This window comes from Osmerus eperlanus, chromosome 24 (assembly GCF_963692335.1).
Source record: "Osmerus eperlanus chromosome 24, fOsmEpe2.1, whole genome shotgun sequence".
NCBI lineage: Eukaryota > Metazoa > Chordata > Actinopteri > Osmeriformes > Osmeridae > Osmerus > Osmerus eperlanus.
Genome location: NC_085041.1, coordinates 5,195,437 through 5,254,941, shown reverse-complemented (window position 1 = coordinate 5,254,941; position 59,505 = coordinate 5,195,437). Strand labels below are relative to the sequence as shown.

At 49.0% G+C, this 59,505-nt stretch overlaps 2 protein-coding genes across 3 annotated transcripts in view; both read right to left on the bottom strand.

Moving 5' to 3' along the window:
- Positions 1 to 629: 629 nt before the first annotated feature.
- oca2 (oculocutaneous albinism II) lies at positions 630 to 53,382 on the bottom strand. Of its 2 annotated transcripts, none has more exons than XM_062450963.1 (24): positions 53,114 to 53,382; positions 49,773 to 50,032; positions 47,336 to 47,431; positions 46,590 to 46,775; positions 46,213 to 46,270; positions 45,917 to 45,989; positions 45,173 to 45,330; positions 44,153 to 44,235; positions 43,658 to 43,811; positions 40,185 to 40,256; positions 39,681 to 39,746; positions 38,128 to 38,184; positions 36,708 to 36,832; positions 35,717 to 35,855; positions 31,111 to 31,243; positions 28,511 to 28,658; positions 26,854 to 26,911; positions 26,522 to 26,630; positions 20,799 to 20,926; positions 19,979 to 20,038; positions 18,910 to 19,014; positions 17,620 to 17,713; positions 14,516 to 14,609; positions 630 to 1,771 (listed from the first exon to the last, which is right to left on the bottom strand). In XM_062450963.1, exons 2-24 carry the CDS (start codon positions 50,003 to 50,005, stop codon positions 1,684 to 1,686), a joined length of 2,517 nt encoding a protein of 838 aa, XP_062306947.1. In that variant the 5' UTR covers positions 50,006 to 50,032; positions 53,114 to 53,382; the 3' UTR covers positions 630 to 1,683. The 2 variants fall into 2 exon arrangements, with proteins under 2 accessions (XP_062306947.1, XP_062306948.1); XM_062450964.1 differs by lacking the exon at positions 53,114 to 53,382 and adding an exon at positions 51,145 to 51,228.
- Positions 53,383 to 57,485: 4,103 nt separating this feature from the next.
- The window catches only part of herc2 (HECT and RLD domain containing E3 ubiquitin protein ligase 2), a 43,083-nt gene continuing 41,063 nt past the window's right edge, over positions 57,486 to 59,505 (bottom strand). Inside the window, exons 86-89 of the mRNA XM_062450120.1 lie at positions 59,305 to 59,495; positions 59,075 to 59,180; positions 58,734 to 58,946; positions 57,486 to 58,475 (exon numbers count right to left, since the gene is read on the bottom strand). Coding sequence (XP_062306104.1) covers positions 58,203 to 58,475; positions 58,734 to 58,946; positions 59,075 to 59,180; positions 59,305 to 59,495 — 783 coding nt within the window. The 3' untranslated portion in view covers positions 57,486 to 58,202. The remainder of the gene's footprint in view (positions 58,476 to 58,733; positions 58,947 to 59,074; positions 59,181 to 59,304; positions 59,496 to 59,505) is intronic.

Below are 59,505 nucleotides of genomic sequence, written 5' to 3'. Positions count from 1 at the left end.
AAGCGATGACTAGGCAAAGTTTAGTTCCTGTTGGATATGCTGAGCCCCTGCAGGGTACCGCGGGCACCGGAGAGGAACAGAACTATCCAGAACCCAGACCCTCTCCTCCACTCAGCGCTCCAGAAACCAGCCCTCTCGGGCCTGGATAAAGATCTGTCTTCCTACAGTACACCCATCGAAACCTCTACCAGTACCGCTCCCTGAGGACTTAATGAGTGATCACGTAACAGAATCCAAACACTTGCGGCACAGCGTCTAATTGATCACAAAGCAATCCTTTGCGACTTCGATTGGAACACACAAATCTTTTCTAGCAATCAATTAGACCCATTTGCCCCCCCTCGGTTGTATTGTTTGCAAAGTAGGGTTGGGTAGATATTGTGAAATGGGTTGCTGTTGCCGTATCAAATACTGGTCCCAATCTCGTCAGTTTGTGTACACAGACAGAAGTCAACAGTAATGCTGCTTTTGTCCTGTTTTGATAGAGAAGATGGTGGTTTGATAGATTGCTCTGTAGAACTATCATAAAAGCTAACGACACAACATAGTGAAGTAAGCCTGACCTGAAAATGAATCACCAGACCAAAGAACTAGATCAAATCAGAAAACTAACATCCAACAGTGTGATGAAGTCTTTATTGTTTCGTGTTGATCATCGCTGTTACATAGCTATCACTGTGGACACAGAGGCAGCTTTCTTTGTGAACTGAAACCAAGTTATTTATAAAATGAGAAGGCAACATTAGATTATAGTGTTATACTACGCTATGGTCACTTACTATACTTACGGAGTCTGTGCAATGTACTGTAGGTCATTCAAGGTACAGACACCATCTTATTATGTTGTTAAACAGTTAGCAGGCTACATAATGAGACTAAGGACGTTAAATCATTTAACTTAAATATGTTTAGATAAGATAATATACAGTACATATCATTTTAAAAAATTTGTTCATATAGATTTCTATTCACATCAATCAGAGTTTAATATTTTCTCATTTGATTGACAGCTAATTGGGGTAACTGGCAAACAATAAATACTTATTAGGCTCCACATGCTGTAGTAAAATCCCTTTTGTTAGATATCAGGGCATCTGCATGTCATAATTCACTCAGTAATGAAGCTTTTATTATATGCAGATGGTATTCTAATGGCAGACTAATCATGTTCTTCAGTGTTAAAAACACAAGTTCGATGGTTGTTGTGAACAGTTTTGAAGTTATGATTATTTAGATGTGATGAATTATGTAAACAGACTTTAGGAATCTCCAAAATAATAATCACCCCCCCCAGTTCTCTCTGCGGTCAGTCATAACAGGATGTAGTTTGTCATAACAGGAAGTGGTCAGTCATAACAGAAAGTCAGTTTTAACCGGCAGTTTTCAGTCTTGGAAGCAGGAACAGGAAGTAGCACCAGTGGAGAGTTCTGTTGACGGACGTCAGGCTCCTGGAGTAGATGGTGAAGGGGATGGTTCCTCCACTTTGGAGAGTTTGACCTCCCGCTGGGATGCAGCAGCAGACCTGTGACCTCCACTCAGGATTACGGCCACTTCCCACAGGAGCAGCAACTGCAAATCACTTCATCACTCAACTGAAACACAGTCCCTCACACACACGCACACACACAGGAGTTGGCCTAGCACCCAAACATAGTCTTTTTGGTTTTGGCCTGCAGGTGTGATTTAGAGGTTCCAGCCCAGTCCAATGTGTGTGGCCAGCAGGTAGCACATCCCTATGGTGCAGGTCATGAGCATCATGGGAAATCCTAGCCTGGAAACAGAAACACAAAAGCATAACACTGTCAGAACAGACTGAGAGAAAGAGAGAGAGAGAAGAAATATAGAATGGGAGAGAGCAGACGAGAGGAGAGCAGAAGAGAGAAAGCTTTAAGACTACCCCGTAGCATGCTGCCTTCTATATAAAGTCTCTCCGTTTCCATGTCATCAAAGGACCACTATCAGAAAATTGGCCATTAGGTGTAGTCAGATGACTTGTACTGCACTGTGGAGGTGCAGATAGGGCTCTACCAATTGGTGTGAATAGCTCCCTTTGGTGTAAATGGGTCAGTTGGTGTATATGAGCTGGGCAGGGGGTAATCTTTGTCCACTGGTCTCACTCCAGTCATTGTGTCTGACAACCCCATCTACTCTGCCGGCTAACACAGGCACCATTACCTGGGATTTTACACATTTTCATGTACCAATGATGCTCAAGACCTGTGTACTTGTAGTGGTACAGGCATGGCACACGGATTGTAGTAAAAAAAAAAAAAAATGATGTTCCTTTTCATTTCCTGTCTCATTTTCTTCTGGAGATTGAAATTTAGTTTGATAGTTTGGTGTAGATGTAGTATATATAGACGTATTTATTTCTGCAACACGGTTAAATATTGAACAGAAATGTACAGCTTACCGTCTATTAGGGGTGGGAATATTTTGGTACCTCAAGATTCGATTCTTGGGGTTTCAATTTCAAGATTCAATATATGCTTACATAATTTTTTTTTTTTTTAATATGTGAATCAATGTGAATCGCTAGAAGACTGAATCGCGATTCATATATGAATAGATTTTTTTCCCCCACCCCTAATTTCTATATTCTCTTTTTTTATTTTTTTATTAACAGGACATTAAAAATACACTTCTCTCTGTGGAATTACCCTAAAAAAACAACAAGACTAAATCAATAACAATAATTTGTCCTAAAAACTCAACATAGAAAAAAAGAACATGAATTGAAGACACACTGCGCAAGTGTCTTAGCCCCAGGCTACCCTGAATGCCGCTGGCCAGGCCATTCAAACAGTATTAAAGCAGGAAGCAGACTTCCTGTTTCCTGTGTCTAAGCAGCTTTCCTCGTGAGCGTGGCCCATGGGATGTCCTTTATCTGTTTGCTTGTACAACACCCATCTGGAAAACTGGCATTACCAGTCTAATTACAGCTGTGGAGCATGCTAATGCTAATCCCTGCCCCAGCATGCATCAGCCGTGTCCTGACCCCACCTCCTACAGCTGACAGGATATCCAACGTTGTGTCGCATTGCGTCCTAGCAACAAACCCTACCTGACAAAAAAAATGACTTTTGTTTAAACCAAACTGTGGAGTTGTACCTGTTTGGTACATTTTGGTCTGGTTAAGTTCTTTACCTCAGAGAGCTTGGACAAAACTCAAGCAGGAGTACAAAAAAAACCCCACACTGCACATTTATTTTGTTGAAGCAATTACACATGAAGAGATTCTCCAGTAGGTCAAGTCTCTGACTACCTCTAATTACATTTAATGAGTCACTCTTAGCCGGCTGCCTATTAGAAAGCGTCTATGAATCAACGGGCTCCCATGACTAGCTGCCATCGCTTCCTCTCTCAGACGACTTTGGGTCACATGTCTGTCTGGTCTCAGCTGCACAGGAGATGAGAACTCATTACTCCCTCCTCTCCTCTCTCTCTCCTCTCACTCTCCTCTCCTCCCTCTCTACTCTCCTCCCTCCACTCCTCTCCTTCTCACTTCTCCCTCTCCATGTTCACAGCCCTTACCTTACCTCCCCTCCTTGTCTTCATGGTCCCATCCCTCCATTCTCCCTTCCCTCTATCCTCTACACATCCCCCTGAGGTGAGGGCACACATTTGATTTATACCCAGGAAAGTGGATCTGTGTCAGCCAGTGTTTGATGATGGTGGACTAATAATATGGCCCAGTCTGCCTGGTGAACAGCAGTGTTGGATAAAGCTGTGGGTCTACACAGAGAGCGAGCGAGCATGTGTAAACCTGTTAAAGCCTGCCGGCCTGGCCTGAGCACACTGGGTGGACAGATAGCCTGGTCATCTGACTGCAGCGTGGCCCAGGGGAAGATTAGCAGGCTTACCCACACCGGCTGCCGTTAGCAGACGGAGGTAACGGAGGCCAAAATAACCCGCCCGCGTGTTCAAACAACAGACCTGTCACTCACGGCAACACAGGCCCCCTCACGCCACGGGAAAGGGTGGGGGTCAACGAGGTTGAGAGGGTCGCATGATCGACAGCCGATTCAGAAGAAGCGCATGCTAGCTCCGAGAGCCGCGAAAACAGAACTTGTGTAGCGGGACAGAGGCACACAAGCAGCCATTCAGTCACGCACGTATTCGCTAGGATTTTCTTCTCCTTCCCACGGCTCGCAAATACCAACCCCCAATCTCCCTGCACCCTCCCTAATAACCGCCCCCCCCCCCCCCCAAAAAAAAAAGAAAAGAAATGGGGCTGTGCTGATACTCTTTCCTGCCCGGCAAGACTAACAGCACAGTGACAGTTCATTTTCAGCGAGGGGCACAGTTTGGCGTGTCAAGCAGGAATCACTGTCATCCTCCCGAGAGTGTCGTTCTCGGCACCAACCGGTTACCCGCGACCGGGAATAGGAGAGTGGGCACGCCGCTTGGCGGGGCTGGCAGGACAGGAGCGCCGATAATTCAATCCAGGCCATTTGAATCAATCTGCTGTCATGGTGCTGCTGGCAGACCTGGGACAGCAGGTGTCCTCGAAGCAGCTGTTGCTCTCCAAAGCCTTAGTTCTCTCTGTGGGAGCGCAGCAGCTGACCACAGCTGAATATTAAATTGGACGTATGACTTTGTACTCTGGATCGAAGGTGGGGAAGGGTGAGGCGGATATCTTTCGCTAAGGTGAAATGTTGGGAGAATGAAAACCGCCAACACCTCAGAGGTGTGCAAATACATCCGTGAATCCCCTCCAAAACATACAAATAATGACCTGCCCCAGATACATAATCAAAACAGGGGTTGGAGATGGCTGTGGTATGCAGTATGAAGTCCGGGTCTCGGCCCTGGATGGTGTGAAACCGTCTGGCATGGAGAAAAGGCCAGCTCAAATCCTGTCAGTGTCGACCGAGATGAAATTAGACTAATTCCACGACACCGCAGGCCAAATGTTATTCTCCAGGATGAAAACCGAGTTATTAATGATCGAGTGGGGGAGATCAGCTGATCAGTCAGATCAGCATCTTGTTGCTGTCATATGCTTTTGAGGGGCCATGTCTAAACCTCCAGATGGTTGGTGATTTGGACCCCAACCAGGACCTGCATGGACACATGGCGCCTGGGAGGGCCAGCACTTTCTTGGCAATTTCTCTCTGAGAGAGAGAGGGCAACTCTCAGAGCCAGAGAAACTAGAGGGGGACGGAGGGAGAAGGACGGGGGGGGGGGGGGGGAGAGAGAGAGAACTCCCGCTAATGAAGCATGATAAATACATACTGTCTGGAGTCGTTTAAAGAGGAAAACCCACAACTAAATCCAAAGTCCGAGGCAAGCATCCTGGTTCCAGTAATAGATTTGAGAGACACGGTGTCAAATGTTTCTTTGTCTTACAGTAGGTGGGTTTCCTTGCCAATCCTTCTGTCAACCACCTTAACAACTTCCTTAAAACGCCCACGCCACTGTGCAACGCTTTCGAACGCAGCTCAATCTCCCCGTTAGTTTTTATGTTACATTTAGTGTCGCAGTTCCAACCTTTTTTATGCTCTCCTTCCTTTCTCCATCCATCCCTCCCCTCTCTCTCTCCTCCCTCCCTCTCCTCCCTCCCCTCTCACTCTGTTACATAAGGCTGTCTGGAAGAGAACTCTTTTAAAGGCCCATTTAGAGATGACCTTTTCAGAAAGCCTTGTTTATGGCCTCTTCTGAGAAAGGTATACAGAAAGTTAGGAAGTCTGTGATTGTGAGTGCGCATGTGTGGGTGTTTGTGGGGGGGGGCTGTGTGTATCCATACTAGTTATCACGTGTGTCCCATTCATTCCCTCTATTTGATTTGCATTCAGAAAAGGTCACAGCCACTAATTCTAGAAGAGTAGCAGAGGTAATGGACAATGATTCAGATATAACCTGTATGACACTTCAATAATAATACAGCGAGGCATTCTGAGTGCTTCACTGACTCCAATCTTAAAGGTCAAAATGATTACCATTCACCAGTCACACAACAAAGATAAAATTGTACAGTACATCATTTGAGACAGTAACAGGCGATGGCTTAACTGTCTTCCTGCACTAAGATGTGACGGGTGACTGTCTCCGTGGCGATAAGAGCCTGTCGGCTCTTCATCGCCTCCTCATCTACCACCACGCCTCCTGTCTCTGCCCCAGACACAGTGCTGCGCCTCCTTCACTTCCTGCTCTACCACTCCTCCTGTCTCTGCCCCAGACACAGTGCTGCGCCTCCTTCACTTCCTGCTCTACCACTCCTCCTGTCTCTGCCCCAGACACAGTGCTGCGCCTCCTTCACTTCCTGCTCTACCACTCCTCCTGTCTCTGCCCCAGACACAGTGCTGCGCCTCCTTCACTTCCTGCTCTACCACGCCTCCTGTCTCTGCCCCAGACACAGTGCTGCGCCTCCTTCACTTCCTGCTCTACCACTCCTCTCTTCCTCCTCGATCACTCCTTCTCCTTCCTCCGACTCCTTCTCCTCCATGTGTTCTCCTCGACCCCCTCACTGAGTCATCACTCCTCCTCCCTCTCCCTCCCTCCCTCCTCCCTCCCTCTCCCTCCCTCCTCCCTCCCTCACCCCTCCTCCCTCCCTCACCCCTCCTCCCTCTCTCACCCCTCCCTCCTCCCCCCTCCCTCACCCCCCTCTGGCTGGAGTCCGTCCCAGGTTATTTGTGGCTTCCAGTCTCCCTGTTGATTTGTGTGAGGAGGCAAGAGGAACAAATTGATTTGGTGCAGAGGAGAGAAGATGGTTGTCGAGTACTTCAGCAGACTCAATGAAAGGATACCCCCCCCCCTCTCCCTTCACTGCAACACTCAGCAACTCTTACTTTTATCTTCAGGGGGAGAGAGAAAGGTGTGTATGATGGCAAAGCTGAAGTGGATTGTTATTTTCGAACCAGTCTTTGTTTTGAGGCACTTGAGGTAGTGATGGAGAAGCACTCTTTGTAACGAGAAGGCCCGGGGGGCGACTTGTCCCTCTCTCCAAGACACCACAGAGGAACGCGCACGCTACCCAGAATGCATTTGGGCGTCTCGTCCTGCCTATGTCTGGGAAGCTGTAGTAGACCGCCTGACCTGCCCCCTCCCACCCCCCCCCCCCCCCCCACCCACACCCCATGCATGCATCCTGCAGCCTGGGAAGTTCACACACACCCTGCTCTCCGCAGAGCCGCTGTACCTCAGATGGGTCCTGGTAAGATCAGACCATGTGAACCTTGTGCCAAGGTGACCCAAATGTGACCCCCCCCCCCCCCCTGTTAATAACTGTGTGATGGATGAGGTGATTCCAGCCAGCATGCACACAGTGAGACTAAACAAATAGTGAAACTGGGTCACTCCCATTCACTTTGATAGTCTCTCGACCACTGCAGGAGCGTGCTCTGTTGATGAGCAGACATTACTGCCAAACGATGAGTCATTTAGGCCCGCGGGCCTTTGACCCTCATCCTGACAGGAAGTGACCCGCCTATCACACTCCTGGATATTAGGGCTTGACCTAACAACCTCGTCGAGGTATTTATGAGACTGATTCACAAATCCGAAATCACTGCCAAAATCCTACTACTTACAGACTATGACCAATTGTGGTGCCTAATCGTGCAAAGGCCCTAATTGTGTTCCCCAACACTGTGTCCAGTGTATTACTGTGCATTCTCTACTGAGCGGTGCAGAACATCTGTGTTTGTGAACGCCTCACGCGAACCTGCCGGAGGGTTCCTCTAAGCTCTTATCATGCAGCTCCAGGCAGGGTTCAACCTCTACACAGGTGGTGTTTTTCTGCTGAGCCATGCAGTCCTACCCAGAATGCACAGCGTGAGGGCTAACAATGACAGAGGACGCGGGGGGGGGGGGGGGGGGCAAGGTTCACCTTGGGTAAACACCCCTCCTGCCCTCCACTCCTCTCCTCATCTTTTTGTTCGTGCTGTGATCCCAAGCTTAGATCCAATTACTATTCTCTTTAGGGGTTCTTTTGTCGGACTCTGGTTGTCTGCCTGCGGGCGACCCCCCCGAGAGAGCGGTGGCGCTACCGGTCGTCATACCTGGCCAGCCCCTACAATGGGACCTGACGACCAGCGAGAAAAACACTGTTGCTCTGTGAAATGCGGTTGCTGAGAGATGACAAATGAATGTGGGGGGGGGGGGGGGGGGGAGAGAAATGACTAAAGACACCACGGAACGTCGTGTAGTCAGGGCGGTTCCTGCAAACCGGCGAAAGAGCAGGGAGGCTGGCGTTTAGTCCTGCAGCGGCCCTCGGCAGCGCTGTTGTTGGAGATTACTGTTTGGGGCCCTGGGTTTGATTTCCTGCCAAAAACGGAGATAGGGCACCTTCAATCTCCCGAGCCTAGCGCCATTGTCCCGGCCCAGGCCTCCACTGGAGACGCACAGGGCTGGAACTAGAAACGCAAATATTAATCTGGACAGATGGAGGAAGAGGGAGTCACGAGGGGTTGGGAAGTGCGGGGGGAGAAGTCTGGCACATGGGCTTCTCTGTTCCAAATCAGTTGACACTGTTTTAACTCGTAATGGCATTTTGTCTGCGGACTGTTTGTTTACGCCGTAAACAATGCTGTGTAAATGGCAGGCCCCGGGAGTCCGGCCTAAGCGAAAGCAGACTCCTCCCAGGCCTTAACGCTTTGTGTGCCACAGAGACGATAACGAGGAGGTTCCCTCGGCGCTCGGTTCCGTTGGCGCAAGCACAGCTTGATATATTTTTTTATGCAGTTTTTGTGGGTGTTTTATGAAGCCGTAATCTATGTAAAACCCTTCGTACATTTTGTAAAAAATATAATAAAAGACTCCTAGAAGTAGTTCAGTACAGGTCTTTACGGAGCAGAGAGTTCCTGACCAATAGACTTTAAAGAAGTGATATTGATCATAATAAGTCTTTTTTATGAAAAAAATACTTCTTTTAGCAGACACTTTTACAAAAAAAATGTACGGGGGAGGGGGGATGGTTGAAAAATCTCTGATCTGCAGTAAAATGCTCTAACCACTGAACTATACCCATCTCTTATCCATCCAATGATCTGATGACTGCACTGTGCTGAGGAGGGTGATCTGACAGGATGGTCATGTGACAGGAGGGTCATGTGACAGGAAGGTCATGTCCACTGTCCTCCACACACGCCCATCTCTTCAGGTTTAACGACATTGGCAACACATCATAAAACCGGTTTGTCACCGACAGGGAAGACATCAAGGACACGTTTACGATTCGGGCTTCCAACATCATTACTTTTGTGTCCTCAAATGTTCCTTCCGATCCTCAGATGGAGGTTCCTGTGGCCCGGCGCGCTCCAGAGAGTCAGACACAGGATTTATAGTGAGGAGATGATGGTGCGAAAGACTGTTAAAACATTACAGCCAAGCTGCACTCATTTTGAGTTATGGCCACAAGGTACAGTGTGTCTGTCTCAATAGAACTTCATCAACAATTGCACTCAGAGCCAGGTCATTTAGGTGACATCCTTCTCTTCTAGGGTTCTCTGTGTGTGTGTGTGTACGTGTACATATGCAAATGTCTGTGTGTGTGTATCCATGTTACTGTATGTGTGACTGACCCAGTGTCTCCCCAGCACCTCTGTGCAGGCCCACATCTGAGAGCTGGGCGAGGAGACAGAGATGTATGAGCATGTCCTCTGGGTGTGCTGGGTCCGCTCCCAGAATCCCCTGCTGCGCGCTCGCCCGGGAGGGCTGAGACGCCGCCGCCGCGACAGCCGGCGACCATCAGAGACTCTCTGCCCAGCGAACGCAGAGCTATTCGGGGGGGGGGACGACAACGACGACTCGTTACCCAGAGTGACGCCTCACCGTGCTGGGGGGAAGCTGGCATCCCAACAGACTCATCAGACTGAGGTATGGAAAGAGCCGCAGTCTTTCACCCCTCCTCTGGAGGACTGCAAACAGCCCTGTCTCTCTCCCTGACCGGTCCCCCCCAGTAGCTATGCAGCTGAGATCCTCACTCCCACCTCCCTCCCCACCCCACCACGGCGAGCCAATTACCGCCTCCGCCACCAGCCAGCCAGGCTATCTATCAAGCAGCTCTCACAGCTAGCTGCACAGAGGAGAAGGGAGGGGGGGTACACAAAGGAACACACGGGCGGGGATGTGCGAACAGGCAGGTGCTGCTGGACAGCCCTGGGTCCTGGTCCAGGCCCCCTGTCAGTCTGGCTGCCAGTGACCAGTGGGTCGGCCGGCTCCACGGGCCGTAATTGGGAGGACGAGGCAGGGAGGCGGGAGGACAGAGAGAGAGAGAGAGAGAGAGAGAGAGGAGGTCAGTGATAAATGAGCAATTACCCAAACATCTGCTGTCTCCCTGTTTGTTTCCCTGGCTCTGCCAACCCTCTTTTAAGGCAATCACCCCCCCCCCTCCTGTCCGCAGCCACCCAACAGCATCCTTCCCCCTCTGCTCATCCACCTGTTCCACGTGCTCCAGACCCTTACCTGCAGCTCAGGGCAGGCAGGGAGAGGCTAGGGGAGGCAGGGAGAGGCTAGGGGAGGCAGGGAGAGGCTAGGGGAGGCAGGGAGAGGCTAGGGGAGGCAGGGAGAGGCTAGGGGAGGCAGGGAGAGGCTAGGGGAGGCAGGGGGAGGCAGGGAGAGGCTAGGGGAGGCAGGGAGAGGCTAGGGGAGGCAGGGAGAGGCTAGGGGAGGCAGGGAGAGGCTAGGGGAGGCAGGGAGAGGCTAGGGGAGGCAGGGGGAGGCAGGGAGAAGATGTGTGCAGAATCTGTAACTCAATGTTGAATTGAGCGGAACACGTGGCGCTGGACCTGAAGTTCCCAGGGTGAACAACAGCTGCAGGGGCTTCCCATAAAGTCAGCCGGCAGTACTGCACAACCGCACTGCCCGCCAAAACAATGAGGGGCCTTTACGAAACACAGAGAGACAGGATCTCAACTGGTTACACTGGAAAGGAGAGATGGAAAGCGACTCTCTGGAAAGACTTTCCCAGAATGGATCCCATCTTATCTGCCTGTCTGATGGGAGATAAACGGAGTGTCTGGCTGGCCTGGTCTCGGACTGTAGAACCCCCCTGGTTCTCATTTAGCTTCATTGATCCCAGCAGCATCTAGCCCCTCACAGACGTGCAGTGTCTGTCCTCCTGGCAAAGCTAGCTGTGGTGTACACATGGTGCATACGGCATGAAGGTCTGCTTTACTCTGAAGGCAGCACATAGGGCATGCTAGCATGACTGGCTTTCCCCCCTGTTTCCTCCAAACCCCAGAATGCTCATGGAGGACCATGTGGCCTCCCACAGCGAGCGTGTACAGGGGCTAATCAAACCCACATTCAAGCTCCTCTCCTGCTTCGTTGACCATTTAGGTCTCGTTGAAGGAATCAGAAGGGATCTAGTCAGAAGGTTCCCTGAATGAAAGCCGGTTGCCATGGAGCAGGTGGCAGCTTGAGGCGAGAACGAGGACCGGGGCGGATGACGAGCGACACTTCGCCACCAACCTGCTTGAAAAGAAAATCAGAGGACATTTGAACCATTCATGTAAGCTTTTCAACGTACCAAAGGGCTCTCAAACCCCACTTCCTTGAGTGTGTCACTTGAAACCAATTCAATCAGTCATGCGTCACATGGCATACTGTTTATGGAGTCTTTTTTAGAACCCAAGGTGTGAAATTGATTTCTGCGTCGCGTTCACGTGTTGGCACAACAAAAACACACAATGCCTCAGAGAAGGGCTCCGGTTTAAATTGAGGTGAGCCTTTTATTACACTTTTGATGGACATCTATGTACAGCACTGCACTGAACCAAGGCTCTCCCCCCTCCAGATACCGGGTCACTTCCTGTCAACCAGAAACTGCTTCTCCAGAGACAGGGTCATTTCCTGTCTACCATTCTGCAGCAAGGCACATTTAATTGACAAAAGGTGCATCGCACACATCCAAGTCTGGGAGAAGAGAGACGGACACACAACTTCATCAGAACCACCTGCTTCTGCTACTGGAAACGGTTAACACAACATGGAGATGAAGACTCTGGGGCAATTCAGGTGTTCAGGCAAGAAGAAGAAGTTCTGCTACTGGAAACGGTTAACACAACATGGAGATGAAGACTCTGGGGCAATTCAGGTGTTCAGGCAAGAAGAAGAAGTTCACATGCACAAACATACACATAATGGCCGGGTTTCCCAGATTCGTTAAGAAGCTCTTAACGCTAAGAGCTTCTTAGGAGCGTTCTAGAGCGTTCTTAGAACGCTCTTAACCCTTGTGTTATCTTCGGGTCATTCTGACCCATCAGTCATTGTGACCCACCGTCGTATTGCGACAACTTTACCGCCTACAAAAACAAAGTGAAGCATTTTCTTTTAACCGTTGGGCTGTCTCAGACCCCCCACATTGCAAAGGTTAAAAGAGAATTATTGGGTGTGCTCAAGCCTTCGGCGAGAGCACAACCTTTGTTCTCTCACATATATATTTATTTTTTATTTTATTTATTATTGTTTATTTTCGCCCCCCTAAGGATCAGTCAATATTTGGACTAAATACACAACGGCGGTGTCAAAAGGTTCGTCTTGGTAGCGATTGCGTTGGTTGTATTTTTATTTACGTTCCGTTGCATGGTTTAAGTAGAAATTGCGTTTTTGTGGTGAAAAGTGAAGCTAACGGTGGCTAATTTGCTAGCCACAGTCACTGACGTTACTAACGTCACTACGTCACTAACTTCACGAAAACACACGTGACTACCTGTAGCAGAACATTCGTTTCACGTCTGTTAACATGGGGGATAGCTAGGCTAACTATAGCTTTACTGCAAGGCAGCTGCAGGAACGCCACAAGCAAAGAGGCCAGGGTGATAACTATTTACTCATTTTACTTTGTGATGTGAAACACAATTATGAAATGTAATGTACAATATTAGCTGATATTATTAAGGAAGGGGACCACATCTACTTTTGGAAACGGTAGTCTACTATTTCACTGAAGCATTAGCATCATGACATTAGCCTCTGTTGCCCGGGCAACACATACTACAGTGGTCTATGATGCATCTGTTTTCAATCTTTAAAATAAACATTCCTCACAAATACATTTTCGTTGTAGGATTTATTATGACATTACATTACAAGTAAACGATTTGTGGGTGAAATTATCATTACCTGTGGTTTCAAACCAGTGTAGCTCACTGCAACGCTGTAGCCTACGCGAGACACTACAAAAACATCTACACAACATGTTCGGCACTCCCCTTACTTAAATCAAAAGTCTAACTACTAACCTGAACTTCATTGCCACAGCCTAAACTTTGTCAATCTGTTCATGAAAATAATTAATTTCAGCCTAAACCGTACAACGGAACGTTAAATCCAATTCAACCAACACAATCGCTACCAAGACAAACACAGCAGTAGTCTAGTACTGTACTGTAGTAGTAGAATTTACCGGGGCAGCTTCTCCACACAGGGCTATATCGCATTTTGCGTTGTTACTGACAATGATCGCTACCAGTGAGCTTTTTATGAATGAGCGATTTTCCACTAAATAAATGTCAAGCTTATTTACGTTTTTGGGGGCATATTTTCAGTTAGCAGATGGTACTGTTTGAATCGCGATTCCATCTTCTACTGCCGGTAACGTCGTAGAATAATCTTCAAAGGGGGTTCTTTATTAATGAATGAATGCAATATGAGTAGGCTAAATGCCTGAAAATATCACGAGAAGGGAAAACTTAAAAGGACATTTAAGTCATAGAGATTAGGTCCATTTTTACACCGGTCTGCCAAATTTATTCGTTTTGATTCAGCTATGAGGCTACCTCTTGCAGGGGAAATGAGAAGACATCATATTTAATTCTACACTTCACTCGTATTTTCAGTTGTAAATGAGCAGCACAAAAAAAATGCTTTTAAATCTATATAATGTTTATAAATAATAAGTATGCATTTTAATATAAAATATACAGATATATCAGTTGTAAAAATGTCATTCAAAAACGGACCCCTGTGCAACCGACGCAAGCAAGCACACCCTACAATTTCCCCAGAAATTGTACACTCTAGTTTTTATTTGTTTTTGGATTGGGTAAAATTGGGTAAACACAACAATGGTTCGTTATGAACCTTTGGGTCATGTGACCCGAAGGCAGCACAAGGGTTAAGAAGCTCTTAGCGTTAAGAGCTTCTTAACGAATCTGGGAAACCCGGCCATTATCATCACCACTCACACATCACCATCGCACACACACACAAACCCACCACCATCACCACAGACACACACCCACCCACACACACACACACCGAGCTGTAGCAAATTGCCACCAGCTGAGCCCTTGGAGGTGAAGTGTATTGACCTAGCGACAGGGAGCAGATAAGTATCCAGGTGTCAGTCTCTGCTACCGAGATCTCTGACAGTGCCCGTGATAATAACGTGTGCTTTCAGCAGGCGCTTGGATCCAGAGTGGAGGAAGTCAAACCTGCGACCTCTTGACCTGCAGTCCAAACCACTGACATATCCCCCTATCCCCCTATTCCCCATTTGGAAGATGTTTTTTTGTCCTCCATCTCTCTCCCCGTCTCTCTCCCTCTGTAGTAAAGCGTGTCGACCTACCTGAAGAACTCCATGAAGGAGAAGCCGTATCCGTGCTGCTCGGCGATCCCCGCGCACACCACGTTGGCCGAGGCACCAATCAGAGTCCCGTTTCCTTTAGGAGCAGAAGAGACTTTGTTAGAGACAACCTCTGAGGGCGGCAAACAGTTCTCATTCTCTGAACACCCTCCCAGTAATGGCTGTCCTTTTTATTCCAGCAAACGTCAAAATAAAACACGCCTGACCCAGGACCAGCGAGGGGCGTCTCCGCGCAGCCCGCTCGGTTCTGACCCTTCCGGAATCAAACAAAAGCTCTAGAACAATTAAGTCACATCTCGAGAGATCTCCATCCGAACCAATAAGTGAAAAGCGGTTCCACCAAACCCCTTTGAGACACCCGGCCGTGCTGATTGCAATCTGACATCTTTGTGAGAGAGCAATCACTCATCTCCGTGAAATACGTTCCGTGACCTTCGTTTGGTTCGCTCTCCGAGGTCAAAACCAAACGGATGACGAGTCGTGACGAGGCCCCTCGCATGGGGCGGCGCCCCCGGGCCTCCACAGAGAGGGCTTTGAATGAGCCCTGATGAAAGGGCCCCGGGGTTCACATCATTAAAGGCTTGGCTTGTCCCTCCCCTTCGAGGACGCATAGACACCTGCCTCGGTCTGGCAGCCCTGCTGTTCGCCACAGAACCACAGCCGAGGCAGAACCAGGGACTGGAGAGGAGAGGAGAGGAGAGGTGAGGAGGAAAAGAAGAAAGGAGGTGGCGAAGGGAGGAGCAAAGAAGGAGATGAAGAGGAGAGGCTAGGAGGGGAAATGAGAGGAGAGGAGGAGGAGAAGGGGTGGATACAAGTAGGCCTGTCGCGATAGTCAATATATTGACTTATCGCACGATATATAGAAATGAACGCAATCATTGTTGGTGCCGCGATATTGCAACTGATCATTTTTATAATAAAAAATAATGATTATATACCTTTTTACATAAAAACGAATGTCACCAACATTTTAGTCGATCCCGCTGCCTCTGTCATCTTGTCTGCTTTCTGTGTCGAAATCGTAGGCGGGACTAGCGTCTCCACACACACACACACAGAGCGGGCACCGACAGGTGAAGAGAAGGCGTGAACCCACTGTGTTATAAAGTGTTCTGTTTCGTGACATCTACAGCTAGTTAGGAAAAACAAGTAAAAATGGACTTCAAAGCCGCAATTGGGTTTCAAAGCCGCATCTTCAGCTCCGGTGTGGGAACATTTTGTCTTTAAGCCGAACGAGATGAGAGTCAATTAACGTGAACGAGCCAGTATGTCGACTTTGTTTAAAAACTGGAAACGAAAAGAGGTAACTAACCTAACATCGCACCTAAAACATAACTATCCCACCCAGTTGTTCAACCTGTGACAACAACTGCAGCTAGAGCTGGAAAGGGGTCTTCCAGACAGTTATCTGTTACAGAGTGCAAATATAAAACGTGACAGTATGAAATGGCGCACACTCACAGATAGCATAACTCACTATATAGCCAAAGAGATGAAAAACCAGCATTTACAAATATGCTGCAAACTTTTGACAAACTATGGCTGACAACTCTCACGCATTTCAACCATTTCACACGCTCTCACGCCACACCTGGTATATCTCATGTTGAAGCGACATAGACTCGCAAACAGGCGTGAAAACTCGCCTTGGGGGGGGGTCATTATGTAATCAGTGGCGTAAAAGGGTCTGAAAATTACAATAATATCGTTTATCGCAATTAATTTTGGTGCAATATATCGCACAACAAAAAGTAGTTATCGTGACAGCCCTAGATACAAGTAAAAGGAATACTGAAAAACAAACCTAGCATATAGTCATCAAGGTGCAGGGATGCCAAGTCCCCCATGGGTACCCCACGAGACAGTACCTCAGGTAATTCAGTCCTACCCCCGCCCCCCCCCACCCTCACTGCAGCCCCCGACGCTGCCAACCTCTTCAGCTCGCTTCTGTGATAATTACACATCTACTTCAGCTGGCCCAGCTTTCCTCTCCTGGCTTCTCCCATACTGTCAAGGTTGTGTGTGTGTGTTTGTGTGTGTGCGCGTCATCTCCTGCTGTCGTCGTCGCCCCCCCCCCCCCCCCCCCCCCGGCTGCTCTCATCTGTCATGGTGTCACAGAGACCGTCACTGAGTCTGTCGCAGCCTCATATCACAGATCGATAAGGCCTGTCACACCACGGCTGATTAGAGCTCTTTCTGGAGGGGGGGTGAGTGTGGATGAGGGTCTGAGCTTGGGGGGCTGGGGGGTGAGTGTGGATGAGGGTCTGAGCTTGGGGGGCTGGGGGGTGAGTGTGGATGAGGGTCTGAGCTTGGGGGGCTGGGGGGTGAGTGTGGATGAGGGTCTGAGCTTGGGGGGCTGGGGGGTGAGTGTGGATGAGGGTCTGAGCTTGGGGGCTGGGGGGTGAGTGTGGATGAGGGTCTGAGCTTGGGGGCTGGGGGGTGAGTGTGGATGAGGGTCTGAGCTTGGGGGGCTGGGGGGTGAGTGTGGATGAGGGTCTGAGCTTGGGGGGCTGGGGGGTGAGTGTGGATGAGGGTCTGAGCTTGGGGGGCTGGGGGGTGAGTGTGGATGAGGGTCTGAGCTTGGGGGGCTGGGGGGTGAGTGTGGATGAGGGTCTGAGCTTGGGGGGCTGGGGGGTGAGTGTGGATGAGGGTCTGAGCTTGGGGGGCTGGGGGGTGAGTGTGGATGAGGGTCTGAGCTTGGGGGTCTGGGGGGTGAGTGTGGATGAGGGTCTGAGCTTGGGGGGCTGGGGGGTGAGTGTGGATGAGACAGGGCTCTGGGCTGGGGAACCTGCTGCCTTCCATAGGGGCCGGCCCCAGGCCCTGTGGGATGCTGCTCATGGTTCTGGCAGGGGTCTCTTATCCTTCACACAAACAGATGACATTCCCCAAAGACTGCTGACACCTGAGCCTCCACTGATGCTGGATGGCATTTATCAATCTGAGTAAAAGTGCTTTGGCCCCGAAACCCAACAAAGCACAGATCCCCTTCCCATCACCCCCCCTCCCTACCACACACACACACACACACATTTTCTCTGTCTATCCCTCTCTCCTTCCCTTCCTGTTCCTCCTTCTCCTTTACTCACCTCCTAGGCAGGCTCCCATGGCCAGGGAGAAGATCAGGGGCTTCAAAGGCAGGTTGACGTCTGCGTCCTGGCTCAGGTTGATGAGGACAGGGATCTGAGAGGGGGGGCAGAGAGAGAGACAGAGAAAGACAACGATTCAGGACGAGAGCAGCTGAGGTTGTGGAGATGTTGTGGAGATGTGAACGAAAAACGTTGTGTGGCCACGTCTCTGTCAGAACGGGATCGCAAGACTTGTGCTGGACTTTGAACGTCGTCTCTCAAGTTAGTTCGCCTACAAACGCAACACCAATTAGCCAGGCGCATTCTCCTGGTGACTCCAGGAGGGGGTGTTGCTCAGCGTCAAGGTCACTCCCCCTAGAGCATGTTGTTCTATTGAGAGAGAAAGTGAAAGGGAGAGCGAGAGTGGAACGGAGAGCGGGTCTGTCCCTTTCAAGGCCTCTTAGGATCCTATTGAAGGTGAGTTAACAGCTTTTCACAGTTAATGGATTCTCTAGGTCAAAAGGGGACCGTGTGGAGCGACGTCCTGTGACAGGCCTGTTTTAGAGGATGCTGCTGAGGGCTTCTGGAACCAAAGCCGTGCATGCGCACGACAGAAAAGGACTCCGTCCCAGAATCCAATTAGGAGCTTAGCAGTATCATGTCGTTTAGCAGTAGGTCGTTTAGCAATAGGTCATTCAGCAGTAGGTCATTTAGCAGTAGGTCATTTAGCAATATGGCGCTAAGCATTAGGCCTATATCGTTTAGCAGGATGTCGTTTCGCAATTGGACGTGTAGCTGTCGTTCACCTAGCTTGCGAGTAGGACGCTGAGCGCTTCAGAGATCTGCCAGATGGGCCGAGTTGAAACACATTACACAGCACAGTAGCCATCCCATTTACTGTTCCATTCTGTCGGCTGAACAGCAGTCGTTGAACCCGACGCATTAAAAACACACTCCTGTGTATCAACGGCAATGCTCCTCTAGTGGGCTGACACCAACCGCAGCCCCTGCCTAAACAGCAGGAGTGGGCCACACAAAATACATAGACGAACTACAAACAAAAATAAATTAACTTTTAATTAGGCAACAACACTCTGTGTGGCAGGCAGCCTCATTATCAAGGCTAAACATTCCTCAAACAGGAAGTAGTCGAACAAGGGAGCTGACACGGGCTTCTAATCGCTGTCGAAGACCGGTTGACCATGTTGATGCTAATGACTGAGTGTGTGCAAGCGCGCGTGACTGTCCCGCGTGCGTACGGGTGTTTGTGAGCGTGTGTGTGTGTGTGTGTGTGTGTGCACAGCCTCCTACCATGGTGGCGGTGAAGGGGATGTTGTCGATGAGAGACGAGGCCAGAGCGGACACCCACATGACCAGGATGATGGCGATGGCCAGGCGCTGGTCCTCGGGAACCGCCTGACGGAGGAGATAACAGGAGGCACACGTCAGGGGGCCGCGCTCCACACACACCCACCCACCCACTGTATGCACATGCGCACACTCAGGCATGCAGACACACATATGCACAGGCACACACACTTAACAGCTTTAAATAAAATGGCTCCAGTTTAAGTTGAGGCCTTGGCGCGGCGCCCCCCCCCCCCAGTTCAGACAGGGGGATATGGAGATTAGGGAGAGGAGGAAGGAGAGATTGAGAGGAGGGGTGAAGACTGAGAGGACGCGAGACAGGGCCGCAGGTGGCGTCTCGCCGCCGTGGCGAGCGTAACCAATCCCGTGCAGGGACCAGCCGGAGCATGACGGCGCTCCACTCTGACACACCCGAGACAGCGGCAGGTCTGGACCTGCCGCTGTCTGGGACATCACAGGGGAGATAAAGGTGGCTGGCTTCTCCCTCCCTCTCTCTCTCCCTCTGTCCCTCCCTCCCTCTCCCCCTCCCCCTCTCTCTCCCTCTTTATCTGCGCTTCACTCTCCATCCCCTCTACCCCCGTCCCTGCTTCCTGTTCTCCCTCCCCTTCTCTCATCCCCTCCTCCTCCTCTCCTCGTTCCTACAGCCCAGTGCGTGGGGAGGCATCAGAAGAGCACACGCCCTGTCATGTGGAGTTACAGGTCTGCTGTCTAAACTGGAGCTGACGTGTCCATCACAGGCTAATTCTGCTCTGAGAGGTGCCTCGGTGGAGACATTACACACGCAGGCTGGAATATGGTGTCGACACCCCAGTATGGGGGGCTCACTCACTAGGGGGGGTGAGTGAGCCCCCCATTATTTGCATGCAATTATTGAATTGCAGGAGAAGGCTATGCATATAACTATGGGGCCAATGAACATGGGAGTGCCACATCACATCACCTGCGTGCCACTAGCGCTCATGTCAGCGCGGTGACGACCGTCGGCTTGGATACGAGCGGGTAAACAACTCACTTTTATCAGAAGGGCCGTCTGTTCCCCGATGTAGTCGATCAGCTGCAGCTGAGCCAGAGCCTGCAGAAGAAGAGAGCACACATTTCTCATTAAAAGGAGATATTAGCGATGACAGAGTTGAGTGCAACTCTACGACTAAGACAGGGAATCCCAGACAGGTGTGTGCCGACACTGAGTGAAACCTGCAGTACAATAGAATACAGACTGTCGACTTCCTGAAACGGAGCTGGTTTAGGACTAGGATTAGGGAGGTTCAGATGGGCTGCGAGGACACTCAAGAGGAGCACCAGCACCTGTGCTTGTTGCAAATGGCAAATAAACGGTCTCCGTCTGGGGCCCTGAGTGACAGGGCTGTTGTGCGACCACCGGACAGGAGTGTTTACTGTGAGATAGCCGCCTCACTTAACTAAAGATTAGCATGGCTGGGGACGCTAACGGCTAACAGAGCACGACAATTCTGCTGACTCCTTCCCATTCACCCACTCTTCCTTGGGACTGGTGGATGAGAAGCAATAATGAATTCACAAATGCACAGTGTGGCTAACCGCCCTCTCCCGATTCCATCACAGTGTGTGTGAGAGCTGTCAGAACGGGTGAAAGAAATGTGCCTTACTTTGTGTCTCTCTTGTCCCTCCCAGCAGCACGGCTCGAGGGGGAGAATGGTTTGTGTCACAGCGTGAGCCGGGATGAGATTTAGAGACGGGCACAGTCCTGCTTGTGTCGTCGCACAGTGCGTTTCTGTTTGGCTTGGAGCCCTGTGAGTGTGGGAGTGTTTGTGTGTGTGTGTTTGTGTCTACTTGTGTTTGAGTGTGTGAAATACCTCCATGAGCACGAACAAAGCAGCGAAGAACAGCAGCGTGGCCCACTCCACTCTGTGCAGGATGATCTCAAAGTCCTGGATGTCTGCCAGCACCAGCAGCCACAGGGCCCCCAGGATAGCGATCCACCCTGGGACACAGAGACAGAGACACTCCCCTCAGACACTGGAAGAATGAACAAACGAACATCTGTCTGTCTGGGTGGCTGTCTGGGTGGCTGTCTGACAGTCGGTCTTGCATAACTGTCTGTCTGTTCACATGTCTGCCCGCACTGTAAATAGACTTGAAAGTGATGCAATGAGTTAGAACACAATTAAATTAATAACACATGACGGGAATATTAGACTGCTTCTGGTGAAATAAAAACATGCTGACTAATCCAGCAGAACAGGGCACAGATCCATCTGCTGTGAGTTTACTTTTCGGCTGAAATCACAAGCTGCTGGTTCTGTGAGTTGTTCTTCAGACTATGATGTAGCGATCCTAATCAGTGTTCTTTCAGGTTTACTGTTCTGTGAGGTGTAGTGAACATAACATACCCTGCCTGTTGACTTCTCCTCCAACCTTAATCTAGCACATCATATTCTAATAACTGGAGACTAACAGAAGGGCAGTTAGAGGGAAAACTGTTTATTTAGCTTACATACAGTGGCTTCAGAAAGCATTCGCACCCCTTCACTTATAGCACATTTTATGGGGTCATAGATTTATTTTTTTATTTATCAAATTGCCCATTAATCTACACCCACTTACGCATAATCACAAAAGGAAAAACATGTTGTTTTCATAAACTGACTTTAATCTGTCCCCAAGGAGCCATTGCCCAATACAAATGTCAAGCCAGATGTCCCTATGCATCTTAACACCACATATATACACGCCATAAACGTCAGGCCATGGCAACCGGGCCTCGTTGATGTGATAAGGAGAAAAGTAGGGTCGAGAGCGGAACACTGCAGCGATCCTGCAAAAGCATCGAGAACCTAACCTTGTTACCGCTCCCGGTTACATTATGATTCACTGTTAACTACATTATCATCGTGCTCAGGAGGCTGCTCCTCATTGGGCAGATATTGGGAGGTGGAGAACTCAAATAAAACAAATTGGTTTACTTAAGTCGACGGTGTGTGTGTTTTATAAGGAGTGTGTGTCATGGCGTGGATTTCATTTACACCCAACCGTGCGCTCTGACTCTTCTTTCCCCCCCCGTTATCAGATGGAGTCAAGTGGGCCTTCTAAGAGACTGATGTATTATGTATCTGGGCAGGCTTAGTGGGTTTAATCAAACACTCATCATCAAAGCATAGCCGTTTTTGGCACATACTCCACACTCAGGGTCATGTTGGCTCTGGCTTGCGTTTACCTGGTGTTGTGTGCGCACACACTCCGAGAGGAGAGAGGGAGAGAGAGAAAAGGAGAGCACACCCACTTGGATCCGCAATTTGATTAAACAGGTGAAAGTTAGTAATTGCCTTGGGGAAATCATTTTAGCACTGATGAAAACTGGCAAAGAGATAGGGGAGGGGGAGGGGGGGAGACACTTAGTGGTAGATGGGGAGAGATAAAGAGATGTTTGCATGTGTCTGGAAGAAAGAGAGGAGAGAAAGATGAAGGAAAACATGGAAAAAAGAGAAGAGGCAAAGAAAAAAGAAAGAGGGGGGAGAAAAAGAAAGGAAGGGAAATGGAGAGATAGAAGGGAAAGAAGAGGATTGAAGAGTGGACCACAAAACCTTGCTCTGTCTGCGGTGTGCGTGGTGCTGGGTAGGGGGTGTTTGTTTTACCTTATGGGGCGCTCCCGTAGAGATGCTAATTGCAAATCAGGGACAGGGACAGGTGGCCCGGGGCTACATCTGCAGCTGGCACAAAGGCCTGCTGACTCAAAGCCCAGACAAACACACACACAGAAGACAGGAAAACAACACATTCTTTGGTAGAATGGTTTTCAGTAGATAGGACACATACATAAGTGTTACAGGTTTTCTTTTTAACCTTTTCATGTTCCTGTTAAATTTGCCTGAAAACGCCTAAACAGCATACCCAAAGTAAATTGGAAGCTGTTCTTGAACCATTTGGAGTACATGCATGTAAATGATCTCTTTTGAAAGCTGACACTCTGAAGTTATGTCCCCTGTTGTCAGGACCCCTGTCAGTCCTTCTAGTGTTGAGTAATAGAAGCTTGAACACAAGGAAAGTGAAAATTTCTATTTCCGCCTAGATTTTGTTTTGAAAACAGAGGCCTGAATAGGCCTAGAGGTGGTAGGTATTATCTGGAAGACTAAATTGGACCACAGGTTGAAGCCTTACCCAATTCAAATCAAAAGTCAAACATAATACCACAATATATTCATATTTGACACATGTTTTTATAAGAGTACATCCAGGAATTTTCTAAAAGGGTCTTTTGGAGACTCCAAAATGACCCTTTGTAACCAAGGTCAAGGTCAAATAAAAAGGTATTTTTTTCATAATTGTTATCTCTGGCCCATCTCTGGTACTTAGAAATATCATATATAATAGCTAAATCCCTAATTAGTAATACTGAAACACAAAAACTGAAGCATGAACACATTGGAGTGCTTTATCTGATTCCAAGGATTGGCGCACAAAGAACACTGATTCTGTCAACCATATTGCGCAATCGACTGTTATTTTGAAGGCTCCACAGACGCATACAAATGAGGTATTGGCATTTTCAGCTAGCTGTCAGCTACAAGGCTAACGAGCTAATTTCAGAGCCAGTCGAAGCCAGTTCGAGAAATTTGTTTAGAACGAGTGTGGGGGGGGGGGGCGGGGGGGGGCAGGACGCACAGACCTAGTTGGCTTTAGAGGGCTGTCAACGGGGCATGGAAGCTCCTATTGGGTCGAACAAGGTGTCAATCAAAAGGGGAGGGTTCAACGGACATTTTGAGACCTTCATTTTGTAAATACTCCGTTGATAAATCGGAGAAAATAACACTTTTATGTGAACAAGTTGTTTCTTCCGTCGGCTAACTTGCATAATGAAACAAAGGATAATGGCTATTCATGAACGTAAAACATTGTATTTGGACGAATTACTTTACATGGTTAGATACTTTGAACCCTTGGGACTTACGCAGATCAAGTTTTGATGGCATGATTTGCACACCTGGACCTATTTGAACAACTTAGGGTGAGTACAACTTTTTTCTTTGGCATTGTTGAAGGAATGTTCACCGGAAAAAGACGTTGACTTTGCTTGCTATTGCGACTTGATCTTGAATTGGTTTATTTCAATGGAAGCACAAGAATCGTAGCTTTCCAACGATGTATAACATGTGTAGCGTCTAAAAAATATATTTTTTAGAATTTAGTGCGTCGTAACTGAGGAAGGGGGAGGCAGCATTTTTGTCTCGCGGGCGAAACAGGAGCGTAAACAGGTTAACTGGGGGCGGCACGCGAAACTTTCTAAAAAACACTGCCTCACCATCCATGATAAGATCAGACGAACATACAAAATGAGCGGGACGCAACATTTTTATTCTTATTTCCTTCCAGCATTGATATTCTCCAAGGCAGCCTCCTGTAGTGTCGGGAAGCAAATAGCCGACAGCGAACCAAGAGATCTCTCCAATTAAAAACCGCTTTGAAAAGACTCTGAGCAGCCAGTGATAGGCTCATTCATCACGCGCAGGACAGCAGTGTTCCGACTCAGGCGGGTGCGTCGTGAACATTGTCTCATCGCACTTGTTTATCTGAGGCCCGATTGTTTGTTTATATGGTGCTACATACACAGAACCGGAGAGAGTCTGAGCGCGGCATGACCAAGGCCGCTAGATGAGCCAATGCGGCGTTTACAAGTGCGATTCGCCGTCTTGAGATTGCGCCGGGAAGGCGAGGCAGGGAGACAGCTTCTCAGGCAGATAGGACGAGGACAACAGGAAGGGAGGTATGGCGCCAGAATGCTTAAAGATCATTCGTGTTGATGGCCGAGCTCGAGCGGTGAGCACGCCCGGACGCTATCTCAAGCTAAATCACGCGCTGGCGTGTCATCGGTCTTCTCAGGACCTGGCTTTAAAACCACCCTTTTCGTGTAAAAACAAAACAAAAAAGAAGATAGTTTAAGTAAAAGTTTTTATGTGAACTCCCACTAACACAGGTACAACAACCAAAGACTACTGCTACTACCAGATGCAAGCCTATGATCTATCCACTTCCTGTTTCACGCAGGAAGTAAGTGTGTACTGCAGGACACATCTACAGCCACATCGCAGTGAGTAAATGACCAGGCAATATTCAAATGCAAATTACATTTTGCCATGTCAACCTAATGAAATTTTAATGATGCTCAATTTCCCAAACATCTTCTGTGCCTAAATAGATTGAAACCCCACGGTGTGACCTACGTGCATTAATGAGGGCTAAGTGTGTGTGTGCGTTTGTGTGAGGAGCTTGCATATGGTAGGTGTGTATGCATGTGTAAGTGTGCGTATGGTTGTGTGCGTGTTTGGTTTGTATGTCTGTGCTAACCCCCAGCTTTGCTAAGGGAGGGGGGGTTGGGGGGGGGTGACGTTGTGGGTCATGCGCATTTAATCAACATCAGCCAGAGGTAAACCAAGAGAGCCCTGCAATTAACTCTACATGTTTGGTTACTACGCCGTGACTGGGGTTAGGAGAGGAAGGGAGGGGAGAGGAGAGATGAGGGGAGAGGAGAGGACCTGCATGAAGACATCTTCCTTTGTGCGTGGGCTCGGTGCTAATGGAGGTAGTGTTTAGGGTCAGCGGCCATTGAAACGCACATCTCCCAGCTCCCATTCAGAAACGTCAGATAGAGAAACAGGATGCAGCCCTCAGGTCGAAACACACACACACACACACACACACACACACACATGTTCTCACACATACACACACACACACTCCCTGACAGACTGGATAAACCCAATGTTAGTAGATACGGAGGACCCCCTCAGGGAGATGTGGTCTGTAATCATCTGGCACATGCTTTAATTGGAATTCAAGGAGGTACCATCCGAAGAGAGACAGGATCTAATTCAGTGGTATTTAACTGTGATTTCCCAGGGAGAGGTTGACATCTTGCCAGATGTTCTACCGCGATAGCTGAAGGAATCCATCCATCTTTGCCTTTATGAGGACTGTTGACATGTCCGGGGGTCATGTTTTCCAGCTAGACTAAGAGCAGCTTCTCCGTGTCGCTAATTAAAACAACTACAATTCCCATGTCTCCAAGCAATGGTAATTTGGTAGCTAAATAGGCCTTTGTATGATAAAAGGCTTTCCTATTGTGTGGGGGGTGTCCACCCACATATAACTGATGGGGACATCAGTTTATCACAATCTCTCACAATCTAAATAAAATCCAATTAACATCTATAAGCATACATGCCCTTACGCTATCTGCAACTGTTTTCTTTTTTTTGTAATTAATGCACATGCTCATAGGTTAAGTACGTAATAAGATTAAATGTGTGTTTTCGCCACGGCCTCAGAAATAGGCCCTGTTTTGTGTGGCGTACGGAAACGCGTGACAGGTCCAAAAGCAGCCGAGCGTCCCGTGTCATTTCCTGCCTGGGAATCTTTGTCAGCCTATTATTGGAGCTCCTTTCAAATGCAAGGAGAAGAAGCCCTGCTTTATAATGACACCGTGGTTACCCACGAGCGCTCATTGGCGCCTGTAAAAACAACGAGATGCCTCTTAATCATTAACGTTTTCCTCACACTAATGAGGGAGAGAGCGGGCGCTTACCCAGATCCAGATGAATGCTGGGAACAAAGGAGTTGAGGAAGAACATGACGATCACCACTCCCAGGACAGCAACACACTTGACCAAGAGGATTTTGTCGGTGATTCTGTGCTGTGAGGACAGGAAATAAACGAGAAAATCTTGACTGGAAGAACAGATAATTACATCAGACTCAAAGCTCTCGCCTAAAGTCGGTTTTCGTAGACTAAGCCGACTTCATTAAAAGGGATAACATCAGTGTTACAAAGGCGCCGTGATGAGGAGAAGTGCTTTACGACTCCGGCGAAACGTTGGCAACGTACGACGTGCCAGAAGTTCGGATCACCAGCTCTACCTTTTTCTGCAGCTCCTGAATATTCTGCTCCCAGTTTTGATCCTCCTGTGATATCTGCCTGCGGGAACAGAGAGTCGCGTCAGCCCCGCGTTGCTCATCCCGACTCTGGGCCTCGACCACACACATTCGTCATCCCCCTCCGCGGAACAGACGCTTTCGTCCCTCTCCATTGTAATCACACCTTTATCTCCATTAAGGTTCTTATTGATGCATTTCTCTTAGAGGAGGAAGGGTCAGACGGCTAATTCAAAGGTCATATTTCCCCCGACGTCATGATGAATACGGCAAGCTTTAATGGTCTCATTTCACACAAGCACCCGCTAGTGTGCCCTTTGACCTGCGAGAGAGAAAATGAGCAGCGGGCATGAAGAGAGATGTATTGTAGTGTGTTCAAGGGGCACCGAGGGGGCCATGTATCCTAGTGATGGACAGCCCAGTCTCTGGCAAGATGATCGCTCGGGGCTGCCCGTCTAGACGCAAACACGGGTAGGGAGGGAGGGAAAGGAGGAGGTGGGATAGGATGGAGGGAGGCAGGGAGAGAGGGAAGGAGTTAGGGAGCAAAAGGACGAGGGAAGGAGGTGGCAAGGGAGGGAAGAAGCGAGAGAGGGAAGGAGAAAGGGAGGTAGGCGAGGGAGGGAAGAAGCGAGAGAGGGAAGGAGAAAGGGAGGTAGGCGAGGGACGGAAGAAGCGAGAGAGGGAAGGAGAAAGGGAGGTAGGCGAGGGAGGGAAAAAGCGAGAGAGGGAAGGAGAAAGGGAGGTAGGCGAGGGAGGGAAGAAGCGAGAGAGGGAAGGAGAAAGGGAGGTAGGCGAGGGAGGGAAGAAGCGAGAGAGGGAAGGAGAAAGGGAGCAAAAGGACGAGGGAAGGAGGTGGCAAGGGAGGGAAGAAGCGAGAGAGGGAAGGAGAAAGGGAGGTAGGCGAGGGAGGGAAGAAGCGAGAGAGGGAAGGAGAAAGGGAGGTAGGCGAGGGACGGAAGAAGCGAGAGAGGGAAGGAGAAAGGGAGGTAGGCGAGGGAGGGAAAAAGCGAGAGAGGGAAGGAGAAAGGGAGGTAGGCGAGGGAGGGAAGAAGCGAGAGAGGGAAGGAGAAAGGGAGGTAGGCGAGGGAGGGAAGGAGAAAGGGAGCAAAAGGACGAGGGAAGGAGGTGGCAAGGGAGGGAAGAAGCGAGAGAGGGAAGGAGAAAGGGAGGTAGGCGAGGGAGGGAAGAAGCGAGAGAGGGAAGGAGAAAGGGAGGTAGGCGAGGGACGGAAGAAGCGAGAGAGGGAAGGAGAAAGGGAGGTAGGCGAGGGAGGGAAAAAGCGAGAGAGGGAAGGAGAAAGGGAGGTAGGCGAGGGAGGGAAGAAGCGAGAGAGGGAAGGAGAAAGGGAGGTAGGCGAGGGAGGGAAGAAGCGAGAGAGGGAAGGAGAAAGGGAGGTAGGCGAGGGAGGGAAGAAGCGAGAGAGGGAAGGAGAAAGGGAGGTAGGCGAGGGAGGAAGCGAGTGTAGGAGGGACGGTTCCTTTGGACGGTTTCCTACCCTGTGGTAGGTTTGCTACTTTTAGAAGGTCTCCTACCTCCAGAATGTTTCCCATCTGTGCCAGGTTACCTACCTCAGGGAAAGTTTCCTATCTGTGCCAGGTTACCTACCTCAGGGAAAGTTTCCTATCTGTGCCAGGTTACCTACCTCTGGAATGTTTTCATGGTCTTGCGTAGGAGGCTCTCCAGGTTGAGCACCTTCTGCATCAGGAGGCACTTGACGGCCGTCTCCTCCCGGCTGGCGGGGTTGATGCGCTGGGCCGTGGCACGCCACACACGGATCTCATGTTTGAGCTCTGAGGAGGAGACACACACACACACACACAAGCAGAGAGGGTCACACACTGTAGTCGCAACTGAACCATCTGAATCCCTGACAACAGGCCTGTCGGCATGGCCATGCTCTGACACGTCCAGGGAGGTGGTGGGCGGGGGGAGGGTGGGGGTGGTCATATGGTCCGTGGCTTTGATCCCAATTCCAGCCTCATCTGTCCCCACTACAGCCAGCTGGGAGATGTGTGTGTGTGTTTCGGTTCAGGGTGGCAGGGGGGGTGTTAGTCCTGGGGGCCCTGCAGCCCCCCTGGTGGGATCATCCCCCAGCCAGGTGGCGGCTGAGCACGGCCGCGCGTGGCGCCCCGTGCCGGAGCGAGGACGGAGGCACAGGAGGTGGCGTCCGGCCGGCGCCTGGATGACGGCGAGGGCCGCGGCGAGCGGCGCCTGTTGTCAGGGCGGTTGCTATGTGCCCTTAATGACATCTAATTGGCACAGGAAAAACACTCCTGTTAGCGAATCAACGCAATTACCAATCACGACGGGGAGCCTTGAGCTGGTTTAGCTGTGTGCTTTCCCTTCCTCGGGGGGAAGGGGGGGGGCGCTGGGGATGGGGGGGGTCTCCGAGGAGGGGGAGGGTTTCTATACATGTCATATTGGCTCGGTATTGATGGGTCGCCGTGGAGACCAGCGGGAAACTTCCTGTCAGTGTCCAAGGCACACTATGTCCCTGCTGTCTTATTCAGTGGCGCAACCCCCCTCCCACATCTCCCTTTCTCTTTTTCCTTGTCATCCATCTCTCCTTCTCCTCCTACACACACACACATCCTAACAGGGGTGAAGACAGCAGAGTGACTTGAAGCCTCCTGGGGAATCACCATCCTCAACCTCCTAGAACCTTCCCTGAGAACCTTCCCTGAGAACCGTCCCTGACAACCCTTCTCTGCTTTGTTGGTTTGTTCTACTGGTCTGGAATGAAATAAAAACGTGGTTATGCACATGAATCTAATATTTGGGGGTTGTTGTTATCTAACAGAAGCAGACTGAATCCGATTGCAGATTATGCAAATGAGTGATAATAATACAGCCTACTGAATCACTCTGGGTGGTCGACAACGAACAGCACTGTGGACGAATGACCAAAACACAGAGTGATATTAAAAACAGATAAAAACAATATCATAAAAGCAATGGCCATGTGACCAGACTGGAGAGGTCTGGACTCTCACATACAACACCTAACGTTTATGTAACTCATGTTAGAAGGGTGTAAACTGCTTCTGTGCTGTGTGTGTGTGCGCTAGTGCGTATGTACATCTGTAAGTGCATGTGTGAGTGTGTGTGTGTGTGTGTGCGGGGAGGCAGAGATGAGGTCGTAGCTCATGGTGTCGCCCCCCCCCCCCCCCCCCCCCCCCCTCCCTGGGACGATGGTGCCAGGGAGTGGAGGGAGCGCGGCTGCTCCCGCCGGCTCGCTGTGTCGGCAGCGACAGAAGCGACGTCAGTACCTTCACACTCGGCCGTCTCCAACCACCAGAGGTCTCCATGGAAACGGCGCCCCCAAGACCCTCAACTGACTTTTCAACCGTAGACGGAACGATTGACGGGTCGTCCGAGCTGGTTAAATGTTCTCGGACTCCAGTCTATGTCTGTAGTGTGTCACTTGCCTCATTGTCTTGGTAACGCATATAGTTGAACACGAAACATAATGTAACGTTACCACATGAACACAGTGGACACATCCGTGCGTGTTTAAGAAAGGCACCAGGCTGAAGGGCGTGTGCCATCGTCACCTCCCTCGCTCTCCCATCCCCAGCACAGTAACTCTGGACATCCCATAATATAACCACGCTAGAGGCTGGGTGACCGAGTCATCTGATAAGGATAACGCAAGAGGTGGGCTAATTACCTCAGAGCAGAAGGGGGGGTGGGGGAGGTGGTAGGGGGTGGGGGAGGTGGTAGGGGGTGGGGGAGGTGGTAGGGGGTGGGGGAGGTGGTAGGGGGTGGGGGAGGTGGTAGGGGGTGGGGGAGGTGGTAGGGGGTGGGGGAGGTGGTAGGGGGTGGGGGTCTAATGTGCCACCCTGATGCCCCCACCAGGTGGTGGGGGAGTGGTAGTGCAGGCAACTGCAGTCTAATCCCGCTGTCCTACGGTCTTCGCCTCCGCCGAGCAAGGTGAGCCTCGGTCTGCACGCACGCCGGGAGCCCTGAGCCCTCTTTAAACACACTGCTGAACGCCAGAGAGAGGGGGGCGAGAGAGGTCAGGAGGAAGCCACGGAGAATGAAGGAACGGCACGCTTATTGTAATGAGGGAGATGAGGGGAGCGTGGGGTACGTTCATTGCTTGGAACGGGAGCAGTGGCAGGGGTTTACTGAGCCTACAGGCGGCAGTTTGGTCAAGGGAAGTCAATAAAAGGCGGCCTGGATTTCGTGGATGGCGTTCGGTCCTTTGTCTTTACAGGAAATGACCTTGTAGCTACTCACCCACAATTTCACTGGATTCTTTGTTGTAGAGCTTCTTGTTCCAGTAGAGCATTCTCAGGAAGGGGAAGGAGGTTAGGAGGACCAGGCAGATTCCCAGAAACATGTAACCTGTGAAACCGGCGAAATCGATCCCCTGCAAAACAGAATAAAAACAGTATCAGCAAATGGAATCTTCTGGTTTATAGATAACCGCTGGCAACCTCCCACCCTGATATGTCACGGTTGGAAGGCTGACGGGTTCTTAACCAGAAGCAGGGCTGAAAGGGCTCGATTGATCCACCTTCTCGTCGATGATTAGAACGCTCTACTTTGAGTTTACATTCAAATGCTTCAGTGTTGCACTAAGTCCTTCCTCCCTTTCAGCCTCAACAGGCAATGATGCACAGGCAAGGTCAGGCGCTCTATTTCTATACAGCAAACCAGAATGGAGAATGGGAGTTGTCTGCACACTATCAAAAGAACATTGTTTGCCAGATGTACGTGAGGGGGCAAAAAAGAACACACAACAAAGCAACAGTAATAACAGGAAGTTGCCAATTTCAGCCTTCTAATATGCAGTTCTGATAATCACTGCATCACAAGCTTAGCTAATAGTAGTGGGGTGAATGGTACATTTTTGGTAATGAGGGTCTTTTGTCTGTAAAAAAATAAATAAAAAAAGTACAGATTTAGAACTGGCCCCAGGAAATGGTAGGAGGGGAGTGAGGAATTCGATCAGTCCAGCAGTGGGGTGTTGGTAATTGCATCCTTATAGTTATTCAGCTCCACCTGGCAGAAGTCTGGCAGGGGCCCAGGTCCCCCTCATATCACCCCCCCACCCCAACCCCCCCTACATGGGCAGGAAGGAATAGCTTATCTTGGCGGGAGAGGGGGGCGGGGGTGGTGGAGAATCCTTCGGCCGACAACACGACCGAAGGTGTGGATGTTTGCTACCTTGCGTGACATTATCTCCGGAAACGGCCGTTTACAGGAGATGAAACGGTTCGGACCCTCACGAGACACGGCGACGAGGAGGGCGATGTGGTGTGTGAGGGACGGAGGGATGGAGCTGGGTGGATAGAGAGAGGAGGAGGAGGAAGAGGGGGAAGACTGGATAACAGTGACCTCTACAGGTAGAGTCTGTTCTGAATCCAGTCAGTCAGAGTTTGAACTCTGAAGTGGTTGGTTGGAGAGAACAATAGAAGAGAGAGACGACGACAACAAAACACCTGAACATGAGAAAGGTAGACAAAGACAATCAGTCAGGTGGCTGAGCGGTTAGGGAATTGGGCTAGTAATCAGAAGGTTGCAGTTCGATAAGTGTAAAATGTAATGTAAGACAGGTGACTAACACATGCGGACTGAAAACCACGTCAGTTTGTTAAAAAATAACAGAAAAATACCCCAAGGGGGCTTTGAATTCTCTCCCTATCGACGACAGCCTCCCTTATCTCCCTTCTCCCCACAGGCTGCGCTGTGTTATGAGTTCTTTAGCATCTGAAGGTTACATTATGCACAATAACAGCTCCCTGAAGCCTCCCAGTCCTGAGCCAGCTCACATGCTTCTGCAGGTGACCAGTGAGGTCATTTCCAGGAAGTTCTTCATTAATGAAGCACCAGGCTGAGAACAAAGTCACACCGGCACTCCACAAAGCTGATTGGTTGACTGTCTCCATATATAGATTTTTTTTCTAGAATGTTCCTCTAATTGTGCACTACAGATGGAAGGCTTTCTCTCTCTGTCTCTCCCCTCCTGTTCTCTCAGCTGGGTGCTGTGTGACTCTAAGGCAATGTAGTTGGGGTAAAACTGACGCAAACTCTGAGTAAAAGAGTGAGAAATCCTCTCATCTGTTATTTATGCTCCACATTCAGCTGTGGTAAACAAGTCCCCAAACTACATCCAGATGAAGGAAAAAATGTCCAAAAATGAAAATACAACATAAACACTAGTTGTTTGCGGCAGCTTAGTGTGCGTGCAACACGCTGCGATTGGATGCAAGGCCCCGGGGTGAGGGACGCTCTGATTGGTTGCGGGGTGTGTGATGTCCCAGCATGCATCTGTTGACAGCCGAGATGCTACAGTGGCTTCCTGGTTCAGGAGAATGACCCTCAAATGAGCCAGAGAATGTTTATCTGCCACCATCCCTCCACACGCATGGTCATTCCTCCTGGGACAGCTGCCATGGCAACCGCACAGCTGTGCCCGACCCCCCCCCCCCCACGTTCCCCACGACCCCCAAACCCCCCCTACACAAACAAACCAACAAACCAACTAAAAATGTCCAACTGACATACACACACACACACACACTAGCTGCTGCTCTGTCGCCTGGGAAACCCTGCCATATCCAGCTGTCCAGGCGCGACAGTAGCTGAAGCAGCAGCCACCACAGCACGCACACACACACACGCGCACACACACACACTCCTCACGCACACGCTTTAGAATGTCATACACACAGGGTTTAGGTGAAGTCTCCCAGGTCTGTGGGCGCAGAGCTTTCTATGTAGAGACTGGCCTTTAAAAAAACCAACATTTGAACCCCCCCCCCCCCCCCTCCACCCAGCCCCCTGCTGTGCAGCACAGAGCGGGGTTGGGGGTGGGGGGGTCATCGAGGTTGCCAGGTTTTGCTGCGTGTTGCATCAGGTCTGCGAGGGTGTCATCATGTCTCTCAGAGTCACCGAGAGGCGTCAAGGCTGAGGAAGGACCGCTTCCACCGCGATCAAAGGGCCCGCCGACGCTGCCGACACCGTTCAGCTGAGAGGAACCAGTGAGCACCAGAATGAGGAGGCGAGGAAGCCTTTCACTGCACCTCTGTGATTGGCAGGGCAGTTTCACTGCACCTCTGTGATTGGCAGGGCAGTTTCACTAACTGTGTGGGCTGTTCAGGGTTCTCTTTGTGGCTTTACCTCACACACACACACACACACCTCGTCCTGTGATGATGGACTTTTGCATAGTATACTGATATAAATAAAGCTTATCTCAGGGTACATGGCCAAGTTAATCGTTTACGAACAACAGGACACAATGGCAACAGAATCCTGTCAAAACCGGGTGAGGGGAAATTGCTGAAGCTGGATCTTATTGGTGCTTTGAAACAAAGGGGGGGGGGGGAGCTAAGGGGTAGTGTGGGGGGGGGGTCACACTGTTGTTGCCGTTTTGACAGTTTTAATTCCAGTGATTTATAACGCCGCCACCAGAAATCCAAATCGGTTGCGCTACACTGCCGTTACATCTCCATTCATCACCTGCATATCGACACTCTGCCCTGCTGCCGAGGCGCGCGTGTGGGAGCCCGGGCAGGGCAGAGTGTGGAGCACAGATAACCCGTACATCGTCTGGAAGCGTCCAGGTTTACGACGCCAGGTGGGGTGTTCGACCCAGACGAGACGCTCTTCGTGGTCAGGTAGCCGTGAGTGTGCAGAAACATCCAGAAACATCCGTTTAGACGCTGCTTTTCACCTGTGATCATGCGAACCTGGAGGGTTCTATATGGTACACACAGCTGGAATTGACCATGTTGTTTTTCATTCAACATGCTCCTTGAATGTTAGCTGGTAGCTAATAGCTATCTGGTAGCCAAGATGTGGTTACTTTGCGATGTGGTTATACAAATAATATTGCATTTGATTGGAGTTGAAAAGGTCCGTGGCTGATGAACCAGGGGATAATATTCCAGACAGCTGCAGTACCTGGCCACACAGCTAATCTAAACATGCAGAATCCTTGAAATCCACCACCAACTGTATCATCAAATCAAATGTATTTGTATAGCCCCTTTTACAAGCAGTGTCACAGAGGGCTTCACATACACCCACAGAACTGCCCCTCAACCAACCTAAACCGTAAAAGAACGACAAGGGAAAAAATGGAAGAAACCTTGGGAGGAACAATTCAGTGAGGGATCCCCTCCTCCAGAGACGGTTGGTGACAGAGAGGTGCAGAACACAGGCTAAACATAGTCATACGTCAAGAAAAGTGCCAACGGGTGTCGAAACACAGAAATCCAATGTTCAACTCAACCATGTCTACCCACAACAACGAACAACAACAACCCTAGACACACGTTCCTCCTCTGACCTGAGACCTCCTCCGTGGTCACGCCAACCTAAACAAACCAGCTGTCAGATGCAAGGGCGTACGTTTCATTAAGCATGGGTGAGGACTGTCAATCAGGACATATACCATCCACCGAAAACTGCAAGTCTCCCCCCTCTCCCCCCCCCCCCCCCACGGCAAATCTGTGTGGCTGTTCTTCCATGTGTGCGGGTTGGCGCGGGCGTGGGCGGCTCTCTTTCCTGAGAGCGAAGGGGAAGACGTGAGGTAAGACCTCCTCATCCAGGCCCAAGACATGACTCGATGACTAGCATAGACATCTCTAACGGCGGATCCAGTAGTGAAAGCCGGGAAGAGTTTAAAAGGGCATTTCTTTTGAATTACCTACTGTCTCTGTGGGTCTCCTCTCTGGCTACATACCTCTACCACAGTCCCCCAGTCCCCAATCCTATCTCTGCAGCCTCACAGCCTTTCCTAGTGACCCACCCCCACCCTCCAACCTCCAGCCCCCCACTGTGACTCAGCCCCTGAGATTACAGCAGTGTTAAAAAAAGAAAGGAGGCCTACGTTTTTGCGCAGGTCCTGATTTGATACGATAATGACGTTGGGTGGATCTCCAACAGCTGTAGCCGCCCCTCCAATGTTGGTGAAGATTACTTCAGCAATCAGGACATGTCTCGGATCCAGATTAAGCACCTCGCACAACCTGACCAATCAGAAACAGAGAGGGGGAGAGGGAGGGAGAGGGAGGGGGGGTAGAGAAAGAGATAGATTCAGAAAAACCCTTTAGCTCTGATTAGATTGCTGCAAGTGCAGAAAAATAGATAACTTTTAATTTGATTTGGAAGCACTCAAGCTGCAGTTACTGTTCAGGTCAACCTCAACCTAGGGACTGACAGACAGGCAGGCTGAAAGATAGGCAGACAGACATGTGGACAGACAGGGAGGCAGACAGACAGGTAGGAAGACAGACACAAAGCACACCAGGACAAAGGAAAACATACCAACAGCATAGGATCGCACTGCAGTGGAGAAGATCACACTGGACTTATTCAGCTTGATAAAGCCATTTCTTCTTTAGAGTAAGAGCAGTCTTACCAGCCTGAAAACAAAGTTTGGCTAATGGGAACTTAACGGTAAAGGAACGTCCGCATGTGTGATTCTCCAGAGATATTTCAAGAGTACCGGAGTCTCCGTGGAGAACACAGACCTCTGGGAACCTCTCTAAGGTTCCAAACATGGTCGCTAATTACGCCCCAACAGCTCGCAATGCTGGGAGCAGTTTTTCATCATGTTCCCAAAGAAGTTTCACTTCTTCTCTTAGTTGTATGAGAGGGAGAGGAGGGAAGAGAGATATCAGGTCCCACAGATTCGGCCTAAATAGTTTCATCTCTAACTACAGCATATCTCCTTCAGCTAACGTCGTACCACAAACAGAGTCTGAACCGCAGACACAACACGTCTGCCATCACACGGCCACTTTAACAGTGTCGCCGAGGGGCAGCCTGTGATTGGTCCGGTTCCAACAGCCGGCCCCTCGGGGGGGGGGGGGGTGTACCTGATGGTGACGGGGGTGAACAGCATCATGGTGGTGACGTTGTCGAGGAAGGCGGAGAGGATGGCAGCGATGAGGCACAGGATCATGATCATGGGCCACACCCTGCCTCTGGACAGCTGGTACGCCTGCAAGGACACACACGCACGGGGTCAGGGCCGTTACGGCTGACGCAGCACCACCAGCGACACACCGGTCTTCCACATCTTCAAAGCGTTTACACGTAACGTGTGAATTAAATTATATTATGGAAATTAGTTTTTGGGGGGAGTCGTTATAAACATGATTTGGCCCTGGAAGGTGAAATGAAACGTTTATCAAAGGGTCGACGGAATCTTCTGCATTGCGGTACAAGTTAAATGAAGCTGTAAATCGTGTTGTTGTTTTTTAAGGAGAAAGTAGGACTCCATAAGCGTGGCTGGATCACCCTCTGTGCTGCTCACCCTCTGTGCTGCTCACCCTCTGTGCTGCTCACCCTCTGTGCTGCTCACCCTCTGTGCTGCTACTGTCTCACTTTGGCCACCCGCTATCCCAGTTCTCTCCCTCTCCATGTTTTTTCCCCTCTTCCGTTTCTTTTTTTTTCCCCTTTCAACCTTTTCTTTCAGTTGCAGGAGGGACTGAAAGTCCGTCCTTTTTTTATCTGCGGAAGTGTGAAGTGTCATGGCCGCTGGGCGTTTGCAGGAGGATATTTTAATTTGGAGGCGCTGCCCTTGTCTTAGAGCTGCTTAAAATTCATGAGCCGGCATGATCCCTGTGTTCTCCTGGTCTGGAAGGCACTGCACCTGAAGGACACTTCTGTCTTCCACCACCCCCCACCCCCTCTTTTTTTTCTATTTCTCTCTCTATGTCATTCTCTCTCTTTTCCCACCCTCACCGTCAAGAGAACATTCAGCATTAAACTTTAAGTTGGGAATTTGTTTTTCAAGGGTGGGTGGCTGTGTCCTTGCTCAGGAGGATGTTTCTCCTCAAAGCAGGACAATGGATGAGTTTGAGGACACTCATCCCTAACTCATTTCGGATGATGGATATATACTTTATGGAGGCAGGAGGAACCTCTATGGCTAATTTAATTTAGTAGTTTTGTAAGGGCCTCACTTCCCAGCAGTAAATTCTAAAATAAATCATTTTTACAAGTCCTGTCAGCCAGCGAAGACTGAGGGACGGCAGGTATAAGGACAGACCCTGTGATGGATTGGTGCTTTTGCCTCCAAGCAAAAGAGGAAAAACACAAAAAAAGTGTTCTACCAATTCAGAAAAACATCTTCTAAAACGCATGTCACATTACCCCCACTGAACTGTATTGAAATAGAGGCCTTGTGCTTCTCTGAGGGAGAGTACTGACGATAATGATGTTTTTTGGATCAATTGATCATTACAAAATTGCTTTCCTATGGTTGTTCACCGTCACAGATCTCAAACTCACCTTCACGGCACAGTAGTCAAAGAAACCTGTATCTGAAAAAACGGCCACCAGGATCATCTGGAAGGAAAGAATTGAAGCAGTGTCACTATAATGTCCATCCCGTATACAGTAAATGAGCATTGCAGCTTGTTTTGCTACCACAAATACATGAAGGTGTCCAACACAAGTAAAATCGTGATAATGAACCTGCTGCAGTAAAGTAGCTTTTGAACCAACAGGGTTGTGAAGTATGAACCGAACCTTTGACTGACAGGTCTTGAGATGGTGCGTTGACCCCACTGCCTTGGACAGTTAATTTTCCCAGACAGGGTCAACAATCACTTCCTACAAACAAACAAACACTTCCTATTTCCTGCTCACTTCCTGCCAACGATACTATAATTACCATCATTGAAAAACAAAAGACAAGGACATGACAGGTTCGCAAATAACCGCTGTAAAAGAGCCTGTCATAAATTGAACACCATCTTATCCAATCTGTCCCGTCTCTGACATAAAAAATGAAATGGGAAACATGAATAGAGTATATGATGTAAAGTCTACACTATACACCATCATATGATTAATGTAGAAGGAGACCGTATGAATATTTCACCGCATGAAAAGTTAAACATTATAAATACTTCTTCTTTCATGATGGATATTACCCACGGATGAAGATGTATAGTGCAAGCCTCACCCTCGTTCTCCGAAACACAATCATATTTTTAACATAATGACTTAAAGTAGACATGACTGAAGTGCTCCATCACCTTGAGAGCCTGGATAGTAACACTGTGCAGTCATTTGTGCAGCTAATTCTTTGTACGGCTGTCAAGGGCCGCTCGCTCCTTCTAGAAGCATGACATTCCATCATTTTCCATCATGTTCCTGTTATAAAGCTATTTACCTGCATCACGTCTAACAATGACATTTCGTTTTTTTTCCTCATTTGGTTCTTATTCGAATCTTATTTTTTCCCTCATGACAATCTCTCTCTCTCTCTCTCTCTCTCTCTCTCTCTCTCTCTCTCTCTCTCTCTCTCTCTCTCTCCCCCTCTCTCTCTCCCCCTCTCTCTCTCTCTCTCCCCCTCTCTCTCCCCCTCTCTCTCCCCCTCTCTCTCCCCCCCCCCTCTCTCCCCCCCTCTCTCTCCCCCCCTCTCTCTTTCTGTATCCGTCTTTCTGTCTCGCTGTCTCTCCGCTGTTTTACATCACACTTGATTAGATGCGTTTGTTTCCATGGAGACAGGCTTTTCGGGAACCATCAGGAATGCCCAGACTCGCCACGGAAACAGAAGCCTGAATCTGGGGCAGCAGAGACGACAGGAGGCGGGCACACGCGTGGAAGGCCACCCCGGCCCGGCCAGGCCACAGGCTCAAGCCCCATGCATCTCTCAGCAATGTCGCAGACACAAAACAAAAGCTGGCTTTTCCATCGCTGTGCGGTCTCGGGGCGCGCCGCTGTGGCAGCTAATAAAGATGGGCCTGCCGGACCGGGAGCCGGGTTGTGAGTGACAGGCAGGCAGGCGGGTCGATGGGTTTGAGTCGGGGACAAAGCAGGCGTCAGACACTCACCATCCCAAACAGGAGTGCCAGGGTTTCATAGTCAATCCACTCCACCACTGTCATCAGGCTGGGTCTCTGCAGAACACACACACACAGGGACATTTACATTTAGTCATTTAGCAGACGCTCTTATCCAGAGCGACTTCCCCCGAGGCAAGTAGGGTGAAGTGCCTTGCCCAAGGACACAACGTCAGTTGGCATGACCGGGAATCGAACTGGCAACCTTCCTAGCCCGATTCCCTCACCGCTCAGCCACCTGACTCCCTCAGGGACAGATACACACCGAGATAAACACCACAGACACAGACAGCAACACATTACACACATGGGCACAGACATAGTGTGAGGCTTCCTAAGTCATTTATTGAGTGAGGTTCTCTCAAAATATTTAAATAGGTAATATAACTGTCTATAAATCAAACGTCTTATCAAATGTCTTATTCTAACTGATTTTATGGGGGGGAAGCTATATATGTAAATTTTGGATGTTGTTTTTATGCAGAAGAGTCTTACATCTCCGATGATGGCCAGGGCAGCAAGGGCAGCCAGGGAGCCCAACATGGCCGCCAAGGTTCGGTGAACAATCTGGGGAAAAGTGCCCACAGGATTTAAATGCATTTGTTAATTGTTCTTCCTCAAAGCAACGAATGGAGGGTGAAAGCTTGGACCTCCTTATCATATGCCTCTTACCACCAAACTGTACATATCCTGACCCTTACACAACCCATCACGACCCCAGCTTTTCAAACCCAACCTGTGGTTAAAATAATATCCATGCCCATTCACTCCTGTGGCGAGGATCAGTAGATGCAGAATAGAGCGAGGTAACTCAGGGGTCATTCATAGCACACACACAAGAGGAAACAATGGATTCATTAGTGGTAAAGCACTTCGGATTAAAGCCTTTCCCAAATTGCAAACATAACAATTACTTTCATACCTCCACTCCGTTTTCTCTCTCTTTCTCCCTCTCCCTCTCCCCCCCTCTCCCATCTCTCTCCCTCTCCCTCTCCCCCCTCTCTCCTGCTTTTGCTGAACAGGTGCCTGCTGAGGTACCGGTATCTGCACAAACGCGCTCTCTCACTCTCTTTCAGGTATTCTCTTTCTGTGTCAGTCTCTGTCTCTCTCCTTCCCTTGTCTGTCTGTCTGTCTGTCTCTTCCTCCTCTCCATCTCCCTCTGTCCATCTCTCTCCCCCCTCCTCCACTCTCTCTCAGGAAGACAGAACATCAAGTGTGGTAAGACTTCTGTGGGACCTGTGGAAGGTTCTGGATTCCACACAGTCCCCCTCAACAGTCCCCCCCCCCCCCACACACACACACACCACCACACTTCGCAGAGGACCGGGGGGGTGGGGGGTAGGGATGAAAGTGGATGTGGAAGGTTCCGGATTGTGTACGCCCCCCACCTTTCCCCTGATCCAGCGGGATTTGCCTCCACGGTCATGTTAGCGGCACGCATGATGAAAGACGGGACGAGCGTGCGTGTGTCAGCAGGCAGCCGAGGGCCCCTCGCTGCTGACATCTTTATTTCATCGCCATAAATGCCAGGAAAGTAGGTCACGCCATGTGTAGCACCTATACTAACAATCACCTTGTCATGGGAGGGTAGTTTGTGGAGGGTTAGCAAGGTGGAGGGTGGAGGACGGGGTGGGGGGTGATGAGAGAAGGGAGGTGGCTGGTGGAGGGAGTGTGGTGGGTGGAGAGTGGAGGGAGGTGGAGGGGTGGAGGGAGTGTGGAGAGTGGAGGGAGGTGGGGGGGTGGAGGGAGTGTGGTGGGTGGAGTGTGGAGGGAGGTGGGGGGGTAGAAGGAGTGTGTTGGGTGGAGAGTGGAGGGAGGTGGGGGGGTGGAGGGAGGTGGGGGGGTGGAGGGAGGTGGGGGGGTAGAAGGAGTGTGTTGGGTGGAGAGTGGAGGGAGGTGGGGGGGTAGAAGGAGTGTGTTGGGTGGAGAGTGGAGGGAGGTGGGGGGGTGGAGGGAGGTGGGGGGGTGGAGTGTGGAGGGAGGTGGGGGGGGGTGGAGGGTGATGGGGTTAAGAAAGGTGGAGGGAGGTGGGTAAGAGCATGTCTGAGAGGGCAGGAGAAAGCGTGGTCTCCCAGGCCTGAACCTCGCCCGCGGTAAATGTCAATCCTGCCGAGGAGCGAAGGAAGGGGGAGTGGGGGGGGGTTTAACGAACACCTTCACCTCAGCTTGATATCGCATTTTTCCACCGACTGTATTCCCGGGCGAGCAGTAGCCCTCTGCCCCTCGCAAGCCCTTCTGACAGTCAGTGAGGATGAGGTGAGAGCAGAACACGAGGACAAGGACGGACCGGTGTGAGGGGAGCTGGACAGAAGAGGCGCTACGACCACGAGCACGTCATCAGGGCTCCTGCAGAACACTCCCAGTGTGTGCGTTCGTCCCTTGAACAGCCCCGGGACTGCACAAGGGTTGGAAAAGACAAAGTCTGGAACAGTCTGGAACGTTCTCAAAGGAAAGCAGTTGCGCGGTCTGTCGCTGTCGAATGAAAGACAACGCAACCACGTTCGAAAGGCCCAACCTCCCAATTCAAGCAACATCAGATGGAAATCTGTGTTGGGTTTTTCACACCGGGAAGCTTCTTCTCGTCATTATTACAGTGTTGTCTTTTGATAAGCAAGACAATTACTGTCAGCCAACGAGACAGTCGATCCTATTGACCAGGATGTGCCGTTTGACTCAGAGCCGGGTCCTGTCAATCCAGACGAGAAACATGACGGCCTCAAGCGCCGCTCGGATTCAATCACACGGGATCCGAGGCAGTTGAGAACCAGAAGCCTTCAGCACGTGCGATTTGCGGGTAATTATAACAAATACATATAAAAGAATAATAAAAGTTGTTTCATGACAGGCGTGGGTCCAAAGGGAACAGAGGACGATTCCCATTCTTCTGTGATGGATGGATGGCAGGAGGGACGACGGGAGGAGTGGGGGTCGTTAAGCACACAGACAAATTACAGTTAATGCTTCCTGCATCTCTGACATCAACCACGTGGATCATCGCTTATGTAAAAAAACGGTTACCATGGACATGGACGGGCCAATCAGACGTCCTTGCCCCGCTCTCTGAGTGAGAGGGAGAAAGAGCTGGAGCCCAGGATCCCCCAGCAGAGGAACACACCGCCCCCTAGTGGCCACATGACGGAACTGCTCTCCCCAGCAGATGGGGACAGGTCGAAACAGCCTTTTGTTTTCTCTCTCCTGTTCTGCCTCATCCTGTCACTCTGCCTAAAGGGACGGAGGATCCTGAACTCTGGATTGATTCGAGCAGTAAGGTTGGTATCTGGTCGAAGGAGAGAGGCATGCGAGGTCATTGTCCCTGGCCTGACCAATGGGCATCCAGCAGCCTTTGGTGTTGCAGCCAGACCAGATTAGAGGCTTTCACCTGTGATGGATTAGAGAGCTGAGCCCTTCTATTTTAACCTAGACACACACACACACACACACACACACACACATCAACATACACACACACACACAAGCTCACAAAATCAAACACGCACACAAACTCATACTCACAAACGCACGACTACATACACATGTCCACACACAAAATTACACACCTACACACATATTGCACATACAGTATTCCGGCAACATAAACAGGGCCATTCAAGTCTAAACAAGTATATATATATATATATATATATATATATATATATATATATATATATGATACCTATTGATATAAATAGGAAGTGTTTATAATAGGCGGGCGGCAGAGATATTTCCGAGCACCCACACATGCAGCGGAGCTAAATATAGCCCTGTGTGGGTGAGCCGGTAAATAAAGCAGCTGTTTGACTATGTAGGCAGTCTCTCTCCTGGGCTAATGAAACCCATCTAACAACACAACTGTGACTGCAGCTGAACATGACTGATCTGAAGGATGTGTAAAATACAGAGCTATGCTTACGAGGACGGAGCGGGGGAGGGAGGGAGGAGTCAGGAGAGGTCAGGAGAGCTCAGACTACCTCAAAGATGATGAGCACGTAGACGCCCGCCAGGATGGCCCCGGCAATGACCACCTGGGTTTCCACGGTAACGAAGAGGGACTGGTGGGTGATGGAGAGAGGCACCACCTGGGTGTCCAGGAGGAAGGCCTGCACGGTGATCAGGATGGGCTCGCTGGGGGGGGGGGGGGGGGGGGGCACACAGAGCCACAACGGTGTTTGGTCAACTGTCATCACTGTCTGAACTGTCATCACTGTCTGAACTGTCATCACTGTCTGAACTGCCATGCCACTGGTCTGTACAACTAGCTCCCTGCTTGGGGGGGGTTCCTGGTGGAGCGCTGACCAGATAGGTCGAGGACTTACCGTAGGGACCCGGGTTCGATTCCTGCCCATCCTGTATGTCTATCCTTCTCTCTCTCCTCTCACCTTCAAGTCTCTCTCTAACTCTCACTATCCAATAAAGCAGAAAATGGCAAAAAAAAATGCATCTTAGAAGAAAAAATTAAGAGTTACCTGCTCAACATCTCAAACGTTCTGGTTGTGAGTATCTGGTTGCTGCGTTCAGAGTGGAGGGGTATGGTCCAGTTATATAACACCTGTTGGAAACGATACGTTAAAATAGAATCCTAGCATTATCATAATTTCTAAACCAAAAGCAAGGTTTTCTGTTTTCCGAGTTATGATTTGTGCAAACCTTTAACAGTAAGCTAATTAAAATGGCCACCATGAACCTAACTCAAACGAAGCACAAACAAGGTGTTTTGTATGTTGTGATAAATGATGCAATACAGTAGACCAACATAGCTGCAGAGCTATGTTGGTGTTCCAACACACCTGATTCAAATGAATGGTCGTTAGCAGGCTTCTGCATAACTAGATAACGACCCATTCATTTGAATCAGGTGTGTTGGAACAGGGAAACATCTCAAACATGCAGGACAGGGGGTACTTGAGGACCAGGGTTGAGAACCACTGATCTCAAACATGCAGGACAGGGGGTACTTGAGGACCAGAGTTGAGAACCACTGCTCTAACATAAGTCATGTTCTCTGGAATAAACCCCGTTTGTGCAACGGACTCCCATTCTGCAGCTGTCCAACCATAGAAATCAAGCATAAGGAAGATAAGAAACCTGATCTCAGACCAGTCGACAGGCTCCCATTCTACAGCTCTTAAGGCCTTTGCACACTGAGTCCGAAATTTGTGTCCGAAATGTTCGCACGTAAAAAAATAAATTTGACCTCGCGTTGTCCATTGCGCTTACACCCTGCCTCTGAAACTTGGACTGTCCAAAAAAAGTTCGGATCGGGTTCGATTTTCGGCGTTTTTCGCATCCATAGCCAGCATTTTGAGAGTCTTTTGGGCAATTCGGAGCAACCAAATTTTTTGGCTGACGATTGTGCAAAAACGCATAAAAAAAATTCTCAGTGTGCAACGAGGCTTTATTGTATAACCACAGCAGTGAGACACAGGGAGTGCCTGAAGCTGATCTCAGACCAGTGCAGCGACCACAGCGTGGTCGTGGACGTATACCTGCTGAGCCCGCCTCCTCCTAGGCCCCGCCTCCTCGTTCTGCTCCACCTGGATCAGGATGTACTCCTGATTGGTCAGATCAACCATCCCTCCAACAAAGGGCCCGCCCACCTGCAGCTTTAGCAGGGCGTTGTCACGGAAATCTGTCAGGTTCATTGCTACATGGGGGCAAACTTGGTTAAGAGAAAGTTACACTTGAAGGTTGCTTATAATTGATTTGTAAATGAGCTACATTCTCCGGTATTCAGACTGACAGGTGATATCCTGAAGGGAGGTCTGTCTGACCTTGGGGAAGGTGTGGTGTACATTGATTAATGAGGTGGTGACATGAGGTCCCTCACCCCTGGGCTGGCCATGTAAGTAGACACTTAGACAGAAGCCAGGCGTGTACATATTAACCTGGTAGCCCTACAGCCGTCCATACAATGTACATATGTAGTACGTGTTGAATGCAGAATGCATACAGTTGGGATCTAGCATTTCACCATATAACCACCATGGAACGTCAATAAACGGGCGCAGACAGGTTTGTATTGGCCCGCTTATTGGCCCGCATACTGCAAAACGCTATGCTAGAAAGGTATCCTGGTATTTTTGATGAACTCTACAAGACATGATATGAATTGGGAGAGTGAGATACATAGTGAGGTATTTTTTCTGGTGTGCTAAATAGTCTAGTGGTACAGGGATGGAGACGCAGCCCAGGAACTAGACAGAGCCACGGGCACCAGAGCGGAAGGATACAGAAGCTCTCTGTGGAAGACACAGCCAGCATCTTCCAGGGGTTGTCTCGATCTGGGTACATGCTGAAGAACAACTGAAACCAAAACATACTTGGAAGTCACGTTTAATGATCCCTCCCACCACTTCAAAACGCTTAGACAACACAGCTTTCCTCACACGCTTGTTCTATTCCACTTGGGCTAACATGAGATGTGGAATGAACCGGAAGGTAATTTATACGTTGAATAAATGTATAATGACACAGTTTTCCGATGGGAAGCTTGCACTTGGAATTAGGTCACGATGGATCTACTTACAGAAGACAGGACAACTAAAGTAAAGATGCAGGCGACCTTGGAGTTCCTGATGCAGCATCTACAAAAGATAAGAATGTTTTAGGAACAAATAAACCTGTAAGACATACCAGACAGTCCTCTGTGATTTGAGTACTGTCATGTGACCAGAACGTGCTTCGTCATGTCTAACAAAGCAGGAAGAAGGCCTCAGCCTTCCGGAAAGTTCCAAAGACATTCAGCAAAGTCTTACTGAAATAACAATATGAATTCATATTTCTAATATCACAATTGCCGCAATGCTGTTTCATTATTCACACACACACACACCATGGTGAGCGCCCAAACTGCACCCGGGTGAGTTCAGTAAACTAAACAGCGGGACTGGAGAGCGAGATCACCTCATGTTACTGGAGAGCTTGAAGTTGAGGTGTTCCAGAGCGTCGCCCTTCTCCGCGTTGGAAGACCGCGACAGGGACAGGCTGTTGACCTCGCTCCCCAGACGGCACCTCCTCTCCAGCTCCGTAGCGCTGCAGTCCCATGGCTCGTCTCCACCCCCGCACCCACACCCTGGGTCCTGCAAGGTCCTGTCTCACACACACACACACCAACCCCCACCTCAAGTCGGTGAGCTGTAACCATGACTACGACACCACGATAAGCAGGTGGCATGGGCTGAGTCTTAATTCTCATGAGATTCAACCACGTTGTGCAAATGACACGGTCATCGTGTAATTCAAGCGCCTTCCATGATGATATTTCATGCGCCGTTTCATTTTCAGCAAATCTGTGTTATGCAAGCGATGCCAGATCTAGGACACGGGGATGACAACTGATTTGGGGATGGAGGTATGTCAGAAGTGAAAGGTTTATGGCAAGGCCGTAGCCATGGAGTCAACATTGGGGGGGACAAATTCAATTTTTTATGATAATTTCAGACAGCGTGCGTAGTTGCCTGTCGTAGCGTAGCACATTTATATTTTTATATCAATATACTGGGGGGGACATTTTGACCAGATTTGAATATATGTATCATGATTACAGCCTTGGTTTATGGACAACAAAACACAACTTTATTGGATTTTCTCCCCCCCCCCCCCCCATTAGGTAACATACATCTGGTGCAGACCCAGGCCGAAGGGCTCACCTGTCCTCGTGAGTGAAGCACAGCAGGGGAGATCTCTCTGTGTAGTTGGTCTGGCTCCCTTTCCCCTTGAGGAGATTCACCATGCTGATGTTGTGCCTGCAAAACATGGACACGTCCATCAGCCCTCACACTTTCACAGCAGGAGAGGGGCCTGTTCCCACCTTCAAAAACCTGTCTAAGAGGGGAAGAAAGAGCATACTCAACTCTCCAAGAAATGTATTCAATGAGAGCTTAATCCATTCTCATTATATTTGTGTATGTTGTGTATATGTTTCTACTCAATGGGAAGTATACAGTACTGATGTACATTCACATACTGAAAACCATGAATACATGCAAGTTTGTTTTCTAGTAAGTATACTTTATTTTGATTTATTAATTTTTTCACTTGGGTGGGATCTTTGATCCTGACCATCTCTTAGCCGCTCTTCTGCCCATTGGCTATCTGCCTCGTCAGTCACACAGGTTAATACTGGCGCTCTATACACAATGAAACCATGGTTACCTTACGCTCTCAACTCACACTGGTGTCTGTGATGGTTTTTAAAGACACACCCCTCCCACGTCGTTCTACGTTTATGTAGAGTGACTACATGTGAATATCTGGATCCACATTTCTACAATATAGGTAAAAGATATTATCTTAATAGACCCCTAAAACTGACAGAGCTTTAAATTCCTAATCTCTAAAACAAGCAATGTCTATAAAGAAAAATGCCAGTCTAGTCAAAGCCTTGTAGCTTAAAGTATTAGTTTAACAAGGATAACAATGAAAGTAAGCACCCCATAACTATATACAAGAATAGTAAAGAATGTGCCTTAACCAATTAACTTAACCAATGAAGTTGAGAAATATGATTTTCTAATTGACAGAGCAGAATATACTGATTTGTATTTTCCAAAAACATGTTTTTAGGTCAGTCCTACATTTAAAACCATACATACTGCTACTACAACCCTGTAGAAATGTTTGGCACAGTTCACACAGCAATCAAGAGATACCAGATCTAGGACACAGGAAAATAACTGATTTGGGGACAGTAGGCAATTCTGCTACTACAGCCCTGTAGATATGCTTGGGCACAAATATTGAGCTACAACTGTGAAATCACAAACCCGAAAGTGAAGTTAGATTAACATTTTACGAGCCATAATGACGGACAATTAAATTGCCTCTGTTTTGATCTGATCACCCTGAAGGGCTTTCATCATCTCTGTCAAAAGGTCTGGTATTGCATGTGAAGCCAAGCACATGGAGCGTTTTCTCCATAGACAGGGCTGTCTTCCTTCCTGGAGACCCGTTTATGGACAGCACCTACAATGTGTGCATTACTAACGGTTGTATATTACAACTTACAGTTGTAAGTATACAATTTAACTCTACAGGTCCCTATTTGGCTGCTCCAAAGCATTGAGGAAAAGCCTAATTGCATGTTCTGACACGATTTATATTATTTTCGAATGATTATAGCCAAGGGAATTAATACTAATGTGTTTTGTGTAAATTGTCAGATGCCAAGACATTTTTACTAGATGTCTAGATGTTGTTTCCTATGGAAAATATTAACAACAACCAACAACTAATAGTTGTCGTATAAATGTAGACTACTGGATGAACACACTACAAAGGCTGATTAGCTGTGAACCGAAACTTTGCACCAGGATAACCATCATAATTCTCTAGTACTGAAAGGTTTGGCATTCTGAGTGAAACAAAAATTCCAGCGTTTAATCTCAATAAAGTCACAGCCACAGGCCTGAGATTAGCAACCCTCCTTGATCACACGCACACACACCACACACACACACAGCCCCACACACACACAGCCACACCTAAACGCACATCCATACACACCCATAGACACACACAGAGCCAGCTGCACCAGGAAATCCTCCTCTTTTCCACATCAGCTCCCACACAGGAGGAAGTTGTGCTGTGACAGGTGGAGTGAGGATAACAGGATTTAGCATGTGAGACACAGCCCACTCACATCTCTATCCACCCACTGTTACATCACCGCATCATTTAGTCCCTACAGGGAGAGAACAAATCTTTTGGATAACAAGAATCTTTTCATTGTTTCCATCCTTTGCCAGTTTGATTTTTTACACCCCCAATATTTACTTTGCTTCAACAGCTGTCCAACATTTGTGCCTCTGTTGAGGATGGATGGTGGAACACAAACATCATAAAAACCCTTTAATGAGACAAACCAACAAAAGGGACTGACCCCTCTGGACTAAACCAGAGGGGTCCAATCAGAAAAGAGCCTGTGAGTTCTAGTGAGATCGAACCACAGACGTCCTAGCTCTGGGACGTGGTAATATCTGTAGCAGGGCAATATTAACAACAATAACTGAGACTGATTCGTTTTTTCATACTGAGGCCCGTAGCTCCGGTGCCTAGTATGCTGTCACGGCCCTGGTCATGTCTTACCCGTCGTCCGAATGAAAGCCCTCAGTGTGGATGATGCAGTGCCGGGGGGGTGGGCCCGTGGCCGCCTGCTGCTGGAGTTTCTGGGCCTCCCTTCGCCCTGACATGCCCTGGAGCAGACGCAGCTCGCCAAAGTTCCCCGCCACGGCCTCCACCGACCGCAGGGCCGCCCGCCCCTGGTGGGCCTGGCTGGAAGGCTGGGACATCTCCAGGGTGCTCTTGTTCTCCAGGTACATGCTGAGTCAGGTGTGTCAACACCAAGCCTGAACTGAGAGGGAGTGACAAGAAAAAGAACAATTTCAGTCGGTTCCAAAATTGTTTCGATTTGTAGGAATAAACAAGTGGTTTTGAAAGCTTGATCTGACAAAGAGAAGAACAATTAGTCCTATAATTGGATCCAAAAGGAGACAGACAAAATTTTAAATCCCTTAGAAGACAGTTACTAGAGTTGCAAAGAGAAATTTAGGAATGTACGAAAATGAAAGGGAATTCATTGGTAATTTGGGGCAATTTATGCAAACTATCAAATACAAACATAAATATAAAATGTTGCTTGGCAGAGAAATGCAAACTCATACCAAAAGTTTTTTTTTGACTTTGATGTTTTTCTGATTAGAACTTGAATCGATTATTTCATTCAAATGTTTGGACTGGATGTGGTCCTTGGGCTCAAATGCAGTAGTAGCGTATGTAGTGTTTAGGATACTACTAATGATCTGTGCGTGTGATGAAAACACAGTGGATTCAGGGGGCGTTGCCTCAATAGCCCTGCAGTTGTGCATGTGATTGAGAAATGCACAGGGTAGAAATTGAACTGAATTTGCATTCAATGTGGTTGCTTTAACAAAAATGATGCTGCAAGATGTCCCCCCCCCCCCCCCAACTGGATGTAAGTTCCCTGTTTATAGACTATACCTGCAATTTTGCACACATTTCCATTTTATTCCCATTAATTAATTCCCATGTAAAGTTTCCAACTTTGAAAACTCCCGGAATTCTGTAACTGTCAGTTACAGAAATAACGTAGCCTAAATTATTATTATTATTTAACCAGGTGACTGGATCAGTTTTGAACACAGCTCAGAATCACCACTAATCAGGTGCATTTCTTTGTAATAGGTGTGTGAACATGCACTTGTTTTCAGGGGCCTCTCCAGACACGCTCGATATGAAGGGATTAGCCTGCTCACCGACCGCTGATGCAGCCTGGAGGCTGGCTACAGGCCAAACCCAGACACATTGCTTGACTATACTAGCTAACATTCCCTCTCTCCTGCCCTGGGCCGCTCCCTGAGGCCGGCTGTGGAGCGCAGGGACACATCCGTTTGAGAGGATCTGTGGCGCAGCTCGGTTTGACCTCCTGTCCTGGACTGACTGGAGATTTAAGACCCAACGTCGGCTGCTGTGCTCCAGGCCAGCCTCCTACCAGCTACACTAGCCGGCTCGGAGGTAGCAGTAGCGGTAGTGAGTTTTAGATGAACTGGTAAGGGAATAAAAAACCCACTGGGTCCAGCTTCCATGTCATTCCCTAAGCGTTTGCATAGCCTACAAACAGTCACCTGTGTCTGTTGTTCTGCCTCTGTCATATTCAGTCGAGCGTGGGAGATTGCGTTACTGCTCTCATTGTTGTGAGCAATAACGTATAATAAAACATGTGGACACCATCAGCAGTCCCTTGACTTCACAAAAGGGATTTGCGTTCACGTGCCGAGCTATAAGGTCAATATGGTCACCCGCGTGGGGAGAGCTCTTTTCTTTACCGTGATCTCGCGAGGAATGAACAAGGGTTTATATAATTGGTTTAGCTAACTACAGAGAAAATGACTGAGGATCAAATCGTAATTTCCAAACTGTCAGTTAGAGTTGCATCAGCATGAGTTCCTTATCCTTAAACATGTTAGATGATGCCCGTCAGATATGCTGTGGAATTACTACGTTCAATTTGTTTGAGGAGATAATTACATTAGCCTACCGCAAGATTGGCTTTGTTTGATGCTGAAGGCTAATCATTTCATGTAAACCCTTTTCCTAGTCATCCTGTTATTTACATTTATGCATTTAGCATACGCTTTTATCCAAAGCGACTTCCAAGAGAGAGCTTTACTAAAGAGCATGGGTCACTGATCATAACAACGAGATAGCCCCAAACATTGCGAGTAGCCAAAACATGAAGCATACATTGTGGAAAACCAAATAAGTGCCAAAGGTAATCTCTTATTTCCTTGTGGACCATCAGACACACATACACACATCCAATCCGCCTTAGAGGTAAGGAAAAGTCACGTCACAACTTGGTGTGACATCTTTTTACATAACTCTGAGCTTAACCTGCGTTCTTCATCTGTTTCCTCATGACTACTTTTGTTTCATGCTTGTGGTTTGTGTGTGTGTGTGTGTGTGTGTGTGTGTGTGTGTGTGTGTGTGTGTGTGTGTGTGTGTGTGTGTGTGTGTGTGTGTGTGTCCATAGAGAAATCAGGGGCGGTGAAAATAGTGACAACATGAAGTTCCTGCTGTCTTTCTGTACAGTTTCAAACTTGTGAGAGAGATGAAGATCAAACAAGTAAGTCTACACTGTTAAAATGAGAGATTAGCTCCATCCATTGTTTCTTTTGTAACCGGATTAATCTCAAACTCAACTGAGCATGCCCAAAACAGGCCACTGGATAGTTACTTTTTACCATGCATCCGGATTAAATGTTACAGATAAATGCCCCAAGAGATCCACACCATGCAGGTGTTTGTTTAGATTCCATTCTGTAACGTTGACAAATCAAACACATCCCTGTTTAACGTTTAACCTGCCTTGAGCTAATCTTTAAACACGCATGAAGGAGCCGCGTAATCTCTGTGTTTGGAAAGTGCTGCCCAGCAGGCAGGCTGTGGTCAAACAGGAACCGTCAACAAGCTCCCAGAGAGTTTTGAGGAAGATGACTGACTGAAGAGGCATAATCATTCAAGCTACTTAAGCGCTTCGATCACATCTGTGTGTCTCTGTGTGTGTGTGTGTGTGTGTCCGCTCTGGAAGGAAAGAAGAAGAGATTGGTCCGATGCTGAGAACCACAGAGGTGATGAGGTAATTCTCCGTCATTCCTAATGTCCCTAACCTACAACACTCAGCTCATTCATTCTCTTGTGTACCCCCCCCCCCACCCCCATTAAAATAAAAATTAATAATTTGTAACCTTTTCTTTGGACCTCACAATATTTATCTCATGTATTTTTTAAACAAAATAGGAAATCAAAAAGGATGATTATGAAAAACGATATAAATAAACAAAAAACATGACAGGATGAAGAAAGTGTCCCATCTCTTCTGCATATGATAACAAATAAAAACCACTTACTTTGGAAAGTCTTCCCCGAGAATCACAGAGGATTTTGTTGAGGATGATAAGGGTAGATGATGGTGATGATGATGATGAACGTGACTTGCTGAATCGTACGGTATCTACCTGGGTACTCCAATTTAAAAAAAATTGACGTTTTCAATTTGTGGAGACTCGTTCGTGCAGTATGGAGTGTGTCTGTTGCTTCTTGGAGTCTGCCTGGCCGGTCGAGTACTCCCTCTGCACCAAGATGGAAAGAGAGAGAGAGGGAAGGAGAGAGGTGAGGTCTAGCTTGAGGAGAAAGCAGTGCCCTCAGTAAGCCGTGGTGTGTATCTGGTGGGAGGGGTGTTCCTTCTCTCTGAGGAATGCTGGCCTGGGAGCTGCTCCACATCAACCCTCTCCATCTGCTCCCGCCCACCTCCAACACCCTCTACGCCCCTCTAATTGCCAGGCTTTCAGTGTCAGACACACAGCTAACTCCCCCACACCTTCTCACTTACTAATACATGTAATGGCTAATTCATTTATAGTATGTTTACACGTGGGGACTAAAACACAGGACTCAGGAACATCCAGACCAAGACCTCATGGCAGAAATCCAAAGACCTCAAACCCTGACACACACCCACTCTCACAATCAAAGGTCAACAGACAGCAAATCACTTTTCACTGGTCAGAAACGTCTTTCCTTGGGGATTTGAAGTAAGTAGGATGCCTTCTGCCCGTTATAGTGACCCCTTAACCCTTGTGTTATCTTCGGGTCATTCTGACCCATCAGTCATTGTGACCCACCGTCGTATTGCGACAGATTTACCGCATACAAAGACAAAGTGAAGCATTTTCTTTTAACCGTTGGGCTGTCTCAGACCCCCCACATTGCAAAGGTTAAAAGAAAATTATTTTAATTTGTTTTTGTATTGGGTAAAATTGGGTAAACACAACGATGGTTCGTTATGAACCTTTGGGTCATGTGACCCGAAGGCAGCACGAGGGTTAATGTCACCACTTGGTTATGTAATAATAACCATGGCGTAGCTGTTATTAACCCTTGTGTTATCTTCGGGTCATTCTGACCCATCAGTCATTGTGACCCACTGTCGTATTGCGACAAATTTACCTCATACAAAAACAAAGTGAAGCATTTTCTTTTAACTGTCTGGCTGTCTCAGACCCCCCACATTGCAATGGTTAAAAGAAAATGATTTTTATTTGTTTTTGTATTGGGTGAAATTGGGTAAACACAACGATGGTTCGTTGTGAACCTTTGGGTCATGTGACCCGAAGGCAGCACGAGGGTTAAAATGCTGGATCAGGGGTTTCTAGAGCTTTCCAATTCAGCCATAGGCTGAACTTCATGGTGCGTGTGGGTCATTATCCTGTGCAGGGACGTCTAGCCAAGCCGTTCTGACAAACCTGATCATCTCTGGAGATTTAGGGTGTGGAGAGGTCAGACAGGGCCGAGACGGCTCAGCTTTAAGAAAACCCTTCAGAAAACGCTCCAACACCTCCGAACAAGGTCCTGGAAACAGACAAAGCTTCATTCCAAGACGTCTGTTTGAAAACTCAATTTCACTCACCTCGGGTCCATTGCAAGATAACAAGACAAAAGTGAAGCTATTGAAATCAGTTTGGATTTGTGGCGGCCACTTATCAAATGGATTGTCATGTATGGCCTTGCAAGTGCCCATAGAAGTCCAAACTCAAGGTCCAGTCAAGAAACATTCCCACGGCTAGGAAAAGATCTTTCATGCAGAATAAGAAAGATTGAGGGACTTTGGGAGACGTTGAGAGGCCTTGTGGTCCAGACACTGTCTGAGGTCCGCCAACATGCCTGTCCTTTTATTTGCTTCCTAAAAATACTAATCATAAATCCCAAATCCTTGGAGTAACACATCTAAAATGACACTGTGTCGAACCCGAAACAGACTTAATCCCCAAATATTTCCAAATATTTGGGGATAAACTAACTTTAGGAGCTAGCCCATCTTTGTAGTTCAAATTCAACCTCACCATTGGCTTATAGTGTTAAAGCTGTTCTCTGATTTCTCAAAAGGATCCTTAAATTAAAAAAACTTCCTCTTTTCAGGAAATCCTCATGTCACAAGACACATGTCGTATTTGTACAGTGCCAAACGTTAAATAACGCAATTATAAGCGTCATTTAGTCTTGTGTAAGATCCATTCCCATTCACGCCAGCCAGGCGCTCGGATGGCTCCAGAAACAATGGCTCCCATTCAGCCGCGGTCACCTGCTATGCAAGCACAATGTCCTCTGACATCAGAGACACGGAGCACCAGAGGCAGGAGGCCAGGAGGCAGCTTGCTCTCTGGTCTTGTGGGACTGTTCAGGCACTGACAGAGCGTCACATGCTCACCCACACCAAACCTGCGCCGGGGTCCGTCGGCGAATACGTGACGCAAAATGCGTCCGTGTGTTGATGGGGCTCCACACGTGGGGTGTGCTTAGATCAGCAGGCCCACTGGGAGGAAGATCAGCAGGCCCACTGGGAGGAAGATCAGCAGGCCCACTGGGAGGAAGATCAGCAGCTCTCATTTCACTTTACAGTTTACTATCAAGGATGAGTTTTAGATAATTGCACAGGTACTTTACACATGGGAACAGATCTGTAAAAAGATAAACAATGTATACAGAACAGATTATATATAGATATAACTTTTGACCAAATCATTGGACGACCCAACATATGGTTTCTGTACTTGACAGGACCTGCTGTGTGTGGAGAGTATTGTCCCTCATTTATAAATCACAACTCCACATTCGATCTTAAGAGTCCAGAGACCAGGATTACCACGGCTGTCTGCTTGGTACAGCATGCAGCATACCTGACACACCGGTGGCATGTACAAATCTGAGCCTTAAGACGGGTAGAGCCAGTGAACCATGTTGGTATTCATTCCTGCTAGTCTTATGAGTGATCCTGGGGGGGGGGGAGAGGGAGGGGAAGGGAGGGAGGGAAGTAGACTACAGCAAAACTGGGACTGCTGTACTTCTCCAGAGCACATGACCGCTGGAATATGAACCATATCAAAAGGTAGAGAGGTGCAGAAGTACCCTAAGCTGCACACTACAAATCAAGTGGAGAATTTGAACTCTTCGTGTACAGTCCTACTTATTCCAAGTCTCATTACATTTCTTCTTTCTGATCAGTTTCTGGACAATGAACTACCAAAGAGTTATCTTGGTGATATGACACTGTCACTCAAACTAAACCATGCATACTTTATTCAAATCAGGAGTGGTAAGGTATGGTCTGTCAGTCTAGATACAATATAAAACTCTTAAGTTCATTTTGACCGTAACTATCAGCTTTAAATTTAAACCAAGCAATAAAACAATGAGGCGTGGTCAAATGTATCCTCACAGTGGGTGGTGGAGTCAAGATGCTGTACAGTGATATGATTTTCCATGGGCGGCGACTGGCAAGTTTTACGAAACACAGGACTGACCATCTAAATACAGGCCTACTCTGTGGCTGAATGAGACTGAACACACGTTGCTGTTCAGAGCTCTCCCCCCCCCCCCCTCCCCCCGGGCCCCAGGGTCCTGGTGCACGGGAGAAGCACCTGACCCAGTGAAATTTACGTGATCTGGAGCAGAGAAGTGCAGAGTTTGTGTGTGTGTGGTGGGCTGGTAGTAGGGGGGGGGGGGGGGGGGGGGAGGTAAGACTACAAAGAATTCTCAGATTTTTTTTAAAGCCAAATTAAAGCCGTGATAAAAACACTGCGTTTTCTCGTGCTCCACTGTAATCCTTTGAACCAGTTCTGAGGAGAGCAGGAGAGCAGGAGAGAGAGAGCAGGAGAGAGAGAGCAGGAGAGAGAGAGAGAGCAGGAGAGAGAGAGAGCTGGAGAGAGAGAGCAGGAGAGAGAGAGCAGGAGAGAGAGAGCAGAAGAGAGAGCAGGAGAGAGAGAGAGCAAGAGAGAGAGAGCGCAGGAGAGAGAGAGCAGGAGAGAGAGAGAGCAGGAGAGAGAGAGCAGGAGAGAGCAGGAGAGAGAGAGCAGAAAAGAGAGCAGGAGAGAGAGAGAGCAAGAGAGAGAGAGCAGGAGAGAGAGCAGGATAGAGAGAGAGCAGGAGAGAGAGAGCAGGAGAGAGAGAGAGCAGGAGAGAGAGCAGGAGAGAGAGAGCAGGGGAGGAGGCTCTGACCTCCAACAAGCTTACCGGAGCCTCACACCGGGAGCAGGATGGGAAGTGAAGGCTTGGGAAGAACCTGGGCTGGACCTGGCAGGCTGGGCATGAGGCACGTCTACACTGAGACCTAGAGCTTCCTCCAAATGCATCCAGGTTAGGCCAGAAAATCAAGAAAAGATCAGTTGAAAGCAGCAATATACATTCTCATGTTGGGGGGGAGAGAAAGAGACTGGAGAAGGGCTTTCATCATTTTAATTTATTAACAGAATTGTTTTTATTAACATTTAATATGCAGGAATGAGACCTTTTCATGAATACATGGCACAATCATTATATACATTTTTTTCATAGGACAGTGCAGCATACACGTGTTCAATCGAGAGACAGTCGTTGTCACATGACCTTTCCCCTGGGTTCTGATTGGTGCGAGCCGAGTGAGAAACACTGACACTGAATTTTAAAAAGGTTCTTTTGAAGAAACACTTGTAACCGAGAGAGAATGGAAACTGAAAGAAAAAAAAAAGCTATCAGGCATCCTTCGCAATTTACAACAACCTAAAGATAGACGGGCTCGCACGTCCACCGCAGCGCTAGGCCGCGCGCCCAACAGGGTTTTCAGGGGACGTGGCGATCCCTGGTGCGACTCATCCCCTCCTAATTATTTTTAAAGAGACTAAATGAGAGTCTAGGTTTCTTCTCCAGCGTACAGTGCCGTCAAAGCTAATTGCACATAATTCACTTTTTTGTTTTCTCCACGTAAGGGTAAGTCGTAGCAGAATGCATGTGTGTGTGTGCATGTGTGTGTGTGTATAAATTCATGTATGTGTACGTATGAATAGGTGAGATTCAACACCGTCATGTGTTTTCTCATCCTCATTTAGTCTGTGGGGGGTGCCTTCGCCCTTTTTCTCCGGCGAGCGGGGGGGGGGGGGGGGGTCAGGGGGTTAAAGGTCAGGGGAGTCAGTGTCCGGTCAGGTAATCCTGCGTGGAGTCCGAGGCGAAGGAATCGGCGTCCTCGTTGTCCGAGTCCTCGCTGCTGTCGTCGGCGGCCGGCTCGCCCGTCAGCGCGATGCGGGCGTAGTCGTCCGTGTCGATGGACTTGCAGAAGTGGATGGCGTACTTGAGCTTCTCCTCCAGCACCAGCTTGCAGGAGTACCTGGGCAGCTTGAGCAGGAAGAAGCAAGTGTACGACTCTGGCAGGAAGTGGTCCGGAGGGTTGTACTTGTCCAGCACCTGGAACGCACGGACATACGTATGACCACTGCTGCAACACTGCCGCAACAGCGAGGCTGGCTCGTCACGAGCCAGTTACAAAGAACGATATCTCCCGATGAAAAACACAGCACGCAGATATATATGTGTAGCACAGAATCTATACATGCACAGGCCCGTATTTGTACAGGTCTGACAAATCAAGTACAGACACTTCATCGTGGTCGTATACTGGACGGTGTGTCCGAGCGGCGAGATGGAACCCCCCCCCCCGCTCACCTGCACGACGAAGTCTCGTCCCCGGAAGTCGGCGATGGTGCGGGGCAGGCGGGTGCGGCCCCAGACGAAGCGCAGGAACAGGGACCTCTCCGTGTTGGAGAAGGACTCCATCACCTCCCAGAACCACTGGATGAGGGGCGCCGTGGGCTCCACCCCCTTGTAGGTGGCCACCGACTTGAGGAGGTGCAGGGGGATGTCTGGGCTGCCACACACCTGAGGGGCGGGGCGGGGTTAGGGTTGGAGCTACGCGCACACACACACACCCTTATCCACACACACACACACACTCCATACTAAAAATATCCCACAGGCACACACACCCGGCGTGGGGGAGGCCCTACCATAGTCTCCAGCTCGTAGCCGGTGAAGAGGGAGAGCAGGGGCACCGGGACCACCCGGGCCATGCCCTCACGCACCGCACACACCTGCTCGTCAAACTCATGGAGCCTGCAGGACAGAGACACAGCTGGCTGAGGAACAGGACAGAGCACACACACACTAGATACACACAAACACTAGAGATGCACTGGGAGAGCCCCACAGAGGCGGTGTGTTGGTGGCGTGTCTTCACCTGTAGTTGATGGCCAGGCGGACGTACTCGGCGCGGTTCTCCAGGGTGATGTGGGAGTGCTTGGAGCTCAACTGGATGTCCTGGCCGCTGGCGTTGGGCACGGTGAAGGGCAGCGTCATCGCCTCAAACTCCTCCGCTGTCGCCTCGTTGTCCCGGATGTACATCAGCCCCGGGATGAAGTCCTTATCCACCTGGAGACAG

What these genes read in the sequence shown, in the direction of transcription:
- oca2 (XM_062450963.1), bottom strand. Translation starts at nt 50,005, where the DNA reads ATGTACCTGGAGAACAAGAGCACCCTGGAGATGTCCCAGCCTTCCAGC. An exon ending in CTTTAGTTGTCCTGTCTTCT is followed by an intron (nt 45,990 to 46,212) that starts GTAAGTAGATCC and finishes TTTTGGTTTCAG; the next exon opens with TTGTTCTTCAGCATGTACCC. An exon ending in CAGCATTCATCTGGATCTGG is followed by an intron (nt 20,927 to 26,521) that starts GTAAGCGCCCGC and finishes TCTGTGTCCCAG; the next exon opens with GGTGGATCGCTATCCTGGGG.